Source organism: Ptychodera flava, chromosome 3 (assembly GCF_041260155.1).
Source record: "Ptychodera flava strain L36383 chromosome 3, AS_Pfla_20210202, whole genome shotgun sequence".
NCBI classification, from domain to species: domain Eukaryota; kingdom Metazoa; phylum Hemichordata; class Enteropneusta; family Ptychoderidae; genus Ptychodera; species Ptychodera flava.
Window position 1 is genome coordinate 38179107 of NC_091930.1, and position 72089 is coordinate 38251195.

General features: G+C 38.9%; 2 protein-coding genes across 2 annotated transcripts; one reads left to right on the plus strand and one right to left on the minus strand.

Moving 5' to 3' along the window:
• Positions 1-13786: 13786 nt before the first annotated feature.
• LOC139129948 (uncharacterized) lies at positions 13787-26426 on the minus strand. Its single transcript, XM_070695649.1, has 3 exons — positions 26013-26426; positions 24637-24710; positions 13787-17110 (listed from the first exon to the last, which is right to left on the minus strand). The coding sequence occupies exons 1-3, from the start codon at positions 26083-26085 to the stop codon at positions 16445-16447; spliced, it is 813 nt and encodes a 270-aa protein (XP_070551750.1). The 5' UTR covers positions 26086-26426; the 3' UTR covers positions 13787-16444.
• An 8260-nt stretch (positions 26427-34686) lies between these two features.
• Positions 34687-41441, plus strand: LOC139129950 (uncharacterized). The gene is made up of 6 exons (XM_070695650.1): positions 34687-35161; positions 36249-36467; positions 36811-36878; positions 37804-37907; positions 39769-39878; positions 40934-41441. Exons 1-6 carry the CDS (start codon positions 34841-34843, stop codon positions 41291-41293), a joined length of 1182 nt encoding a protein of 393 aa, XP_070551751.1. The 5' UTR covers positions 34687-34840; the 3' UTR covers positions 41294-41441.
• The last annotated feature ends 30648 nt before the right edge of the window (positions 41442-72089 follow it).

The window sequence follows — 72089 nt, forward strand, 5'->3', positions numbered from 1 at the left end:
CTTCGAGATTTTCCTGTCGTAACTTGCCTAAATTTCAATAATGTATCATCGCTGATGACCAGACTCTAAAATAAACAAATGTCGGAAAGGATGAAAAATACAGGACCACAATTGTATTGTGTTAAAAAACCAGCATAGTACCTGAGGTCCCATTTTTACCTCGCGTGCGCATGCGCGCAGCGAGGTTATGGTTTAGGCGTTTCTGTGTGTGTGTCTGTCTGTCTGTTAGCACGATATCTCAAAAACGGCTTGGCAGATTCCGATCACATTTCGCACACAATTGTTCTTCAAATTGCAAGAACTGATTAGTTTTTGGTGGTTGTGCTTTGCGAATTTATCAAGTTATGAGTAAAAGAAAATTTGTGGCCTGTATAAGTCTATGGGGAGGCTAAATAAGTATGTTTGAGGGCGCTATACTAAAACATTTACACAAAGTGATTTCTGAATTCAGTCACTCGGCCGCGCTGATCGCTAATCTGAGGCTAATCTTGAGGTTTGACTGTTGATGTTGTCGTGTCGACGTTTGACTTTAAGAATCGTGTGGGTTACTCTGGACATAGCGAACCAAAAGCTAGATTATCGGGTTGATCAATGCATTTTTCTCTGAGAATGAGATGTAGAGTGACACTTTTCAATCTTGTGTGTGTGTCAGCGAATTTATATTCCGGCATGGTTCCGCTGAGATCAGCATAATATTATGGCGACGTATTGACAGTCTGTGTCTTTTAAGTTGCTTTTCAAGATTGTATTAGCTACAGAACCAACAATGACAAATTTTTCATGAGATTTCCATGTTGGCATTGATGTTAAATCAGCAGCAGTAGGCTAGCTCCTGCGTACAATAGGTCTGCGTTCCGGCGGTACGGTGGTAGACGACGGCTTGTACCACACTGTCCACAGGACACCACGTGGTAGAGGCCGTGTGCACAACCTGTACGCAGAGCTTCGAATACACTAGACAGAGTTCGTGTTTCCGTAAATTAGGCATTGAACTTGACAATATAGGCAATAACCAGAATCATCGACCATCGCCTGACAAGTGCACCATAGTCAGCTGTACATGAGTTGCGTGGCGTGGTGAGCAGGTTCCCATGGGTATTTATTTTTTGAAACGCGTACTTCAAAGGTCACGAACTCATTTTGCTGCTACACGGCGCGGCACAGATCATTTGAGAAATTCGGGAACAAATTTTGTCATCTATTGACACATTTCCTTCTTCATAAAAGCCAATACCCCAAGAAGTACTTTACAAAATGTGCACGCGAGGCCATTCAGTTCGTATCTGGTCAATATGTATGGCAGGGACCCTTCATTCGATTGTCAGGGATGTCATGAAATGATAGCTTAGCAACGGGCATACATTTTGGGCTATGTATATACAGGGACAACATTATATTATCCTTAATTCGCTCGACGTTTCCCCCATGATCATCCAGTCGCATTTCAAAGTCATATTAAGTTCCAGCTGTATGTCACAGCGTACGTTGTAACTCAGCTTGCCTGATAAAGGGTGCTTAAAATTGCTATGACCATCGCAGACTTTCACCACGGGCCAAGACTCCCTAACGCCACAAAGACCTTCGGGTTCACATTTATCGTACGCTATACAAGTAGTTAGTGAACTCACGCTTGGGATGTTTGCATCAGGCCATCATATCTTAATAACGTAAAGATGTCTATAATTTTATTCTTGGTTTCTGCATAAATGTTAACGCTTATTATAACGCTACTGGGGTTTATCAAGTAGTCTCATTATTAAAACGTGCTCAAGACCAACCATCCTGAGAGTGAAGTTTAAACAGATTGCAAAATGTTACTCTGGGAAATATGTCACGGACAAATTGACGACGATCATTGCGTATATGTTGAGCTTCCTAATAACGCGCAAAGTAACATCTGTTGCACTTTGCTTTCGCTGTGTTTTAAAGGCATTCGTTGGCATCTTTGCACTGTATTACTCTGAGGGTACGCAAATGCTGTGAAAAGGAAAACATAATTTTTTTAATTTTTGATTTGAGGTTTTAAGTTCACGTTGCAAGAACAATCCCAAGCTTTTAAAATAATATTAAAACATTGTTGTGACTTTTAAGCTCCTTAAACCATAATTAATCACAAACGGGAAAATGATGTAGTAATCCATTAGGAGAGAAACTGTCTTCTATCGATTTAGTTCATTTAGTTCCGAAAACAGTCGAAATATGATTGTTGTAAAGCTATGTATTTCTCAATACTAGGCATTACTACTATTTTCATGGGTTATTTTTGGATAACAAAGTGTAAATTGGAACATTCTACCAGCCTGAGACCACAGACGATGTTGTTGGGATGGTGTTAATCACTGTACACTGTGAATGTTGTGTTTTGTAACAGATTATTGCATTAAAGATATCATGCACATATTATCTTTAGTCGTTTCCCGTGATTTCATGTTGTTCCTCATATGTTGTTTCGTATATTATGACTACGGATGGTCTTACCATATAACTGCATAATTTAGCGATTGAAATGTCTTTTCTTTTTTTCTCTAAATCACTGTCAATTCAACCACCATTTTCACAGCATTGACGCGTGGTAAAATAGCTTGAGGTGTTATCGTATGCTATTTCACCTTTGACCTCATAACACCTTTACATCAACACAGAGAAAACAAGAGAAGATTTAACCCTTGCTACAAAAAAAATAAGGCCTACTTCGAAACTTTCTGTACCTGACGCAGTGAATGGTTATCATTCCGAAACCTGTGAATTTGTTCGACGATATCTTGAAACTTTTCCATCCAAATTACAAAGTGCCAACACTCAGCGACAAGGCTATTAAAGACTCACCACGACCAGAAATCCGCTCAAAATTCACCGAAATGTTACCCTTTTTTCTAGCTTTACCCGACAACCAAGAGACCACCCATATTGCTAGAGTTAAACTAATAAGCTTGGTTGTGTGATGTGAGCGGTAACCTCTCAACTTCTGAACACCAACTAAGATTATGGCGGCATCTGCGCCAGATGAACAACCCAGAGATCCTTGGACTGAAGTTTTTCCCTAAGTAAAAGTTTGATTCCAGTTGTGTGGGAATGGCAATGTCCAGAAGAAGACCGATGGTCATCGATATCACACAATGAATCAATCAGTTTGTGTAAAGTTGAGAGGTCACCCACGTCACTGTAGTTACGCGCTTGAGTTAGGGGCAGAGTTCGAGGTCGCGTGTGTGTACTGTGACGCCTATATGGCCTCTCACACCACCGCCATGGTGCCACCCGTAGAAAAAAAAAAGCGCGAGCGCGGTAATATGCTGCGCTGAATTTAGACTTTTTGTGGTGCAATTGGACCAAAACACGTGTATAATTGTAAGGTTATTAACAAATACCGGGATTTATGGCAGAGTACATTGTGCAGCAGAGGTATACCTCCGCTGCACAATGTACTCTGACATAAATCTCGGTAAAGCGGACGTTCATTAGCCTCCTATCCATTTAAATCACGGGCACTCTGTTGTTCTGAATTGATAGTCTGAATAAACTGAGCTGCTTATATGTAAATACAACCTTTGATGATAACTGTGTAAGAAATTTATAACAGAATGCCGTTCAGATTGAAATGCCTACTTAGGGACCGAGCACAATTAACGGCAGGGGGGCGGAAGAGAAAATGGGGGGGCCACGAAAAAAATGAGTGTTCTTGGGGTGGGCCATGAAAATTCCAGGGAAGGTAAGGGGTGGGCCACCAAAATTTTTACACCATGACAGACAGAGAATATTTTTCAGCATTTTTGTTCCTTGTTGAAGCTGGAGTTCCTTGTTAAACTTCTTGTAGCATGATGAAATACCAAGTCTTAAACCTCACAATGCAGTTATGTGTAAAATGAGCAATATTATTATTGAAAATTGACTTCATTTGTCAACAATAATAATGGTTGGTAATGATACAGAGGCTAGGTTGAAACTGGTTATTTCATCATGCTATAGGAATCCCTTATAGAACAGGAATGCCTGTCAGTACCATGTGAAATTAGCATTCACATGGCTAGTTGGCATGACTTAATGCATGTGCATAGGGAATAGGCAGTCAGGCAGTCCACATTCATTTCAGAAGCACGTTGGTAACATGTGTATAGGCCGAAATATTTAAATGAGCTAGCCATTCACACACATGTGAATGAATGGTTATTCTGAATCCACTCACATGTATGGAACCAATGGTTATTTTGAATGCACATATGAATGACAGGGTCATCCTGGCAGAAAAAGAGCACCATGAAAAGTACTGATTTGACACCCGATTTCACTTATTTTGATGTTGCCGTTATGAATTTGGTAAACATTGTTACATTTGCATGTTTGCAAGGTGTAAGCAAACATCAAATAAGTGATTCCAGTAAAATCAAGTACTTTTACACAGCCACTTACGGTGAATTATAAGATACAATTGGTTGGATATGTAATTTAACCATATTTGGCCTAAAACTAAGACAGGCCAAACAGAGTTAAAAGCAACTCTGACTCACCTGAACACAGCAAACACAAGCAGACTCATCTTTCCAAATGTTCAAAATAAAAAGCACGAAACATATCTGTAAGTCTGATGACCAATTAATAAATTTTTGGCTTTAACAAATTTCATAGACACAGTGAAAAGTGATTTAGTCAAAGATTAGTTTTTAAAAGAGTTCATTTAACTCTGGCCAGTCTCGTCTTTCATGTCCTATTTTGTTTTGAAATTTGACATTGAAGACTTCTTTACGTAAGTCATGATTATTCTTGCCAAATTTCTCTTGGGCCTTGGCTGACATGCACACTGAAATGAAACAGAAAGAAGAGAATGAACTTAGCAACATTTATTAAGACAACAAATTTACAATATAGTTTCAGAACATGTGTGTGATTTGTTACATACACATAGAGGAATTTTTTACATACATCTTTGCGAGTGCAAAATTAATACATTGAAAATGTAACATATATGTCTAGAAATGTGCTTGTGTACGTTGTATTGACTTGACTAGTTGCCACAGCCACTATACCGATTAATTTATGTACATCTTTACAAAGTGAGGGCATCACAATTCATAATTTGAATCAATACAAGAAAGTATGTTAATACATGAGGCAAACAAGTTATTGAACTCATTAAAAATTACAGCTGCTGTCCCTTGAAAATTAAGACGTATCACATTTCTAAACATTTTTCTGTCTTTCAATACAAGGCTTCTTACCTGGCAATATCATATTAACAATGGATTTTAAAAGTAACGATTCACCACTGGGTTAAAAGTCACGTTTACGCACATTTCCGCACGCCGGATATGCAACTTATTTGCTACATAACAAATTTAAGCAGCACATATAAGTCACCTTAAATGTGTGTAGTCATAACCGCACAATTACGCAGCGTATCTGCTTAACGTAAACGTTACATTTGAACAAGCAGTGAACTAGTCTACAAGTGTAAAATAATAAAGTTATGTTACTATGAACACTGTCCCACTACCCACAGATTGACTGTGCTATATATTGACAACGCTCAACATAACACACTTTTGTGTTATTGCAGAATACCTTGATTTATATGGAACTATATCCCGTAGAGTGCAGTTGGTACTTACTAAACCTAAATGGTCGATATTTTGTGCATATTTTTATCAAAACCGCAAGCCGCAGTCTTGCAATAAAAATAGTTATAGTTCTGGTCTTGCATTGAAAGCTCTATTTGTTCTGACTCGAAATTTCAAGTTCTCAGTATTGATTATTACGAAATGAAATCAAAACTAGTTTCTGTTGACAACTTGCCACGGGGAAGTGGCCTGACTTCTTCTTGTCTATAAGATGTGCTACTTCATCAGCTATATAGTTACAGCTCGTCAACAATGCGTAGGTGAGAGAGTGATAGGGCAGTACAGTTGCAGCAACTAGCCTCGTTGATGCTTTGTTTGACCACGGCTTATCTACCTGTGGTACACCAATACGTAGATGTCCATTTTATTTGGCACGCATGCACACACTTCCAATACTGATCAGCCTGTTTTCAAAACAATGCCATGGCATAATTCACTGCGTTACCTCTCCTATCTCAAAAACATTTAGGTTCATGTTAGGATTCCAGTCTTTCGTTTTGTCCAACTGCTATATGAGGGCGCTGCATATCTTCGCTTCTGACGTCATAGAATTCCGTTGTCACAAAATACACTGCGTGTAACCTTTGTTCAAATGAGTTATCACAAACATGCACCCTAGAAAGCAGGAAGAACCGCGCAGATGCACAACTTCCCCTATATAGCAATTTGAAACTGGCGGATTAGTCATAGACGCGCCCCTCGAAAAAACGTACTATACATTTTCGAACATTGAGATTTTGAACATTCAGATCGTAAGATTACATGGATTAGTTTTCCCGTAACCTGCTATGGATTAATTCATAGTAAAAACCTCAAATTTAACATTATGAAAATATAGAAACAAATCCGAGAGGTGAAGTCAGTCAATCGCATTTTTAATGAATATCGAATATGGGATCACGTGGAAAACGAAATTTGCTCCTGTGTTATCTCCTCGCATTCTCGCCCGGCAGTAGACGAGAGCTAAATTCTTTGATGTGTTCAAAAAAGTTTGAAGACACAAACTGATAAAAAAACAATATAAATTAACACTTCTGTCTCTCCCATGTCGAGGCTACCGGTCTGGAAAAAAATTAAAAACCCCGCCAACATGTAGTCCTGCAGTTCGGGTTTTTGTACCTCTGAAGCAGCCATCAACTCCAGCTGATCATTACAACTTCCCCGATGCTAACTTGACACCTTAACGCCTGTTAATCAGATGCGAAAAGCGCCACCTGTATGCATTTCGCGGCGAAGTGTAAATGAAGTTAGTTTGCTCACAGTATTAGTTAATGAGGGGATTATTGACGATGAATTTTCTGGCCAGCATTATGCAATGCGGACCTTGATATGCTCACCCTCAAGTCCTCAACACGATACGGACTATGGCTGACCCTTACCTCCATGGGTTGACCCAGGGAGCTTGAAAAGGACGTATCTTGCTTGGAGGAGGGACTGTCACGCGTTGATAAATCGATACCAGTTTTGGCCGTGCAATGCAAGAGTACATTGGCACCTGATTATATGTACCTAGACGTGTATAAATCATCAGTGGTTTATACAGCGGTACAACGTATCGGTGTGAGCATGGAGCCAGATCCGTTTCTAGCTCCATGGTGTAAGACTACGACTTTATTTTTGGCTGACTGCACCAGCGATGGTCCGCATCAAACAGTACTACAGAAGAAAATTTACACCGCAAATTTCCATGGACTTTGTTTCATTTTTTTTTTTTTGAAATCACATTATACCTGCACTTATCGTGAAGGCTCACTTCTCAGCCGTAAAACATTAGTTAAAGCTCGCTTTTCATATCAGTGACGTGTGCATGTGCGCAATTTTACTGTTGCTAAAGAGTGTCGATCGACCTTTTGTGAATGCTAAAACACTTCTCCGAGCCATAGACCCTCGAGGGTCTATGTCCAAGCAAAGCATCAATAACTTGCAATGTAGTAAAGTAACATCCCCGGAAGATTTTATTTTCTGACATTTTGATCCTGCATACCCTCTGCTTGTTGACAAGCAATGTAGCTAACGAGCGTCCTACTGTTCACCATATCCTTGCCCGAAAACGACTACGAGGCAGATTATTTCAATTTTCAAATTTCCATGGGAGAGAGTGGATGTAATCAGATAATTTTCTGGAAATACCAGGCTATGATCACCTCATCCAACCATTACCCGTTTTCCGAACGATCACTGATATTAATTTAGTGTGTCATGATCAAACTTTCACTTTATTACAATGCTGAACTTCTTTCGAGAAACTTAGAAATAAAGATCGATTATTTTTACCATGTGTACACGCCAACGAGATGCTATTGATTAGCAGGAGCGGAGATTAAACCCAGTGGGTCATGGATGCCTTCTGATCTGAATAAAACGTTGGGTATCTTTAGAGCGGCAGTGTTTCACCATGAAGACGCGACTTTGCACAATTTTTAAATATCGGATATTTACTATTTAGTATCGAAGTTTGACGATTTCGGGACAAGTATCGATACTAGACGATACTAGAATTAACTGCGGTTATTCCATGGGAAGCCGCGTCTGGAAATCGACGATATTCAGGATACCCGATATTTTTTCGGCGATTTGGGAACTCTAATATCGATACTAGAAGATACTAGAATTACTAGCCCTGTGCCTCGGCACGCTGGATCTGTGAAATATACGATATTTATCCGATATTTATCGGCGATTTGGGGACTCTAATATCGATACTAGACGATACTAGAATGACTTGCCCTGTGCCTCGGCACACCGGATCTGTGAAATCTCCGATATTTACCCGATATTTCTTTGCGATTTTGGGACTCTAACATCGATACCAGACGGTACTAGAATGACTTGCCTCGTGCCTCGGCACGCCGGATCTGTGAAATCTTTTATATGTACCCGATATTTAGCGGCGATTTGGTGACTCTAATATCGATACTATAACTACTTGCCTTGTGTCTCAGCACGCCGGAGCTAGAGTCAGTCCTTAGATGTCGGGTTTGGCCAGAACTGTGAGGTGGTGAAATCTCCGATATTTACACGATATTTATCGGCGATTTCGGGACTCTAATATCGATACTAGACGATACTAGATTCAGTCAAATCGCGCGTAAATATCCGATATATATCGGAGATTTCACCACCTCACAGTTCTGGCCAAACCCGACATCTAAGGACTGACTCTAGCTTCGATACTAGACGATACTAGATTCAGTCAAATCGCAAGTAAATATCCGATATATATCGGAGATTGCACCACCTCAGAGTTCTGGTCAAACCCGACTTCCAAGGACTGGCTCTAGCTTCGATACTAGTCGATACTAGATTCAGTCAAATCGCAAGTAAATATCCGATATATATCGGAGATTTCACCACCTCACAGTTCTGGCCAAACCCGACATCTAAGGACTGACTCTAGCTTCGATACTAGACGATACTAGATTCAGTCAAATCGCAAGTAAATATCCGATATATATCGGAGATTTCACCACCTCACAGTTCTGGTCAAACCCGACTTCCATAGACTGACTCTAGCTTCGATACTGGACGTTACTAGATTCAGTGAAATCGCGCGTAAATATCCGATATATATCGGAGATTTCAGCCCTTTATAGATCTGGCTAAGCCAATCTAATTTCGATATTGTATAGTCTAGTAGCCGTATCGGATATCATATAAAAGTGAAATGTCATCAAGGGACTCTCAATTTTGTATTTTTATATTTTTTGATTTAGCTTTCCGTACACTTTGCTATTTAAAAATTGAATTCGTTCTCCACTGCTTGATGTAAATGTTCTGCTTGGAGTGTTTGAAGACTGTGAGACAATCACAATTATCGCCTGTGTTGTTTGCTGAATTAGCAACCTCAAGAATGGTACAAATTTTCATTACGATTTTCTTCTGACGGAAGTCCTTGTCTGATTCAAAACGTTTGATAAAACGATTGTGACTGGCGAGGCTACATCAGGATGCAATGCACTCGAGTCGAATACATAGACAATGTCTCTGTTTTTTCTTGTGAGGTGGGATGAGGTAAGGTATACAGCTGCCGCCATGTCGTCATAAGTACGGACCGAAAGAAAGTAGGAGTTAACTTGTAAAATATGAACTTTAGTAGCAGTCAAGTCTACAAGTAAAGCTATAGAAGTCGAGCGAAGTCTGCACGCCACGGTCATTCCACTCGCTTTTGTGGAGTGACCGTGCTTACGTCGTTCGACCATTTTCAGCTTTTGTGCTAGGTGTTGGTACAATGAAGCGTCTTTTCAGTTCTTTTGTACCGATGTCGCATCGCAATTGCCATGTGGTGTCAGAATTCGAAAATACCACGAAACCATAGTCCCTTGTAGAGGGACTGTGACGAAAATAATATTCAATCAAACTTTACAGGAGAAATAGTCGCGGTTTCCACACACTGCCTTGCATGCAAATGCTGTTCGAGTCGTTTGATTTTGGTATTATCGATGTAAACGTAATTCACACCTTCCGACCGCAGGGCTCGAAATTAGCGGTAGTCCCACGTCCACAGACTACCAACTTTTCCCTGGGGCTACCAAAACCCATGAAATGGTAGCTCACATGGACTACTAAAGCCTGGGACATGAAATTACTTAGTGAGCGACATGATGTTGATCGCTGTGAGATGACCGACGCTCATACAGTCAACCCAGTTATGAAAATTAAAAAGCGACATGCAGTCGAATTTGTTAAGACAAACTTTCAATAAAATGTCATTATGTTAACTGATATACTTTGATGGCAGGCTCGAGAAATGATGGCCAAAGAAAATTTATTTTCATAGTTATTTAATCACAATGTATAAATCACAATTAAACACAAAACTATTCAAACTGCAAAGAAAAGGCTGTCGGGTCATCCGCAAATTACGCTTTCCGAAGTGTACGAGATGGTGTACTATGGTGGAGAAATATAGCCAATTGCCACGAAAGTATTCAGAAGATGACTGTACCAAGTTGTCATCCTGAAATTCATAGCCAATCTATTTTAGCCATGTTATGTTTACATGTGTTGAGTGAAAAGTAGTTGTCATGGCGAACATCAAAATTTGCATATAAGCTCTGCGTACGAATGAATAGGTCGCACCGTTGTCTACTACACATACTGTGCAGTTCTCCTAAAGCTATGATCTGCGAGTATTGATGTCAAATGACTGGATAGAACCATCAAAATAAATCTTTCATTGCCTAGATATCCTTTACCAAAAAATTCTTCATTCATGCATGGGCTACCAGACATTGTCACTGGGCTACCAACTTCAGAAAATGGTAGCCCGATGAAAAAAGTTAATTTCGAGCCCTGCGACCGGCTTAGCATATTAACTAACCCCGAAATTTCGGGGTTGCATACATGGCTAGTTAGCATCGGCGAAGTTGTAATGATGAAAAATTACAAAAAAACTCCGGGAAGTCGGGCACGGGCACAGGCGTCGACTGTCACTCACACGGAAAAACTTTTGCTAAATGACGTCACTCGTATGCATATTAGCTCGTGACGTGGTTGCCAAATGTTATATGGTCAATTCAACTGTACTTACTGTGAACCGCATAACACAGAAAAGTAATATAGTAATCATGGAGCTCCCGCCACTACCTTCATGAAGTAATCGAGCAAAATGTCACACTCTGGTTTTCCGACATTGAATTAATTAAAGGCCAGGGAGGGTTCCAGGGAGGGTTAATTTCTTCTCTGTTTATTTCTCTTTTTGGCACCGGTTTTACGAAAGACTGTTTCAAAACAATCAACAATGCATGCAGTTGGTGTAAAGTCTGAAATTTTGTGCGAGTGATGGCATATCGGCACTCGTCCAAACAGGAAATCAATAATGCACTGAAGACGAGCACATGTCTATCCAGAAGGACCTGGTAGAAGTTAGATTTATATTCACAGTACATTTGTGTTCGGTCGTGTTGCCAGAATGGAAGTGCAAAATGAATTGTAAACGCTTATAATATATTATGCCCGCCCTGTTTGAAGTACCATGCACCTTTGGTCAAGAGCTACAACGGACACGGACCAATGCAGAATCGGACAAAACTCTACTTCGAACAACTGGACTGTGCGGCTTCGTCATTACGCATATAAGTACCGTTCATTTCACTTGATATTGATGGGAAAACTTGAGCCCGATCATTTTCATGATGCTGGATTTTACAGTCCTATAATTGCGTAAAACTGTATGGACCTTAAATAAAAAGTTGTATTTGCAAAGTTGTCCTTCACTCGAAAGCGATAATAAGTTTGATGAGTGTTAAACGTTTACTTTAATGTCCGATATTTAGCCCACCCCATACGCATGATCCAGGTACCCCTTTAAAACACAGACAAAACAAATTTGGTCATGAAGTACTTTGCCGAAACTTCCGCTTCCGGCCATCATTGACTGTATGTAACTGATATTTCAAGCGTATTTCCATTACGTTAAAAGTTGTGAAATGTTAATATTTGCCAAACCGTTGACTACTAAGCCAGGAATTGTCGTCTTGAAAATCTGAGCCTTCAGTAACGAATGACGGTGACAGTGAGGCAACGCGTTCACAGACAGCTTACAACACTCTGACTGTATAGTATTTGTTGTTTCACACCTACGACAAGCCTCTTTTTTGTCCAATTTTTGACATTGCTTGTCGAACTATTGTCTTGGTTTCTTTTAGTTGACTCCTCATCGTGCTTGTTCTACTGTTCTCGAGTTTGCACGCGTCTACTGACATCCATCTCTACGGCAATGTTGGCATTATAATAAAGAATGATAATCTGCTATGATTTATCAGTCAGTGTTAAACTGTACAGAAGCGATCTCCGCAATCAATTATTGCCACATGCATTCTGCCAATCTTGTACCAAATGATCTGCACTATCTTGCACCTTCATGGTACAGGGTGATCACGTTAAGGAGAGGAAATACTAAGATGATAGACCAATCAAAAGCCTTGGAAAATATGACATCTAAGTGTCTTGCCTAATACAGCACGACGAGCTTCATTGAACGAGGGTTTGATGAAAAGTTTTTAGCCTAACTGTGAAGGAGCGACGCCAGGTCAATGAAGCTTGGTTAACATTCAATTCAACTCTTTAGATGACTAACTGACTGGTTTATCTTCAGTTTGCTGTGTATTTGACTGCTGATACAAGACTTACGAGAGGCTATAAAAAAACGCGGGGAAAGTTGAGAAAAAAGGTGTCTTGCTCCATTAGATCAATCACTCCAAAAGTCAGTCATTGCCATGGCAACAGCGTGACTGCGGCTTCCAACTCGTTCCACACCAACCATACTCTCCTGACCTAGCACCCTCAGACTTTCATCTCTTCCAAAACATGAAGAAATAGTTAGCTGGAAAGCATTTTGACGACGACAGTGATGTCATATCCGCCGTTCAGGATTATTTTGACTACCAAGATGAAAGGTTCTACCACCATCCGGAGGGACGGTGGTTCTACAAAGAAGGGATCCAAGCGCTGCAGTACCGCTGGCAGGAGTGTGTGGACCGCAAGGGGGACTATGTCGAAACATAAATAGTATAGAAACTCATTCCAGTAGGACCTCCTAGTCATGTTCAAAACTTCATCCAACCTCTTTATACTATAGTCAGCTTTAACGCTAACCTAACCACACACGATCGTGGTTGAGTGGCACGCCCAACTTCGATACTTGGACACAGTAACCTAAGCTTAGACAGTGACGGGGTATTATCATTATCTTAGCCATGGCATACACTCGGCAACGGTTTAGTGTGTACGGTTACAGCGATTATTTTGCAGTTGTGTTATCTAAAGGGCCAAATTTTTCAGTCTAACCAGTAATATATAAATTATCTGGTTTTTTGTTACACATTAAACATTAGGACAAACACAATATTCGAGTCTGCAGTATGTTGGTATCTAGATATCATCATGATCGTGTGATGGTTCAGCACCTCACTGTGCGTTTAGGATCTGCACTGAGCACACAATACGGTAAATCATAGTCAAAACTCATTTGTGTGATATGTATGAATAATGCTGCTTCTTGGATTCTAATAATATACTATTAAGGGTGCAGAGGTGACTAAGTGATAATTAACCAATTAGGTGCCATGTATTTCTATGGCAAAGGCCCCCCAGGCCAAGGAATTTTTTACCTGTCCTGTAGCGTAGGAATTTGGTAGCACTCAAAACTACAGCTGTCATTCCAGAAATTGCCACAAACATCACACATAAACACCTTTACTTTAGTCTTAGATCATCAACTCACACATTGGAGTGATATATTTAATTCACAATTATATAAAAAATGCAAAAAAAGGTTTAAAATAGACTTGAAAATAAACAGCAACCACCAGTATATTTCAAGGACTACACAGGCAATTACATGAATTTACTGGGTATAAACAGGATTTGAATAAAACTGAACAATACATGCATATATGTCATACAAATTATTTATTGAAATCAGCCAAGTGACTACAAAGTACTACTTTCCACAAAATTCAAACACTTCATGGTTACTTGTTTGTGACATGAAAATACAAAAGCCAAAATCACATTGGCAGTTGAAGTATGCCAAATGAATGTTCACCAACTTATAGGGAAAGTGTCCTTTGGCAACAATAACCATTAGGTATACAATGGACATGCACTGTGCAGGGGTAAAAATGATCAGTTACTTTGGCTTTGGTAGCCAAAACAATGGCATCAGAAAGGAAAAAAATATCCATCCAATATTTCCATAGTGTTGAAAACAATACTTTAAATAAAATATAACTACAAGTACACCTTTCTATTCAATGGACAAACAATTAATAAGTCCATGCCATTTGTGGAGTCATCAGCTGGGGCGAATTTGCCACAAAATCTTTGAATTGGTATAAAAGTTGCTGGACCAGGATGCTCAAATTTCTTTTTGCACCATGCTGAAAGTGGGTTGATATAACCATGCTCCAAGTCAGTCGGTTTAAACCAGTCTACCACTGCAATGTTGTGTTCTAGTACTCTGTTATCTATTTCCAGACAGTGGGTCATGTAAAACTTCACTTTGCCAGGCCGAAGATATTTCACATTATTAGACATGATTGAACCATTTTGTCCAGCCCAAGAAGCCATAATAAACTGATATCTTATTGTGCGTTTGTTTGCAGCTGACCCATACAATTCTTGGCCAATGTAAACACGGCCATATTTCTTGTAAGTGCTACATAGAGAGGACATTGGCAAATCTTGGTTACAATACAATTGTTTATACATCTGATGAAGCATGACTTTATCATCAGTACACAGAGTTTGCATTGAAAAACATTGTTGTGTTTTTACAGAATCATTGCATGAACAGATATCTCTCAATACAGTTAATGGTGCTGTAGCAGCATGTATCAAAGTTAATACTGAAGAAGGTTTTGGTAAAAGACTGTCATATGTTAGAGTACAAGACCGATCTAAACAAAGTGGCAACAATTCATTAGAAAAGAGTGAGGGGAGTTTGTCTCGAAGTTCAAATGTTAATGTCTGGGTGATTACTGTTCTCATCATTTGTGTTTCAATGCTGTGATGTTGTCTTAATTTCGCCCATGAAACCATTGCATCTTTCAAAGGAAAAACACCAGAAACCATAGATTGGGCCAATATCTTTAACACAATCAATTAAGTGGCAGTGCAAGTGCATATTTGGGGTCACTGTGAGTCTACCATACAATAATTCAAACTCCTTGCAGAATTTTACAAACAAGTTATCTGCCTTAAAGAGATCATCTTGGCTTATGTAAGATCGACACAGATAACGGCAAGCAAGAACGAAACTTTGCCAACAACGTAAATGTTGCTCTTGAATAACGTCTTTCATAACAAAAAGGGAGTAGACCAATGTCCAGTTTTTCCATTCATCTGCCGTGAATTTGCCATAATTAGAAGATATTTTTGTGGGTAGCCGGCCCAAATCTGAACACACATTTATGTTTGCAATTTTCGTTGCTAACTGATCTAACAGACTCTGTGTCAACAGTCCACTGTCAATCCAAGTTGTGAACACCTTTTTTGCTGTTCCAGTAAATAGATTATGCATGGGATCTATCATACAAAATCTGACAGCATTGTAATATTCTAGTTCCAAAAGCGCAGTGTACTTCACTCCATGCCTACTCTCTAATCTTTTTTGAGCAGCTTTGCTTTTTGCTTTCCTCACTAAATCTGAATGTCTTCTATGAAGACTATTTGAACGTGGAATCCAATTTTGTCGTTCAAATCCACTGTAGTCTAGTTTATGTTTCTTTTTTCCATTTTTATTGAAACCATTCTCAACTGATGGGAATTTTTTGTAGCACTTTGTACAACCGTGTGTTGCTGAATGTCCGACAAATCCACAGAGTTTTCTGTTGGCTGGCAAGTCAGAGCTGCAGCACAGCAAAGCTGCAGAGCAAACTTCACCATCAACAGGTTGGTGTGCAGTTTTTAAGTTTATACCTCTCCAAAGTGTTTTAAGTTCTTTTACTAAAGGACCAAGAAAAGAATTTAGAGAAACTGGCTCCTTATCTAATGCTGGAATTACTCCTACAACCATTATGTTCTCCTTTTTAAAGCGGATTTCACGTGGCAAATTCATGAAAGCCAGGTACAACACTCCAACAGAAAAGTCACAACGTCTTTCATATGGTTGAAACCAATCGACATTGAGCATCAATCCAAAGTTGTTGGGTTGTTTAAGAAATCTTTCCCTTCATATTGCTGGAAGTCTTTCCATATGGCCCCATCATAAACATCTGCCATATGTCCTACAGGAACTGACCGCTGTCTCCAGCTTTCACAGCTTTCTTGAAAACCTGAACGGAGTAGATATTTTTCTAGTGAATCAATGACACTTTGGTAACAATATATCTTCAAGGGGTAAATTTTTTTGTTCCATCACTTAATACAACCTTTCTAGCTAAACTGGAACCACATACTCTGTTTCTCTGTCTACCCCTCTTGTACATAATATTATTACACAGTCTTACTTGAGTCTGCCCATTTACAATTTCAACACACTCCCCAAAGTCATACAGTTTTTGACACTTTGGGCACACTGCAAATTTCTGAAAATCATCTCGGTCAAGTTTTAAGAACTTTCTCATCAAATATAACGATGAGGGAAAGAATGCGTACAGTGACAACATAGAGGGATGCTCTTCAAATACACATTTCATCCACATACATAGAAATCTAAGCAGATGGTCAATTGCATTCCAGCTGATATAGTTGGCAGTTTGCCAGACAAGTATGAAGTAAAGTAGCCAAGTTATCAACGCTGTATGTTTGGGGGTTATGTCCTGGTGTCTGTTACTGTGAATTTCTAATGAGTCTCTATTATCTTGTGAGATGTGGCCGCTGTCGTCAATAAGGTCTTGCAGGTCTAAAGGATGTACTTTACTGTTCCATTCCTCAGGATCATCTTCCGACTCTAATTCATCATCGCTGTTGTCAGAATCAGAACTGCATGTAGTTGTTTCTTCTGTATCACTGGATTCACTGTTACTTTCAGTGCCATCAGAGTTCATTCCATTGCACTGTAAAGAAAATAATATGACAAAACAAGTCATTAAAACAGTCCCCACTTGTTAATGGGTACTTTAATTACAAGTCCTCTGAAAGGAAAGTCCTCTTCATTAATTAGGTAAGTGATTAAAAATACTTCGATACAGATGGGGCTTAATGGCCAAAAATTAGTTCCATGGTTAGGAAAACATAAAACCAATGTAAGCCGCCATACTAATTACAAAAGGTCATTAAAATGAATTACTTAATAGTAGTACTTAATCGACAGAATGCTGTCAGACATTTTTGCATCCTATCCTAACACTGACAGATTATCACCGGTGCCTATTTCATAAAGTTTGATGCAGTACTTTGGACATTCACCCTAAAAACAAAAATCCATTATGTAAATGCAAACCAGCAATGATACAACTAAGTGTCAATGATTTGTATTTACAACACTTTGAGATCAAAATCTGTACCAAGTTTCATCAAATTTAACGCAGTATTTGTGGACATATCACTCTAATTAGGAAAGTTCATTACATATGCAATTCCAAATTGATTAACTTGACACTAATAAATGTCTTTTTCACTGTTAAAGCAATGTAAGCATAACATCTGTACCTAGTTTCATGAAATTTGATGCAGTATTTCTTGACATATCAGACTATTACGAAAATTCAATAATTGACATGATACTGCTACATGCCGTTAAACAAATTGATGTGCATATGTATGACATAGGTCAATGTCCTTGTGCCAACTTTGAATGATACTGGTGGAAATATGTCTGAGTTATGGCTCTGTACATGAAAAAATCGTAACACAAATGGCCACCAGGCAGCCATTATATTGCATTGGACTGTGAAACCAATAGACATACTTATTTATGACATGATAGGTCAATGTCCTTGTACCACCTTTGAAAAATATAAGTTTTTACATATCCAAATGGTGGCTCAGCTGACATGACAAAATCTTAACAAAATGACCACAAGGCAGCCATATTGAATGATGGTGAGGTGCATTATGTATAATCCTAGGCTGGCATTAAATGAAATCTGTCACAGACAAAACCACTGACCCTCTCTACAATTGAGCATTTCTAAATTAGGCTGAACACTCCAGCAGTCCACTGACATTTTGTTCAAAATGGCAATTTCTCAAAATAAACAAAATTAGCTAACAAAAATGTCAGGGATTCTAGATTGTTACAATTTGGATTGAAGAAATGAGGGGAGAACCGTTTGATTTCTGGGAAGGGGTATTGAGGAAGTGGGTATGGGAGCAATTTTTTTTCCTGTCAGAGTGACAGCATTTTTTTTCTACTGTCAGACCTGCATTGTGTTTTCAAATGGAGTATTAGTGCAATTTTTTATTGTCATCAAGTTTGTAATGCGATATTTATAAGGGAGCCATCATTATCTACGCTTGGGGAGTCAGAGGAATTTCATTGTTAACATTGAAGTTACAAGTGAAACCCCCCCCCTCACCAACCATGATAAATTTGAGTAACCTCAAACTCTAAAATTTTGACTGACATCCCCCTACTCAGAAAATTTAAATACCAACACATGTAATTTTAAAATTAACAAAATACAGCAACAGTAAAGACCTTTGAAATCCTGATGTACTCTGCTAGACTATCATTAGTTATCTCATGATGGTTCAAAAAAGGTGAACCCATCAAAATGAAATTCAAAGTCACAACAAAATAAAGATATAAAAGCTCACGCTATAACCAGTATCTAACCATATAGTATATTGTTTAATTTGGATGGGTATTATGACATGGTTTTCACTAGAATATCCGACTAGGCAGAATTTGAAAGTACAAGGGGAGAACATGCGAGAGGCTGAGGGGGAAAGTGTTACTGGGGCTTTGCCAGATCTTGCATGGAAATTTTTAAGATATTGATGTGAGCAATGGTACAATCTGGTGTAATCTGAGAGGTGTTTTTAATTTTTTTTACTAATTTTTAGGTTTTTTTCTAAGTGAAACTGTTTGAACACCCCAAGGGGGAGAGCACTAGGGAGGGTCCCCCCTCTCGTGTTGGAAATTTTGCGAAATCTATGTGTCTAATCCTGCAATCTGAGAGGAGTTTCAGTTTATTTTGCCCAAAACATTGAGTAACCCCGCCCCCTCTTCTTCCTCGCCACATTTTGAGTAACGCCAAATTAAGTTTTCAATATTTTGAAAGAACCACCCCTCTCACATTCCTCCGGATACATGGCGAGACACCGGTGAATCGGTAGTACTTTGACCCTGGTCATACGACCTGTGTCCCCGGTAAACCGGTTTGTTGATTGCGTGATTCGTCAATATTTTGAAAGAACCACCCCTCTCACATTCCTCCGGATACATGGCGAGACACCGGTGAATCGGTAGTACTTTGACCCTGGTCATACGACCTGTGTCCCCGGTAAACCGGTTTGTTGATTGCGTGATTCGTCCTAACGGTGTTTCAGAACCATAGACCGAGTTCCTTCATCAGTCCCTCTCTGTTTTTTATCCCCTTCGCTTGGTTGTATGATCATTAAGTCATCTTCATCCTCAAAGAGGAGAACCTAGATTACTTATTGAGAGAGTAAGCCACTATTGACAGACTCTATAGTGAGCGACCCGGTGTGTGGTGTCATATTATTATGATATAATTTATTAATATGACCAAGCATCAATTTAAGTTCTCAGGGAAGATGTTATCTTTTGTGGTCAGAGAAACAAGGCCCACACATTGTATTTCATTATATTTGTTGTTCCTCAATTTCTCATTGTCAACTTGTACATCTTGCTAACATATTTATATTGAGAGGATAATATATTGTCTTTAACACTAGTTTATTGACTCCTCTCTTACAGAAGTCAAATTGTCCCCTTTAGATAGTGCCTATGCCATTGAGATATTGCAACAGAATCCTGAAATATGATTATTTGGGTCAGAAAAGGGAAGAAAAACATTGAGTGCACTGAGGTGTAAAGTAGACCTATGTAGTGCATGCTTATATCACAAGTGCTGCTTGTGGTAAAACATTTGCGCCGCCAATGGCAGCACACCGGCAAAGAATACATGAGAATTAGGTTTCCAAATTTTGCTCATTTCATGTGCATTACAATTTTTTTCACTTCTGTCTGTTATGACAACATCTTATTTTTTCTCTCAGGCCTTTACAGGATCATTTTTGCCTTCTATCTCACCTGATGACAATTTTTGTTTCAAAATCCTCCATATTCCCCCAAATAACAAATGGTTCTCCCCTAAGCTCTGTACATGATTGAATTATGGATAAAGAATGAATTCTTTGTGAGTGAGATACATGTGAAGAACAAGTGTGGTTATTCTTCAAGAAAAGTTCACAAATACATTTCTTTTGGCCTTTGGTTAAAATTTCCTTAGGTTTGACAAAACAGGTGCAAATTCTTTACCTACTTTCCACCGCACTTTTATGTTTAGCCAAGGATAAAACTGTAGGAATACTTGTAAACATTACTTTTGTTTCAATTATCATGTAGAAACTATTCCCAATTCACTCCAAATTAGAAATGAGAAGAACAGTGTTATGAAAAGAACACTTGGAAACTTCATAAAAATTAGCGCCAATGGCACTTGATCACAACTGGCACATTGTGAAACTACTCATAATTAATGAGGTACAATATGTGACGTCATGCGCAGGGTTCTGCCCAGAGTTCCAAGAGTGCTGGACGGCTCATTAATATTCATGAGCATTAATATTCATGAAAAACTGTAACATTTATATGCTTGTATTTTTACATTCCTAGGGCTTGATATACAAATAATAGCCAATTCCACTGTACCTTCAAAGTATTTTTTCAGTTTTAACTGAACAAAACAGAAAGAAAACAATCTTTAGTAGTTGTAAAGGAATCTTTTGAAGCTTCTGAAAAATAATGTACCACTTTTTTGTCATCATTTTCCTGTGCTTATATCATCCCTCACCACTATGAAGTTTGGATTACCATTGCACTGTACCAGCATCCAGTGTTTTTTCAAATGACCTAGGTGGTCTTGTTACTGCTCATGCGCAGACTCTATAGAGTTTAAACCAAGAACTTAGGGGTTGGCTAATCGGCCATAGTTTTGAAAGTGGAATTTCTCGATGTCAAATTCACTTCAATTGCTTCTTGATAGTCATTGTAGAATGGGAAAATTCACAAACAGAGAGGCTTGTTGCCACCGACAAGTAACTTTTGGCTTATTGACCTGAAAAATAAGTGAGTGTTCATTGATAATTCAAAGACTGGATTCGTTGACACCAAACTTGCTCGTGACTTTCATTGCATGCAGTCTTTCCACAATGCCACTCATTGAGTTTGAACTGAACATTGAAGAGTACGTTTTAGTTAGAAGTCCTGTTTTTTGTGCTCATTTTCGCTTCCGTACTTCATTTTTGTGGTGTTATAAACCTTGATACACAGCAACAAAAATTCAGTTTTTCTCCTTCTTTCGATCGAACAGAGATACTGTGTGACAGGAAAACCGTGTCTAGTTCATTAGGGCGATGATCTTGTGAACGTACGTTCAACAGCTGAACAGCTTTTCATATGCAAAATCAGCGTACGGTAATCAACCAGTGGTATTGTTTAAATAGCATTTTATTGAAAGGCATTCTATAGTACCATTGTTTTCATCAACTCTTCATGCATTTTTATGAACTGCTTGACCTCAAAAGTGTCACTCATAGACATTCATGTTCATTGTTCAAAGCATTGAACTGCAAGTGCCGGTCGGTCACTTGTCAATGCTGGTCGGAAACTCTGAGTGCCGGACGGGCCCGTCCAGCGCCGTCCGGCGTGGGCAGAACCCTGCATGCGGTGTCCCATCATACCATATATGAAGGGTGTAGCACTTGTGGTTACTGAGTTATGGACAAATATGTATATTTCAGGTCAAATGTCACTGAGGTCATGTGACATTTTGTCAAAAAAATGAATTGCTAAGTCATCCCTATATACCAAAAATCAGACCTAGCTCTATTGGCTCGCTCAAACTTAGATATGCACATAATTAATGAGGTACAATATGTGGCGTCATAAGGTGTCCCATCATACCATATATGAAGGGTGTAGCACTTGTGGTTACTGAGTTATGGACAAATATGTATATTTGAGGTCAAAGGTCACCGAGGTCACGGGAGATTTTGTCAAAATATTTTATATATCTGCGTGAACGGAGGGACATGACCCAATCTATAAGGCCCTGGACTTCATCCATGGAGACTAAAAACTGTGTCACTGAATCCTTTTTGCAATATGAATATGATGACAAACTAAATTTTTATTTTACTTGGCCTTATACATGGGATTCTATAGACAGCTGACTTATACATGGTAGTCTATGGTGGTGTAAACTAAAAGTCCTCTAACATGGCCAAATCGACGTGCATCTGTATGGGGTAGGGTACTATCCTTGTGCAAAGTTTGAATGAAATTGACCAGGGCATGTCTGAGATATCTGCGTGAACAGACGGATGGATGCACACACGGACGCAGGCACACACACACGGACATGACCAAACCTATAAGTCCCCCGGACGGTGTCCGTGGAGACTAATTAGACAGACCACGAAGTCAATGAGCAACATACAGCTGAAAGACTATTTTTCACATTGCGATTTTAAGCCCATTTTTATGAGAAAAGGGATATGTATATGCATATGGAGAAAACAGCAGAAGGCATATTTGTAAATTGTTTGTTAAGTGACAATCATATATGCATCTCTTGAAATTTTGTGGTTATAAGGTATAACAGTAGTGTAAGATAATGAGTGTAAGAATAATGAGGTTAGAATAAGTTAGTAAAGCTAAGTTGACAGTAATTAAGATTACAAAATTATGCACTAAGCGGAGGAAATCTGAATGAAATAAATGTTGAAAAGTAGCAAAGTCATGGTCATCTTTTGTCTAATACCTTGTGTAAGTTCATGAACTTTACATAAATCTTGCTATAGATTTGTTGCTAATGGGCAATAACTGTGTTTCAGATCATTTGAGAGCAATCCATCCATGACAGGTTTAAATTGTAATATACTTCTATTTAAAGGAGAGAAACTTCTCAAATAATTTTTTTCCCTGTAATTTCCTGTGAGAACACATGGACATGCGTAGGACTCTATGCTGGTGCTACCTTGCAACTTGTCATGGCATTGTCTAACTGTTCACCCCAATTTCCTGTAGACAGGTCCACACTCACCATTGATACAATGGGTTTGGCCATACCATGGTAGTGAAAGACTGTAACATGTGAGGTCATGGATACTTAATCTCAGGAATGTCAAAGTCTGTATATTGACTCAAGGATGTTTACATAACAAATGCTTAGGGTCATCTCAAAAGTGAGAATCTAAACTATGAAATATGGTTTTTTTATTGCTTTTGATACCCAAAAGAGCATAGAAATCTCTATACTTTGAATCAGCCATCCTGCATATTTCTAACATTCATCAAAACCTAATTTCTGTTCCACAACTCATAAAACAGTCCACAATGCAGGATTGGTGTACATTCCAAAACTACATATATGAAAGACCCCTAAAATCAATTAGTTAAAAAGGGGGGGTTAGAAATTTCCCAAAACTATATAACCTCCGCTCCGTTTGGCTCAATTTTTCGGAATTGGAACCTTGCAACCAGTCTATGTATCGGTACCAAATATCAACGCAGTCTGTTCAGCAGTTTTTGACTTTTGTCGTTTACGGAAATGGACGACATCAAACACCGGTTGAAACCACCTCTATATCACAACTTCCAGTTGTGATAAAAGTTAGTGATGCTGTCGATACGGTACTACATATACATGGGTGACATGATATGAGATTTTACAATGGAATCAATGATGGTACAAATCAGAGTCATTCATGGGATATGTTGAGGTAATATTTAAACACACATGCCCCTCCACCCACTGGAGGGAGAGTCCTTCACATTTAAAACAGAGAGCTGCTATAGTAATGCCAAACATGAACAAAGGCACTGCTGTGATAATAATTTCCTTGGACCAGGGTTTTTCTTGCTTATGCAGTGATAGGAGCCATTTGATATGATGATGAATAATATTCATGTTCACTTTCATTCCATATTTGCTTTCGTAATGATATTTGTATTTGTATTTGTATTGCAGCCAATGACAGAAAGTGTACTTTATAGTAAAGTTTTGGCCATGAAAAGTACGTTTGTAGAAATTGAAGCATTGCTACATATACAATATCACATTAACAGCTTTGTCAATACCACTGAATATTGTAACATCACACTCCAGATTATTGCAGGTAAAGCATTCAAATTATTTTTATCCGTTGGCTTCAAACTCAGTTTACATATTCTTTTATATTCATTTTCTACATTTAAAGAATTCACCGGCATTGTCAAAAGGATAAAATGCTACCGATGTTGTACCCTTCCTTGTAATGGATCCAAGCAAATTTCACACTTCATAATGTACTCATCTTTGCCTTGTATATTATGCGTCATCACTGATTGCATTCCATAATGTGACACAATTCATTCATGGTGTTGCGTATCATAAGATCCACTTACCAGAGTTTCATGGTAATGGTGCCTCAGTGTTGTATTGAATGTTGTTGTAGCTTGTTTCTTGCTGCATCCGTTACCTAAGAATAAATGGGGATATGATTACAAACTTGAATCTTTTTTTAAACATTAACAACTATCATCTCCAATATTAACCCTTTCAACCCGGCTTGGACAGAAATGTCCGATGACATCATAGAGTACCAGGGGGTCAGGTGCAAAGGGTTAAGAGTCAAACTTTATTAACTGCAAACAAGGAATGCAATACCTGGGTGCAAAACCTCTCAAAATCGTTTCAACAGCTGCAAAACAAGGCGGCCATTTCCTCTGTTCAAATGTTCAGTAGCCTGTCACTTGACTCTGTGTGTACAAGGGGTTGGGCAGAAATTAAATGGGCGGTTTTCCAAAATGACCCTGCGTGAAAGATAGTGACTCTTTACAGGTGTATGCAAGAAATAGAGTGACCCTCCCTAATTTTACTGCTCAAAAAAAGCGTGGCCCTCCCCTTTCATGTCATGGTCCCCAATAATTTTAATTGACACATAATTTCTCATTTGACCATTGAATTTTCTTAAAATAATCACTTGTTTTCCTTCCACTTCAATTAAGGTACACATTATATAAAGTATCAATCATATATAATCATATTTAAATCAACAGATATAGCTTGTTTTCTTGGGAATAATTTTTACCAAATGCATTATGTGTTATAATTTGATATTTTTCAGAGCACTCCATCGGCAACAACTTGCCTTTTCATCATTGCGATAGTTGTGCAAAAATTATGTCCCACACCAAAGGCACGGGTGGAATTCTGTGAACCTTCAAAAACACACATGATAGATAGTTCAACTTGTACATAGTTACAATTGGCAAAAGTGTTGTCTAACAGCTAAACTGAGGCCATGACACCTTTTTGGGCACCCCTAAAAAAGTAATGGTACAGTCGCCTAGGTACTTCTGTGGCAGCATACTTGACAAGGTCCAAAAAAAGTGCTTGTGCGAAAAATAGCGACCAACCACCCCATCCCCACCCCAAACATCGGCCTATCCCCTGTAATTTCTGTCCAGTCCCTGAGGAGAATTTTGAACATGAGTTGAAACTCAGTGACGTCATTGTGTATACTTGTCAATGGTACCAAACGTAATGAAGATTAACCTGTCCCCAAGAAAGAGTTACTCCATATAGTAACAGTCTTCAGTAGCAGGCGTCAACCACACATTTCTTTCTTAAAGACCAAATCGGTCGACACTACGGCGCCTGCCGTGGCTGGGCAACTAAAAAGCAAACAATAGTTATGCTAAGCCGAGACGATGGATGTGCCACTGTGGTACGTCCATGCCGAGACTAAATTAACGATAAATTCAATGTGATGACTCACCATCGATAAAAGATGAGCTAGAGGATGTTTCCATACTGTCATCATCGCTGCTTGAAGTCGAATCATCGTACATTGACTGATGTAGTTTTGGCGATGGCCCGCTGACATGACCCTTTCCTTCGCTATGCTACCATAAGCATAACGTTCGATACCAAACCGGTTTGCCTGTGCGTTCCCTGGCCGGAATGCTTTCTCGGGGGATCGACATTTCCAGGTTCCATCCAGAGCGAGAAATCGCTTCTTATGATCGAAAAAGGATCTTGACGACATATTCTTGGCGCAGCATGGACATGTCTTTCTTACAGGCTGGCGTGTTTTAGGCATGGCTAAACTTAGATATGATGCAGTATATAGGCTACACAATCTCTGCCTAACGCACAGTGTCTGGATGGACTATGCGTAGCTATAGACGCGGCAGTGTGCTGCCCTGGATCAAGCCCTCTAGGCAACTCGGAATATTTCGATCCCTGTATCTCACGTGACCTAACACGCGTAGTAGAGGCCAATCGCTCGTCTAAATTTTCTAAACCCTGAAAAGCTAGAGGGTATGGCGTTTGTTTCAATTTTTGGTGGACTCTGCTGAGGCTTAGTCGCTATTCGTTCAACACAAAGAAACACGGAACCGAAATATTACAATGTATCCACAGAAACTCGACGTGTTTTCATTTTTGTGTCACAAACAGAATGATGCACAATGCTAGTGCGTAGACATTTTAGGCGCACAATCAGATACAGCCCGCAATGTTTGTCAAAATGGCCTTATACCTTCTGATATTTTAATACCTTGCGCATTGGAGTTTTCCATCAAAGCAATACACTCTACACGTGGAAATCATATCTCCGTCTGTGGAAAGGCGTCCAGCAGCATTTCTGGTAGCTCTGCATGGCACCGGCTGTGTGTTACCGGCGTTATTACGCTGGTAACACACAGCCACAGGCGTTCTGTTTTGTGGGTAGTTTGTAAAATTGTAGTTTTAATGTTACGTTTCGACGTTCTCTTCCATAACCCACGGAAGAGAACGTCGGAACGTATCAAAAACTACACTTTTACAAACTACCCCGTAAACAGCACGCCTGTGCACACAGCCCTGCCATGCAGAGCTATTGGACTATATGATCTCCGGCAACAGTTAGTTCACAAAATAAGAAGAGATTAAGGCGACTGGTTTCGTTGATCTTCTGTGCAAAATATTTAAGCCGTAGTTAAACTTGAATTTGCAGCAACGACAGTGAAGAACATTTGGATATTTTTTGCAAGACCAGTTCATTATCGCCCCTGTAGGCCTAAGCTATTGCAGTTGTCGACAATGCTGATCACCAGCAGATGTTGATCAAACGTAACGCAAGCCAGGCTTATTTCCGGGGCTGATTTCTCCCAGTTCAAGGTAAAATACGAAGCGACATGTAAAAGCGCTCAGTCTAAGATGTAGCTCTGTTCCCGGCGTTAGGCTATACCATGGATGTAGAAAGAGAGACTCTTTCTACCTCCATGGTTATACTGCCTCCCCACAGCCTTGCCATGCAGAGATCTCCCAGGTGCAGTGTTATAACTTGTTCTGAAATCATCCGTACAGGATCGCCCGACTTTCCTAACTTCAGCTATTATGAAGGCTACTGAGAAAGCGATAGATATGACAGTAAGTATCTGTTAGGCCTTATTGTAAAAAAACCATATGTGTGGTTTGAAGAGAAATGTAAAATAAATATAACACTGCCACAAATCAAATGACCAAGGTGTGTTCAGAATACCATGTCTCCCCGACGATTGCGTGTGTTTGTGTAGATTAGGCCTAAGCGGAGGTGCCAATTTATGCTAATAGCCTTATCAAACGCAACGCCAGCCAGACTGACATCTGCAGCGTTAAAAAATACAGCGTCATGTAATTGTATGGGATCTCCAGATTTTCTTCAGCGTGTAAATTTTAAAGGTTATTTAGATAGAAAGCTATAATTATTTGCCAATATCCGATACAAAAAACTGTTTTCAATTCAGGCCCGACTTTAACTTGACTTCATACAGTTCGGAGGCTATTGAGAAAGCGACAATTAAATTATATGATATATCGTCGGGGAACATGTTTCACTTCGGACCTGACTTTCTAAATAACTTCAGCTGATTTATAAATCGGAAGACTATATTAGGAAAGCGATCATAATTAGCGTAAATATCAGATAAATCGTTGGAAAACGTTTTTTGCCCCAGGCCAAGTTATAATTCAAGTTCAAATTTGAGAAGGCTATTTAGAAAGCGACAATTATTGTAAATATCCGCTATATCGTTGGAAAACCATTTTCATCTTGACTGTAGGCCCGACTTTCTAGACTTCAGCTAATTTATTGATTTCAAAGGCGATAATTATCCCTTTTCATCTGCGTTTATCATTATTAGGTAGTTTAGCTTCCAGAGGGACTAAACGTAGTTTAGAAGTGACTTTCCGGGAATAGATGCGCTTCTTACTCCGTTGACCATAAAGGCGCGACTCTGCACATATCGGATATTAACCATCCAATATCATTCTAATGTCGATACTAGACGATACTATAACAAATTGCCTTGTGTCTCGTCACTCGGGGTCTGTGAAATCGCAGATATTCATCGATGATATCGGAAATCGATACTAGACGACACTAGACTCGAAATGCATGTCAGGTTATGTGGCGGTCGGTGAAATCGCCGATATTTACCCGATATTTATCGGTATTGTCGGGACTCTAATATCGACACTAGAATAAATTGCCTGTAGTCTAGGTCTGTGAAATTGCCGGGATTCTAGTATCGATACCAGACGAAACTAGCATGCCTGTACATAAGCCTGTGTCTCGACACGCCGGGTCTGTGAACGTGAAATCGCCGATATTTACCCGAATTTATAAGTGATTTCGGAGCTCTAATATCGATACTGGAATGAATTACTTTGTGCCATGGCAGGTCAGGGCTTTGAAATCGCCACGACTCTAATATCGAGGCAATACTAGAATTCTTATCTTGTGCCTCGAGACGCCGGGCCTGTAAAATCGCCGATATTTATTCTATTGAACGGTTCACATCAATGTTCAAGGAAATTGATTGGTTTCTTGTGATCAACTGCGACAAGGCTGATGAAACCTGAAACACTTCAAGTTCTTTTTTAGGCGTGGTCGATATAATTGCCGCTGTCAAATTGATCAGGGTGAAACAGAGATCCTTGCAACGGATTACCGGTGAGATATTGGATGGTATCAGAGAAAGAGATCATATCCTTCAGAGAGTGAAATCAGCAGGTGATACATCTCTGCTTCAACACTTTAGGGCAGTCAGAAACAAAGTTGCTAGATTCTCGGCGAAGTCAAAATCAACTAATCTGGGAAGAACAATGCAGAACTTTGGAAAACCCTGAAAAACGCAGGGGTGCCATTGAAAAGTGCTGGAAAGGTTTCAGCAAATAGTGGCTCAGTCACAGATGGAGGAGTAAGTCTTGATAGTCTGAGAGTTGTCGATAAATTCAATATTTTTTTCTGCATTATTTATTGCTCAATTCCCGGTCGAAAAATTGCCAACAGATTCAGGCAAATATGGCCCTGATCACGTCAATATGTTTTACTAACAAGGGTGTCCAAATCGACTCTTTTATTTTGTCCATTGTAAGCGAATCCGAAGTCTGGAGACTTATTCCTCTATTAAATTAAATATTCACAAAGCCACTGGCTTAGAAGGCATTTCTGCACAGTTTATTAGACGGAGTAGAACAATGAGTTACACCATTAACTCACATAAATCTCTCCATCCATCCCATCTCATCCATCCTGCATTGTTCCAGCTAACCTTCAGTGTGCTAAAGTGGTACCAATTTTTAAGAAAGGTGAAAGACCTGTTTTAGGCAACTACAGGCCAGTTTCGATGTTATCTGTAGTTCCAAATTGTCAAAATAAATTGCCTGTCTTCAACTAGAAAAATGTCTTAGTAATGAATTCAGATTCAGATCATATTTGGCTGACAGCCAACAGGTGTTACCGTGAACTGATGTATACTTCATCGATGAATCGAATTAATTGTGTTGTTCCTCGAACAAGGGTCGATATTGGGCCACCTACTTGTCAATGACAAGTGTTCGGCTGTCGATTTTCATCTTTCATTGTATGCAGCTGATGATTCTACATTACTTGTCTCTGGAAACAATCATAGACAAATTCAAGATAGATTGGGCCTAGAATTGCAAAGTTTAAACAATTGGTTGATCGACAATAGATTATATTTGCATCTTGATAAGACTCATTCGACTCTTTTGGGTGAAGCCACAATATTTAAAGAAGCTGTTCCAAACTAAACATCACCTGTAATAATACTAACATTGTTGCCAAAAACATTTATTGCTACTTGTTTGTCAAAGACTAAAGGATGAAAACTATAGTCAGACGCGTTATCCAGAAAGCGAATTTTAGGCTCAGATTCCTTTATCAACGTAATTTGCTTGATTTTGGCATAAGGAAAAACTTGTAACCACGCACGGAGGGACCGACCGTGTTGTAGCCAATGCTGTAATTGACGAAAAGTAAAGAACTATTTACAGCGTTCTTGTCGCAAGATCCGACAATGAGTTCCGTGAGCTTTTTTCCGTGTTTTGGTATTTTTTCTATTATTATTTTGTTTCTCTGTTAGTTGTTGATTATGCGTGTGTTTGTTCACTGTCATTTGAAGTCGTGTAATATTTCGGAATTCACTGGAAATAAGTCTTAGGACTTTTCTGCTTTAAAAAAATGCACAAATAGCTTTTGATCGTGAGTTTTCTGTGTTAAACTACTTTGTTTACTCTTTTGAGCAAAATAAATATATGAAAAATAACAAATAAAATATCGACGTTGTCAGGACTCTAATATCAATACCAGAATGACTTGCCATGCCACACCGGGTCGGGACTGTAATATCGATACTAAACGATATTATATATTATGACTTGCCTAAAGTGTAGGAACGTTGGGTCTGTGAAATAGTTGATATTTACCCTATATTTTTGGCGATTTCGGGACTCTCATATTGATACTAGGCGATACTACAGAATGGCTTGCCTTGTGTCACCGCACGCCGGGTCTGTGAAATAGCCGATTAAGATTTGACTTCGGACTCTAATTTCCGTACTGGACTATACTAGATTTGTCAAATCGCGGGTAAATATCCGATATACATCGGAAATGTGACCAACTTACAGATCTCGATACAAATAATACTGAATTTTTCATACCAGGGTAAACATCCGACATATATCGGAGATTTCACCAACTAACAGATATTGCCAAGCCTGACTTCCTAAAACTTTCTTTTCCTTTGAAACTATAGACGGTACAAGACTTGTGAAATCGCGGGTAAATATCCGACATATATCGGAGATTCAACCACCTTACAGATCTGGCCAGACCTACCTAACCTCGATATATTACAGACAAGGGTTTTTATCTCCCTGTCTGTGCCTGTATATCGGAGATTTCGACACTAGACGATATTAGACTAGTCAAATCGCGGGTAAATATTCTATATATATCGGAGATTTCACCACCTTACAGATCTGACCAGACCAATCTAACTTCGATATTGTATGGTCCAGTAGCCGTAAATATCCGATATCATATTTAAGGTAAATGTCACGGTGACCTCTCGTTCAGTTAATAGAAAGCTATCGAATTCGGAACCGACGAGCATTCGGCCACAAGTATTACCTTGAGCTACGCTTATATGTTAAACACACATGTATTTTTAGTAATCAGCATCAATTTTTGCACCGATTTAAATGTTCCCAATAATAATGACTTATCCACACTCACATAAAGCTCTGCGGTATTGAATTGTGAACCTCCCGGTTTGGTTGACCATGGAGGCATCAAAATCTTTTAACGTGCGGAATTGCGTTTTTTGTTTTTATCGTTTCTAGAAAGTTTAGCTAGAAGTTTAAAAAGCAAAATTAGAATTATCTAAATCTAATCTTAACCTAGAAATTTTCGCCAGAAACGATAATTATCTCTTCTAAAAAGCGTTGTACTTTTAGAAATTGGCTGAAGTTTAGAAAATCGGGCTTCAAGTGATTCAAAAAGGTTTTCCAATGATATATTGGATAAAAACGATTTAGTATCGCTGTCTAAATAGCGCTCTAAATTTAGAAATTGCTGAAGTTTCGAAAGTCGGGCCTGAATCGTCTTCTGAAAACCATTCACAATTTTCTTCATCGCAGATTTTTGGACTACTTCACTGCCACATTTCTCTACTTCGTGACATTCAATTTCTTGCTACGGTAATGTTTAAAATTCATACCATGAACTCTTCTCAAGTCGCATTTTAGTTTTTGATTTTGAAGCTTTCCTCTATAGGAGAAAATGCTATTATTTTCCTGGTTGTACCAGACATGGATGTATTTTTTACACCCATGTACCAGACTACTCCTGCAAGCACTTTGATACGTTTTGGGAAACACAGATGACAACACAAATGGTGTACAATGGGTGTGAAACTTTGATTGCTATAAATACAGTCACATGCTAGGTTCTATGATCAGTGTGGGTTGTTTACATTTTTCTCTTTGGAGACCGACATTATTTTCTCGGTTCTACCACAGCAGACAAACAGACAAAAACTTTCATTTTGATGACATTTGATACACAGGATGACGTTGACGGGTCTTTCTAACCTCAGTTACGGACGGCATGGTCGCATGTATGTCCTGGTGATTTTGTTTAGAAAATGTTTTCCCTCGCAAACCGATATAAATTTCCTGGTTCTACCACACTATTTCTACAAACCAGCAAACTACTTGAGAAAACAAACTGGCCCTGCTTTCTAAAATTCAGCTAATTTCTAAATTCAGAACGCTATTTAGAAAGCGATAGTTATCGTTTTTATTCGATATGTCATGGAAAAATTGTTTCACTGCAGGCCCGACTTTTTTTCAGTCCATTTTTACTGTGAGCACGCAGTTGGGAGGTTGTGGCATGCCCGACAACATATTTGATAAGGCCATTAGCATTAATTTGCATTAATCAGCACAAATGGACGCGAGCGTTGTGGAATTAAAATAATCTCAACACCTTGGTCATTTGAACTGTCGTAGTATGGTTACTTTTATTAAAATTAGCCTTCACGTCACACATCTGGTATATTTGTCATTTTATAGCGGTGACTATTCGACAGTCATTGTTTTTGACGCTAAAAATAAAACAATTTTTCGACTTCGTGACATTCAACTTCTTCCCCGTTACAATTATCAATTAAAAAGAAGGTATACTATCTAGGGGTCATATTTAAGCTTTGGATTTAAACTTACTTCTGGGGAAACAGATAGTATTTACTTGGTTCTACCAAAACTGCTGCTACAAGCTAGAACATTTTTATCAGCTATCCTGGAAAAATTGTTCCAAGTCAGGTTGGCACGCAGCTAGGAGATGGCGGCCTGCCCGGCAACATATTTGATAAGGCCATTAGCATTAATTTGCATTAAACAGCACAAATGGACGCGATCGTCGCGGCGCTGAGATAATCTCAACAGCTTAGTCAGAACCATGGTAATATAGTTACTTTTATCATGAAGGTACCTCCATGCTTTTATTTACGTTCGTCTTCACGACGCACATCAGGTTTATTTATCATAAACACTAGCGATGGCTATTTGACGATAGTTGTTTTTGAAGATCAAAAGAAAATCTCAATTTTTCTTCATCTCATTTCCATACTTCATGACATTCTATTCTTGTCCGTTGCACTGATCAGTTATATAGGAGGTACTATCTCGGTGGGGTCACATTTGAGCTTTGGATTCATAAAACTTACTTCAGGGGGCAACTGATAGTACTCTCCTGGTTCTACAGGACTGCTGCTACAAGGTAACAGACTTTTATCCCATTTATCCAGGAAAAATGTTTCACTTCAGGCTCGTCTTTCTCCATCTTTACCGTGAGCACGCAGCTGAGGGATGACAACCACAGAGGCAACACGTTTGATAAGGCTATTAGCATAACTTTGCATATCACTGCCTAATCAACAAATAGACGTGATCGTCGTGAAACGAAGATATTCTCAACGCACCTTGGTCATTTGAAAGCGATAATTATCTTTTTTATCCGATATATCCTGAAAATTGTTTTTCATTCACGCCCAACTTTTTAAACTACGGCTTTTTTCAAAATTTCGAACGCTAGTTAGAAAAGGGATAATTATCGTTGTTATCAGATATATCCTTGGAAAATCTTTTAACCTCAGGTCCGACTTCTTGAATTACAGCTAATTTCTAAGTTTAGATTGCTATCTAGAAACGATAATTATCGTTTTTATCCTGTATATCAGTGCTTTTAGTTTTCAGCTAGTTTAGCTTCCATAAAAAATACACGTAGTTTAGAAATGGCTTCAGGAAAAGAAATAATGCTGCACCTAACTCGGAATAAAAATACTGCAGCTGTCACTTTTTTCAACAGATGAAGTTCTGCCCATATTCTGTATTTTTATTTCTGACATCCTGTATGATAAGAGAGCATGTCAGAGTCAGAGTAAAACAATATGTTACTGTCAAGAAATCTCTGTGTACCAAACATGAAAACTCAAATCACAAACGCCATAAAACAATTAATGGAAGAACCCTAAAATGGAGTGGAGGATTAGATAAGCTAGAAGATAATTGTATTCAGTCATTGTTTATTCATTAGGGAGTCATTTTATATAATGTGACATTTGCATTGTGAAGGTCGTATTTCCATAAGCAAACTTCTGCCTTTCAAGTAACATTTGTATTTTGAAGGTCATATTTCCATATGCAAAATTTTTGCCTATATAATCAAGTCACTCAATCCGGTGATCAGTCAGTTCTCGCTGCAATTAGATGCCAACCCACTTCCAGCTGCCAGCCACGTTCAAAAGTACAGTTCTTTCCGTGAAGATCTCTAGCTCGTACAACATCATGGTTCGTCGACGGGGTCTGCGTTTTCGCGATGAAGAAGTGCATGCACAGATTACCGCTGTCAACAGTGATTCTTCCGAATTGGATGAACTGGAGTCTGTTCTCCAGAGTACACAGGACAGCGAACCTGAAGAAGCTGACGACAGCGATGTCAGTATGTCAAGTGCCGTTGAAGTTCAGGCTCGAGCTGAAACATCAACTGATCAACCTCCGCCTAGCAGCACGTCATCTCACTCCATCAACGTAAGTACTGCTGTGTCTTTTTAAAGTGCACGCAAGATCACCTTAGTGAGAAAATGACTACACTTGGCCGAAGTAGACCCGGTTCAAATCTGTGATATGTGAATATTTTAGTTGGGTGAACGCGATGCTATGATTTATTTTTATGAGAATGTCTTGAGTAAGGTTAACGCTGAACGAGGAGTTTCTCCCGGTGAATCGGGAAGAAACTAATATAACTCACTACTGCGCAGACTCAAAGGTAAGGCTTTCAATGCGACAATTGATAGGAAAACCTTGCCTGCACTGTCGAATTCCAAATAGGTTTGTATAAAATAGGAGAGGCACACAAGACACTTACAATTTTTTTTTAACAATTCACAGAATTAAACCGAGTCTAGGCCGGGGGATACAATGTCCTACGTCGCCACTTCTTGTTCCTATGACGCCGCATTTTGACGTACCTATTTGCTTTTAAGGCAAGAAAAGACCTACACTGTCTATTCTGCCGGCAATCGATGTGTTACGGAGGGAGCCTGTGTTATGTAGCTTTATTGATATTTTTCCATGGTCACCACGCTCGCCCCTTAGTGATCATGCGTAATTTCAAAGATTACAAAACGCTCACACCTTTGCAATGCTACTGCGAATACTTGGAATTCTGTCCTAGACTGCACTGGCCCCCGGTAAACAAGCTTTTCTCACAGCTGAGTGACTGGCTGGCCAATTGTTCCCCCCACGATCTATGCACCAGCCTACCGCGCAATTAATTATATGTTTTGAGACTTATAAGCCAACAGACATTGAGACAAGTATACCACTGTCCCCTATACACTTTTCTTATGAGATGTATATATGTCCCCGATAGTAGCTAGAGTGTGTAAATAAACAAATTATGTAAATTAGAATAAATCCTGTTTACAAACAGGCTCCACACTACTAAGCTTATCGTTAGAAGTTGACTGCGACAATGTCAATTACACTTGACAATGGAGTTACAGGTGTTAATTAAGCATATCATAATCAAACATGTATTTAGAGACATGCTGGCTGAACATTATCAAACAGGTGTGAGAGATTTGTTTACTGACGATTTTATTCTGTTCTACAGTCAAGTGAAAGAGGAATCCTGTCACCATCGCTACTGCTAGCAAGCACACCTGAGAGTAGAGACCCACTTGTGAATCAAATTATTCAAGAGTTTCAGAAGATGAAGGAAGACCTACTAAAAGAAGTACATGAGCTTAAGAAGGATCAAGAAAGAAGCAAAGACAATGGACAAACCAGAAAGAGAAGAAGACAAAAAGTTCCTGTTCCAATTGAATGTTCTGTGAGTAAACAGTTTTATGAAATTTCAAAGTCAAAGGGGCATCGTATGGATACTCCTGGTACATGCTATTTTCAAACAATACAAGTTCAATTTGGCATGTTCTTCCAGGAGATACAAGAGGTAACTTTTCGGTGTTTTTACTACTATAGCTTTGTTTTGTGCGCCAACCATTATTTTTAATATCAAATGACAACACTTCATTGACTTCACTGATTTTGTCAGCTATCGATTTTTATTCTAAACCAAAAGGATACTTGTTAAAGTAGAATCTCATTTGATACATGCTACATTGACAATCCAGGCCGGTGTAAATTTACCAGCATTTTCTCTCTTTTTATTTCAGAATGCCGTACATACCACATATCGTGAACTCATCAAAGAAGACTTCAATGGCTTTGATATTTCAGAAGGGTAAGTGCTGTATACTAGGTACAACATGAATAAAAATTCCAGCAGGGCTCAATGGTAGAAATGAGTCTTCTGTATGAGTCTTCTTTATGATTCACAACTACTAAATTAGAAATCCAACCAATCATGACACGTAAGAAGACTACTTAGGCCTTTCGAACAATTCTATATTTTGTCAATTCAGCATGTGGTTTGGTTGCTCAGGTTACATTACTATAACTCTCAAAAGGTTGATTTCCCACGTAACCTAATCTTCAGAGTTCAGTCCAGCATTTATACGGCCGTCCTAAACATTAACTGCTTATTGTACTTACCGCCCTGGGTGTGATAATCTTGCTTTACCCATGAACCTTCTATGTCAAGTCTAGGCGAATTACTTAAGACAAACAGCTGATTGGACATGTTGTTTTTGGTCCCATAATCCAGTTACTGAGCCTACATTGTCACAGAATTTGAATATGGTTTCTTTGAGTATACAGTGACTACAGTTGAGGAGGTAAGAATAGACAGTATGCCAGTTGCAATTTTGTCAGAGGATGTATTTGTTTCAAATCTTGATTTCTGAAGTGTGTGACAGTGTTAACCATCATTTGCACATGTATTTAAAAACTCCTGCTTGGTGTATACAAATCACCTGCATCATATCAGTCATTCCCCTTCGTGAGCCCAAGGTCCTGTATAGTATCGATTAAAAGGTTCCACACTGGTAAATTACAACCTCTTCACAGCTTTCATTATTAAATACTTAATTATGCTTGTATAATGCCTGAGTAAAATCACAAGAATGAATCATAACGTCCTTTTTTGGCTTCATAGTGTTATAAGAATAGTTTGATAATCACAAAACATAAAATTATAAGTTCTTGGAAACAATCTTGGATCCGAGACTGCCATTTGAAGTAAGAAAATTCTTTTTACATTCCTGTAGGTGCTCTGTCCAATCGCAGCACAATCAGGCAGTGATTAAAACACTTGTGAAGGAAGTCCGATGCAATAATGGAAAGGAGCGGTGGACAAAAGCTGTCATATCAGGTAATCAGATCTGTGGGTTTTTATCGGCGCCCTGCTATTGTCAGTGCAATTTTTGTCTATATTGTTCATGTGATCTTATTGCTAAAATTTGCTTCGTATATTGTCATTAAAATTGTTACAATACTATCAATAAGGTATTTTCACCTCATTAAAGCCACTGTAGCTTTAAAGCCGCACTTTTCAATCCCAGGTTCTCGAATTGGCCAGTACGAAGTTTTATTTCTGTAATATTAATTACACAAACTGATCTCAACCTTTTGTCACCTTTTGCTAATCCTGTAAACAGTTTATACAAGCGTTTGACGGTCGATTCAAATCGCCAACGGTCATTGTTTCCCCACCACAAATGCTCGAATTTCCCATAAAATTGTCTTCCAGTCGCGTTAGACCTTGAATATAACCACAGAGTTCGAACGGCAGCAACTTCGCGCCGACTGCTTGGCAGTCTGTCTGCATCTTTGCGGCCGAGGAAAACTAAAAAGTGGCATTTTCTGGAGCGTGTGCCCCCGTGTTGCCTGTTTGTGAACCCCACCATAGCTTCGCGTCCTTTTAAAGCCGCACTTTTCAATCCCAGGTTCTCGCATTATAGTAGTTCTCCTGCCATCAAACAATTGGCCAGTACGATGTTTTATTTCTGTAATATTAATTACACAAACTGATCTCAACCTTTTGTTACCTTTTGCTAATCCTGCAAACAGAGTTTATTCAAGCGTTTGATTGACGGTCGGTCCAAATCGCCATTGGTTATTGGTTCCCACCACAAACGCTAAAATTTCCTTTAAACATTGTCTTCCAGTCGCGTTAGACCTTGAATATAACCACAGAGTTCGATCGGCAGCAACTTCGCGCTGACCGCTTTAATAGCAGTTTTTCTGCGTTTTTTTGCGGACGGGGAAAACTAAACAATGGCATTTGGTGTGGTGTCCACCTACACAGTGAACGCCGCCATAGTTTTGCGTCCTTTTAAAGGGAGGTTCCTCCTCTCAAGGAAGCTCCGCCTTTAGCTCTTGTTGAAATTTGTCAACATATTTATTTTCTCTGGTTTTCTTTACACTCTATTGACTTGAAGGATATAGTCTTTTACCACTGAAAAATTGGACAAGTAAATTTAAACTCTAACCGTTATTTTGATTTCCCACCATTTTTAAAAATTGCTGATGTTGCAAAGAGAACAAAGCATATGATGTCTCAGTTGTAATCTTTAGCACTGTGCAATATATTAGACGAATATGTTGTTTCTGTGAAGATTCCCATGCATATATGCAAGCGTACTGATTTTGCTTTATTAGCATGAGGGCGCTATTTATGTTTGGGCAAATATTTATTATTCACCTTGCTCAAAATGCACATATAGTCGCAGTGGACAGTTTATGGTACCTGTATAACCACCCCTCAATGTGTACATTCCAATGAAGTTGTTTCAGTTTGGAAGTAAAATCACAAAAGCAACGCCTGTAGGCAGTCGGGCTCTCAAATATTAAATTCTACAAATATTTTCTGAGCTACAGCTACAGCTTGTGGGGGCTGATGTTAAAGCTCTTGGATACAGAAAAACATATTTCACCTGTCAGTTTTTCGAAAATCATATTGTAATTTTTCCCAATATCACCAGTGTGCTTCTTTAGTTCCAAACTTTGAACGGTGACTCCAATCCTCATTGTTGCTTTGGTGAGAGAATGTGTCAAAGTATAATTCAGGAAAGTTTGAGCAAAAGTCTTGGTCTTTCATAGACGTGGTGCAAGTCTGTGGGCAGAGAAGTATCAAAACATACATAGCCGAATGCCGTTTATGTATCTCAAAATTTTGTTCCGATTTTTTAGCAAATTATGATTCTACGTTTTCTTCTTATTTACATGAAAAGAGGGATGTGCCCGGTATTTCCGCAGTTTAAGAGATGATGGTACACGGAAGACAAATGGAAAGCTAGCTCAACATCGCTCAAGAACCAAACTACATGCAAGAAAGCAAAGGGTAAGTTAATAGGCTTCAAATATATCTTGCTTGCATTTTTCCTGCCGTATACTGATCCACAGGCATTTCAAACAAGGATGTTTTGTGGCTATTAATAGAAATACATGTAGACTGTTCTCTTAATCACAACTAGATACTTATCTATATTTAATTGCATAGAATGCGTAACTGTAACCACGATTTGATAATATTTCTGTTCAATTTCTGTTCAAAGTAAAATGCACTTTTTGTCTTTTCCTCGAGATTATGTTGAGATATCCATTTTGTAATGTTGTCATTGAAAAAATGAATCTAACTCAGGCTAAATTTGCTAAATCAAAACTGTAAGAATCATTTATCAAAAGTTATATTGGCAAAGAATTTGTTATCAAGGGTATTGACAGTATTTACATATTGTAGGTTTTTGAATGTGACTCAGTCCTTTTGATATTGAAATTTTCCCTAAAAATGATGCCAGATTGCCATGATGTGATGACATAATTTGCATTCACTTATGATGTTACCATAGGACAATATTTTAGTCAAAAATGTACGACATTTTCACGCGTGCATAACATTGTTGGTCAGAGTATTTTGGTGAGACTAGAAGTCACTTGACCATAAGACTTGTACAGTAACCAATCCATGTTATGTACATGGTGTTGACTGGCTGAATACAAGAAGCCGAATAAAAAAATCTGAATTTGATGTGTAAAACATAACACTGATTAAATATCAAAGTTATCCCTTTAAATATACAATTGGTGAAACGATAACAGCTATTTTAGAAAATAAACAAATCTTGAACATGCTGAAGACAGTTGACTTTCAATTCATGAAATATTCCATTTTGTTAGGCTACTGGATCCATATGCATTGCAGTAATCAGTATAAAAATACGCAAGCCTGTATGGCCTTAAGTCCCCGACAGAAAGAAAGGGGATAAAGTGTTAACATTCAGACTTTCGTTAACGATAAATCAGATGTCAAATACTTCTAGTATATGGAGTTAAATTCCTTCCATAGTCGTGATACATTGAAACTCTACATGCTTTTCTTCTCAAAATTGCTTTCAGAAACGAGAACGGCGCTTGAAGGCAATGGAAACAATTGATTGTTCAGACGCGACAAAGAAGAAGGCCAGAGCTGTTCTTTCGGATCTTCAATACCATAGTAGTGAAGAATCAGAGCAGGAAGGTGACCGGGGTAGGCCGAAACGCGTAACGCGGAGACTCCCTTGGGAGAGAAAAGAATTAAGAAAGTTGAAGGCTAGCCTCGACGACGAATTTAAGACGACATGCACAGCAACCCAGCGCCGTCTGCTTGTCGACGTTGAACGCGGCCAGGTTACGTCAACAAGGCCAATGCCAGTTGATGCCCCTAAATGGGCTGCGAAAGAACGCTCAGGACAGTCAATGTCGTCAAACTCACAATGAACTATTTGAAATATTATATTCTCAGTGTGGCAAGTTGGTAGTTACCTACCTATTTAGCTAGGGATTTGACATCTTGTCTCGAATTTTGATGGCGGTTTTAATGCAGACTGTAAAGTTGACTTTTTATGATTTGCTGAGTGCTTTTAGATAATAAACTTTTGTACAAAATACCATGTTCTGTAATGATGTTACTTCATGCAGCTTTTTCAAACCTAGTCATGTGTAATATATATCAAAGAAGACAAACCACGAATAGGATATTATCTCTTACGGTCGTGTTTTATTCCTTGTAATTTTCGTTCACCAATTCAGTCCCCTTTAACGAACCATGGATGTAAAAAAATAGACATCCATGAACGATGAACGAATCTACCACAAAATATGACTACATTACTATTTAAGTGCATGCCATAGTATTCGCCTATTCAGGTTTTCTAATGAACGCACCCACGCAGATGTAAAAATGTCATAGCCAGATCCTATTGGATATGTGCTATCGGCAGCGATGACATTTTAGCTGCTTCTGTCCTATGTTTTTCCTGTATACAAACCACAAAATAATGCCTTCTACAAATCAATGTACAAATCAGTGCTATGTCTTGAATAATTATCATGGTCAGAATTTATGTGGTTCAAAGTGACGTTATTATTCACTGACAACAATTTTGGAATGCAGTGACAATGAAATGAACAAAGGGAAAATAATTTAAATGCATATATAAGGCGGTGAGCGAAGTAAAGGAAGGTGAAGTGAAATAGAATATGAGCGATCAGTGTTTATACTTGTTCGATTCAACTTTGGGGAAAGTGTGACGCTATTCTGATTTTGGTAAATGTAGCATTCGTCCTGAACGGTCTAACTCTGAATGATCATAAAACAGTACATATACAAACTACGATCCATCTATGCCGCATCCAGAACGGCGTCACTGAGCCTAGGGATATCATTGTGTGAAAATAAAAACTTCCAAATCCATATATTTTTGCATCTTGCGCACTATCTCACGGCAAACCTTCAGAGAAAAGCATTGTTATTGCTTACCGTCATAGAGTCTACGACGTTTAAGTAAAAAGCCTGATAAACGTTCCGAAATACTTTAAGTTGTAAGGCAACCTATCATTGGCTGTAACGCTGAGCGACATTCGCTCTTCTTTTGATGCGCAACAATAGCCATTGAAAGTATTAGAAGCATTAACCATCGTAAAACCATGAACAAACTATTGCAGTAAGCTGTCTAAACCATGAAGCTGAGTTACAAACCGGTAAAAATTTCGAAGACTGTTTATATCATCGAAACCAGTACACTTATATTGATTATTCACAAGAATATGACATTTCCTTGAACATTTAAAGTGGACGGATCTGCAGCTTACACGTGCAGTGTAATGCACATTTCCGCTGAACGGCTGATGCAGCAAATACAGCGTTTACGCTCGTCAGGTTATGTGACGGTTATGTGTACCGGATACGTTACGTACACATAGGAATCCGCTGAATATCTGCTACGTAACCGCTGCGAATAATGCAGCTTAAACGTGAATTTTGATGTAGTGTATCAAAGAAGTAAAAAATGCAAGTAAGACCGGGTGGTACAAACAATCATAAGTTTACATAGCCATGTTCATCCTACGATCTACCGGTAGTTTGGGTTTTTTTAATATTTTCATTTCGCCTATTTTTTTATAGCAGTGTTTTTGCACTGAGTGAGACCATGGACGCAAACTAAGCTTAGGCGTTGTTCAAGCCCAGCTTTGTTTTGCGTTAATGGCCACACTGTACACCTCCCTCCGCCCTGTCCAGGTATACAGATACGTACTTTCTTTTCACCCCTAAAGCTCAGGTTAAAAATGTCGGGCCATATACAAAACCAAGCTTCCCAGGAAAACATCAATGTGCAGAGAAAGCCTCTCTATAAGGCATACTAATTTCGTAATTGCCCTTTATAAATATGCATTTCAAATACTTACCGGATGAATGGAAAATTATCGTCCACGACGACTTGCTATCTCGGCCACTGCATCCAACACTGTCGCGGGGAAATACACTTTACCTTCATGCCAACTGAAACATTACCACTTAGACCTATAACTCACTTGCTGTTTTGACTCAAAATGTGTCGTCACTGGGGGAAGAAATGACCGAGAAATCAGCCATAATTCGTGAGATTCAGCTGGTCTGAACAGCCATTACTTCAAAAAAATCTGCGCAATCTCATTTGAGAGATGCAATGTGATATCCGACAAAGATAGTGTGGGAACACAAAGCATTGGTCAAATTCGAAAGGTCAAGGGTCGTGATCGTCGCAAAATTTTGACATTTCAAGTACGCGTAAACTGTTCCTTTAGATTTTTCCAATAAGCAAAAATTGACTTTATATGAAGAGATCAGTTAAAATACGGACGTCCAACACACTAAGTGAACCCTGTTGCAATTCTGATCAGCCTCGTTAAATCCAAGCGTACTTATTTACGGGACCCTTACGTTCATACCCTGTTGCGTCCCGTCCACTCTTCCAACACAACTCTTTCCAAAGTCACGACATCATACATCGTCAGAACCGCTAGTCCATCCGGCTCGACTTTTGAACGGTTTGGGGATGAACAGTACCTGTACTGCGTTTCCATTAAGTTTTATGTAAGTTGTAATCACGAAAGTTTTACAATGGCAGATGCAGAACCGTCGCAAGTGTGTTCGTCGTTGTGTGATGATCTGACGTACATGTACATGACTGCCCATCATAGCCAGTTGCTGACGGACGGACGCGAAAACATGGACCGTATGAGAAAAATTTAATGACAGATCCAATCATATTACGTCTGCAAATGTGAGTACCTTTCAATAGAATGCAGGTTCCGATCATATGGAATATTTAGCGGTGAACATGTGTTTATTATTGCACATTTTGAAAATAAAAATAAACGATGTTTAAAATTTGATCTGTGCTGATTTAATTTAGAGGCTGCTCACAGACGTTTGCAGCCATCTGCATGACTTCCCTCTTGTCATATTCATTGGTTTATACTGAAAATCAATGGTCTCGTTTTTTGAATGGAGATGAATGAAACTAATGCTAATTATATTTAAGGGATAGGCTGTAACTTCATAATTTTGGCAGAAATTGTGTTCTTCGTACATCGACTACAGGTTTTTCTCTCTTTTCAAAATCATGTTAGCCAGTATTGCTAATGTTATTCTATTTCTAAAACACGTTCAAATATCCAGTCTTCACAACCTGTATTATGTACAGTCAGCATTGTTATTGTTGGTAAACACATTTTGGTCTGGACTAAACTTCAATTGAACACAATAACAGTAAACTTTTATAATATACATGCACACAAAGTGTATGTTGGTTGTATTGATAATATCAACGAGCTAATTCAACTTAAATTTGTAAACCAATGAAGTAAGTGCAGTTGATACATAACAAAAATATTAACAAAATCAAAAACTTACAGCTTTATACTGTCACTTTAAAATGGCAAACCGTTGCTTCTGTAGCCACTAAATATTTAAGTCTGAGAACAATTTAACTGGTAAATGTGACCCATGAGGCATTTCTATAGTGCAAACATGAGTAATTTCACCTGAAAAACTTAACCCAAGTAAAATCAACTCTACACATGAGTTGCCGCCCAATTTATTTAAATTAAATAGACAATAGGGATGTGAAAACATGAGAATTGACAACAAGTCAGTCCTTGGAGTTTATTAATGCATGTCTAAATTTTTACCGCCACATGTGTAAGCTACCATTCAATCCATTGACAATCTTCCCTTCTATCATGAATTCAATAGGACTGCTAATGAATGGTTACTTCACATGGCTGAGTCTGATTTCACATTCATAGCCAGTGATGAATGTTCAAATTTAACATGTCATATTTCCAATACTGGCATGTGGCAGGTTGGACTGCTATGGACTGCCTATTTTTCCTCAAATAACCATTCAACCTGTTCCACACAGGAATGTGGACTGGCTAATAGGCAGTTCAGAACTAGAATACGTAGTGGACACACAGGAAAAAATACTGAAAAAAGGGAGGAAAAAATGGCATTAATGGGTCTTTTATAGTTAGCCCATGAAGGACTATTCCAATGGCAGACTGTCATTACAGTGGAGTAACATGAATATCTTGGGTAGTCATAGAAAGGCAGACACTGGGTTGTGGAAAGTGCATTGAAATCACAACGGTCATGTTATACATTTTTCCCCAACATCTGAAAACATCATACAGATACTCAGTTGAAGTAAAGTTATTTTATTTGTTTATTATTTATATATTTATTTGTTTATTATTTATTTCAAGAATGCAAGAATGTTGTTTTCACTAAAGCATATATTAAAAGTTATAAGGATTATATATATGTGTACAACTTTGTACCTATGTAATCTTTCTTTTTTGGGGAGGGGGGGGCACAAAAATTTTGTTGCCGGTGATGGGGGGGCCACTAAAATTTTTGCTGGTGTTAGGGGGGGGCCTGTAAAAAATATACGCACCACATATTTTCTCTTCCGGCCCCCCTGCCGTTAATTGTGCTCGTTCCCTTAGCTACAAAACCAGATTAAGGTCGGATGTGTCTACGGGAACGTCACAAGCGACCACATCGACCGTATTCTTTCAATGCTAAACGTCGCGGCGGAACGACGCACGCATATATACGCGTACTATAGGTACGCGCGCGACCTGCACTGTGTCGTTTCACATAGTGATATATATACACAAGGGTATGCAAACCATTTCTGGACGATATTATTTACCGATGAAATGAGTCGAATTCCTTCGCGAAAACGGCGTATGAAATTTGAAATGGCATCATAGCATACATCAAGTTATGAAAATGATAGACATGTAGTAGATATTCGAAATATGACCGAGAATAAATGCATTGCTAATCCTGACTATGTGCGTTACAAATTGCCGTAATCCTGACTATGTGCGTTACAAATTGCCGTTATCCGGTAGCGACTTTGGATGTTCGAACGTCGCAAAATACGCTAATATAGCAAATGCCGTTCTGTGGTTTCGTCATGCGCAGAAGAAAGGACATATTTTTTTATTTCTCTTCATAGTAAAAACCTTCCAATATATTATTCCAAAGAAGAACATTTATTTTTTTTTCAGTTTTAGTGAAAGCCTTTCAATAGAACCCGAAAGATTATTTCAAATGTGCATTTCTTTTCACTCAGTCTGTTTTGGTCGAACGGAACGTGAACAAGCCTGGCAGGTCAAGGGTTACATTTCACATTTTTTTCTTTGTTTTCATTCTGTATTTTACTTTCTATCGTCATTGAGTTACATTTTAAAAATAAAAAAATTGTTTACCTTTTGCGGACGTTTCAGAGGGTAATAGTATCTGTCCCCCCTGTCCCCCTTTTTTGTAACGCACATCGTCAGGTTCCATGTTCATATGAGCATACCTTATGGCAAGCCAAACGTTGCAATATTATTGAAAACCTATTTTCTTTTTGCATAAAACATTTTCTTTGTGTAGAAAACCATTTTCTTTTTGTAATGGTCCATTTTCTTTGTGTAAAAATCTATTTTCCTTGCATAAAAACCTATTTTCGTTTTGAAAAATCCATTTTCTTTGTGTAAAAACTTATTTTTCTTTGTGTAAAAAAAACATTTTTTGCTAAAAAAAAACCATTTTCTTTTCGTAAAAACATTTTCTTTTTGTAAAACCTATATTTTGTTTTTGTACAAAACATTTTCTTTTTGCACAACCTTCATTCATGTTGCAAAACGTATTTTCTTGTTGCACAACCTTCATTCATGTTGCAAAACGTATTTTCTTGTTGCACAACCTTCATTCATGTTGTATTCTGTGTATTGTTCACATAACCTTCGAATAAAGATGGCGCTCAAGTGAAATGTGCTCTGGTCAAAGGTTATTTGCAGATGCCACTAGTAGATTAGCCCACCAGTCGCTTAGAATCTTTGTTTTTGACTTTTAAATGAATATTTTTCAACTTATTGAGTAATTAATTGTCCCCTATTCGTATTAACTGTTTTAATTTACGTTGCGGATATAGTTTTTACCAGGTCACATGATCGAGGGACACCGCTTTGGAGAATGACGCGTACGGTCACTCCCACCTACAGTAGACTTGCTTCACCCCACGATCTAAGCGCAAGCCTACCTAGCGCGAGGGCAGTGCGACATTGCACATCTAATGGCGATATTTGATATGTATCGTCTCGTATCGATGCTAGAAAATATCGATCTTAGAGTCTAGTATAGTTTAATATGACCGCTTAGAACTCGTTACATAATACGATTTATGATTAATATCGATACTATCCGATACTACAACTAGTATCGTCTAAGTATTCCAACTGGACGATATTTTATGACGACTTTGACCGGTCCTTATTTATCACGGATTTTTGAATTCTGGCATACTAGAATAATAAAATACTAAAGAAAAAGATGGGTCACCATGCTTGACTTTTTACAAATGTACGATGAAAAGTAATTGTTTTTCATGAATTCGCGTAAAGCAATATATAAAACCATTCATTGCAAGTTCATGCTGTGAATGAAAGTTTCACATTCTCATCGTACAATGACAAAAGTAAAACTTTGAAAAGTAAAGACTTTAAATGAAAAGATGTGTGCAGACTAAATGGAATCATTTTTACCAAATTTGCCATTATCACATCCAAAGTTTCAGAGATGAAATCGTTAATTTGATGTACTATTTTAACCTTCCAGTATTGTCGATTTCATACAACTTTTTAAGTAGCATCTCAGTCATACATGTCTGGTACTTTTGAAAAAAAAATCGGTCACTGGGTAGGTCCCTGTGCTCAGTATTTCATAATTTGGCAAAATGTAGCCAGGAATACAGTTTGCCTACTCTCTCTTGTGTGCTCTTCAGGTGTCATTGACCTGGCCAGTGTTAGAGTAACTCAGGTCAGCCTAGATTGATAAATCCAAAAGTCCACTAATGCATTCGAAAATGAATCAATTTACACTTGCCATAGGAATATGGCTCTACAAACTGCTGATATCAGGCGGTGTCGAGCATCAGCGAGCGGAACTGCGCAAATGTTTATTTTGTCTGGGCGTACATCCCTAAGGGATTGGTCAGTTTCTTCAGCCTGGGGGGGGGGCGGTTGATTCATGGGGGGTCACCCTGTTTTTGACTTTGGTGATAGGGGGGGTCACCATGTTTTTGAAATACCCAATGGGGGGTCAGTGTGTTTTTGAATTTTGACACAGGCTCATCATTGCCTAAAATGCTAGTGTCAGCCACAAATTTCATCATTCAGTTGTATTTTTCGGCGCGCCCTTCGGGCGCGTACTTTAATAATCAGTCATATTTTTCAGCACGCCCAACTTTAACATATCAAGCATACATACATCAGAGATATCTGTATGTTCAATATTTTTCAGCGTGCTCTTCAAGCTCATTACTTTAATATATCAGACATTTTTCAGCATGCCCTTCAGGTTCATGACTTAATATACAAGGCATATATATCAGAGATATCAGGATGTTTCATATTTTTCGGCTCACCCTTCGGGCGCCATACTTTAATAAATCAGAGATATCTTGATGTTTGCAAAGTGAAAGTGTACATTATGAAATCTGCATTTCATATGAACAGGATGACAAATTCCTGGTACTTTCTGTTCTTTCTATGAGAATGCAGTATGAGAAAGCAACATGCACAAATATTTCACAATATATATTTGATACAGTGCTTATTTTAGAGATAGAAAAATGACAAGATATCTTTCCTTCTCATTGATGCAATTATTTTCCTTTGTGTCACAGGTTTTCTGTAGAAAGATGCTTTTTTATGAACAAAATAAAAAAGGCAGTTTTTGTCATTATTAGCTGTGCTTTTATGGTTTCAATGTTACAAGAAAAGGTCCTCTCAGACACTGTACACATCAGATTTGGCTAAAAAAGCTCTTATGGCTCCTCAGGATGGTTGGCAAGTCTTAACACCCATCAAAGTTTTTGATTCACTGCTTTTTCCTCTTTGATATTAATGATTGACATCCATTTCTGTACAACAGTTCAGGACATCTGGTTAAGCATAGAAAGTGTGAAATACATTCACAGCTCATTCAAAATACAGCTCATTCAAAATGTACTGTATTCAAACTTTAAGATTGACACTTTGAAATTCCTATCTTACAACTGACATTTTAACAATTTCATTAAAACATAGAATGACTATTTAAAATATAAATATATATGTAAAATGTAAAATATATATATATACATATATATATATATATATATATATATATATATAATATATATATATATATATATATATATATATATATATATATGTATATAATTTATGTCCACCTTTTGTTTTACCTATGTCATGCGCCGGGGGGGGGGGGTTACCCTGTTTTCGAAATTTGGAATAGGGGGGTCACCCTGTTTTCAAAATTTGGTACGGGGGGGGGGGGGGGGTCAGCCACTTTTTGACGTCGGCAAAAAATAATCCACCGCCCTCCCCCCCCCCAGGCCGAAGAAACTGACCAGTCCCTAATAAATATACGGCTAGATGATAATTTTAGGGTGACTTGAAAATTCTGACCATATACATGCAGATGAGGGGACTTGAAATTTTTTATGAGGATATTGAGGAGACTGAAAAAGATTTCAATCGCGGTTCCATGCCCCCCCCCCCCATTATTTGTGAACGCAGCTTTACGCAATGGCACTTCTCACGTAAAATTAAATCAAGACAAATTTTGCTGGAATGTATTTTATATTATTACGCCATTATCAAGCCCACTGACTTTTGGTAAGTCTAGCGGCTCTGCTACGCGAGGTCAGAACATTAAATGACAGTGTCGTATAAGCCACGGTCCCACTCCACGGTCCATAGGAGGAGGGACCATGTTGCGCCAACCACACACCTCCTATAGGCTTTCTCAAATCGCTGACATGGTTGAAAAAACGATAAGGGAGCATTCGTTATTTACGGGGAGGGGGGGGGTTGGTGGAATTTGAGCGACAAATGAAACGTAAAAAGCGACCCCCCTCCAAATCAGATTTCTACATTTGACCCCCCTCAATTCATCAATTGTAAAATGTGACCCCCCCCCATGAAAATAAAATTTCATCAGATTTAATTCATTAACCCTTTGCACCCTGGGGCCCCGGGCTGAAAAAGTTTCCTCGCATACTAGAGAATCAACATTTTTGGTGAAATGCCAAAATCAAATTTTTTGCACACACATGAACTTGTAATCGCTCTAGTCTAATCAAGTACACTAATATCAATAATCAAGAGTTGATAAATATACAGATTTACCTAGTTTTATATTGGAAAAAAATTATTCATAGTTTCCATATAGACAAGATAGTGAATCAACATTTCGGTGACATTCCAAAATCAAATTTCTTGCACAAACATCCACTTTTTACCACCCTAGTCTAATCAAGTAAATTAATATCAATAATCAAGCGTACATAAATACACAGATTTAACTAGTTTTATATTGGAAAAAAATTATTCATAGTTTCCTCTGACAAGATAGTGAATTAACAATTCGGTGAAATTCCAAAATCAAATTTCTTGCCCACACATGCACTGGTAACTACCCTAGTATTATCAAGTACATTAATATCAATAATCAAGAGTCTATAAATACACAGATTTAGCTAGTTTTGTATTTAAAAGAAATTATTCATAGCTTCTCATAGATTATGTATGGAGGACCTGTGTATTTTCTATTTTGCCTGGGAGTTCTTGTGTGTTATCACTGTATACCTAGGGAGTCCAAGACGGGAACTTTCAGAGAGTGTTTTACGTTGCATGCTGCACTGGCACTGGAAGGTTTGAGTGTCAGCGTGTGCTTTTTAAGTCAGATATTTCTCTATTTTGAGTCTTACTCAAGTCAGCAGATATGTAAAGAAACCGGTGAGTGGCAGAGATCGAATTTTATGCGGATCGGACTGTTTATTTAAACCCTACGCCATCCTCTACTTTAGTCGATGGAACGAACATTGCTCACACAAGTGAAAGCCGTGCCGTATATTTGCAATATACGCACTGCACGCTAAGATGATAAATATCACCACAAGTTGAAAGCTGATCTTTCTGCAGCAAATTGTGTGTTAACTGTGAACTTTATTCCGTTTATGAGTTCAGTCAGATGTCTGAGATTGTCATGAGAACACTTATTTATGATCGTTCCACTGAACTTTTGTCGATGTGCGGAGTTAGCAGAGGAAGACTTCAGATTAGTTCGGCATGTCCCGACCGGAAGTGTAAACAAAGATCTAACTTCTAAGATGGCTGCTCCCGTGGTAGCTGAACTGGACGCTGCTTAGCAGTGAATTGCGTGTGTTGTCGCCGACTTTCATGTGCAGACATTACACGGGACTTACAATTGTGCTCATCATCGAACATTAGTTAAAGTCGCGTGTGAAACTATTTGTGTTCCCAGCCGCGTGGTCAAGTCTGAGGTACCTCTGCGGTTGTTTTCCATAGAAATTGTTAAGCATTTAGAAAGGGTTTGAACAGAGTTTTTGTTCTGAAAGTGTGTTCGACTCCTGCCGTCGGGAGGTCGATCAGTACGGTTACTGTTACCATGGAGTAATATTTATAGTTTTGAAGTACGGTTTTACTATTTTATATGTAGACCCCGATATTTGACACAATATAGTAATACAGAAGTTGTTTGTTACATTATGACTGTGTGTTGGTTCCTCATTTCATGCCCCATGCTGTGTAGCCCTGCGTACAGGTGTGTGCACGTGTGTTCCCAGCATTATATGGCCTCTACCAAAGCCCTGCAATGGTCTTTGAACAGACTTGAGGTCTCTGCGGCCTGGATCTGGACTGCATTGAAGACTAAACGGTCTTTTTGGCCGAAATTCTGCTCTATTGGGGCAAAAAATCCTTTCCCTGCCTACCTTTACCTCCTAACCAATCCCAGAAAAGATGCGATTGACTTCTCCTAACGTCCAAAACCACTCATTTTCTGAAACATAACATACTCGACAAGTTGTTTACCCATGGAGATCCCCATTTTGAATCTCGCTGCAGAGACCCCAGTTATCTCCACAGACCGTTGCAGGGCTGTGGTGGAGGCCGTATACGCCAGGAACACACGTACAGACCTGTACTCAGGACTACATGCTTTGTTGCTGCTCTAGAGAGGTTAACGCCAGTCTCGGACTTGTTGGCCCTGCTAGAGAAATAAATTTGGCTGAGCTTCGGTCGGTTATTATTCTGCCGTCTCGAAACATCGGTTACACAAGCAACATTTCAGTGAAATTCCAAAGTCAATTTTGTTCTCCATAACTCAATACAAACCTTTGTAAAATTTGACCCCCCCCCCCTTCAATCATTGATTGTAAAATTTGACCCCCCCTAAAAAGCGGTTTTGTAAAAGTCAACCCCCCCTGATTTCCACCAACCCCCCTCCAATAATAACGAATGCTCCCTAACCATGCTGCCGAAGCCTCGTCCGGGAGACAGCCTTTCTGACATGTCCCACTGTGAAACTATCTCTTTCAACGTAATGATAGAGTCATTTGACTTCAACACTTGTGATGAGACGAAATTCTCGCAAAAAGTTAAATAATGACGCTAAAAGAAATAATTATACCGTGCACCGAACGGTGTGCACGGACACAGTCCCTCTATCCACTGTGGCACGGAACACACGAAACCTTGACCACGCGTAACACATCGTCCGCTCGCACGGGTCCGTTACTTCGACTAGCGTCTCCCAATAACAACCTCATCGGAGAGCATCCAGCTGCCCTGACACGAGACCTTGGCAAGCGAAGATGCGCATAGAAGAGCCGACCAGTACTGCGGTAACACAGATAGCACATAACTGGTGGCGTCTGCAAATAACCTTTGACCAAAACGCCATAGTTCGAAGGTTACGTGACCCTATACGAATGACCGTTTTGGAATACAAGCATAGGTAATACTTACAGGAATGAAAGTTTACAAACTTGCGTACATTATTCTATTAATATAGAAGAAGATATTTCAAATAAAAATAACACATTTTTAAAGAGAAACGTGATTGGACAAGCACAAACAGATGTGACACGTGACCAATACGAATGGTCGCTTTGGAATACTAGGATGGGCTCTGCAACATGAATGAAGGTTGTGCAACAAAAAAATACGTTTTGCACCATGAATGAAGGCTGTGCAACAAGAAAATAGGTTTGTACAAAAAGAAAATAGGTCTGTACAAAAAGAAAAATGTTTTGAACAAAAAGAAAATAGGTTTTACAAAAAGGAAATGTTTTTCACAAAAAGAAAATTTTTGTACGAAAAGAAAATGTTTTTGTTTTAAAAAGAAAATGTTTTTTTGCATAAAGAAAATAGGTTTTCACACGAACACAACATGGGTTTTTAGACAAAGAAAAAATAGGTTTTCATACAAAGAAATGGGTTTTTACACAAAGAAAATGGATTTTACACAAAGAAAAATAGGTTTTCATGCAAAGAAAATAGATTATAACACAAAGAAAATGCATATTCACAAAACGAAAATAGGTGTTTGCACAAAGAAAAGGTTTTGTATAAAAGGAAAGTAATTTGTTCCTAGAATATTGCCAACGTTTTGCTCGCCATATACCCTTGTATATATATCGCTGATCACTGCGTCTCACGTGACTAGCTAGACGCAGCACGAAGTAAGACGCAGATACCGGCAAACCACCATTTTGAAATGAGACAGTTTTTGGTCTCCCGAAGTTGTTTGATTGCGCATGCCCGCACATAGTGCATCATTTTTTATCGCGTGCTTCTTAGTCTAGTCTGGTACCTGCCAATATTTCAAAACTTGTAAGAATGTTAATTAAATCCTCGATTAAGGGGGAGACCCACATTCGCAGACACTTTCTTTAATCTGATTTTTCACCATTAAAATGAATCTTTAACCCGACATGTAGTATATGTTTGGGTAGCTCGACAATTAAAGATTATAAATATTGTAAGAATATTTCAAAACCTGTTTGCGTGTGTGTATGTTTTGCTCAAAATGTGTGTTTTTGAGTTTTTTCACTTAAAAAAGTGTAAGTATGAGAGGGTGATGGCCATTGGTGAGCCGTTTACTGCAATCGATAGCAGGGTAAGGTGTGTAAAAAACCGTGTCTTGGATTTTTGATACTCCGCTTTGTTTTTGCACAATTAGCCTTGAAAGTGAGAAGTGGTGGATTCTGAATAAATTAACGGCTTTTGTCCACGTTTGTCACGATATCTTTTGTTTTGGAACATTATCGGAATTCTGAGACACGGTTTTGTAGAAACAGTCATTAACTACAACCTGTGCAAAGATAAGGCTAATCCGTCAACGCGGCGCCAAGTTACACTCTCCAGAAGTTGCGATACATTGCCAAAAACGGAACGGAGTAAATCGCAGAAATGTGTATGCGACCCTTGGAGTCGCACAAAGTCAGCTAAAATTCCGGTTTGCTCACATTTTCGGTGGAAATTCCCTGCCCATAATGAAGTACAGGACTTTTGACGCAATTGTCTGAATTTGTGGTATGAATGAAATGATACATGACGTGAAAATTGGAAGAAAATGAACACTGAAACGGCCAGTTCGCGGCGTAAGCGTTAGGCTTTATTTACACAACTGTCATTCCGAGCTAAATCGGGGGATAATCTTCTTGCTAAATACAAACTAGCGTATTAACTGTGCACTGTTGTGTACCAGTTAAAATTTGATTATCAAGCGAAGAAATGGCTGGCTGCGTATATACTTCGTAAAATTATGTGATTTTGCATGCCAAGTCCGATGACATCGTGTTTTCCTCTCTTTTGGTTGCGCAATCGTCACCGCGTTTTCAGCTTCCTGCCCGGAGAGAGACACGTGACAATGAATTTACAATGTGGTACATACCGACAAAGACGAAGTTCATTCAGACGCCGTGTTGCGTACGTTAGCTTTTACGTTCCGTACTGCATGTTGAAGTACGACCACAGTCCGCCTTGAACATGGCATGGAGCTAAAAACGGACAGCTACATGAACGCGATTTCCGACCTCAGAAGCACCATTGTCGAGCTAACTTTGTGTTGTGCCAGGTTAGAACCCATCGTTAGGCTAAACTAAATACAACACTTGACAATATCTGGTATCTAAAACGATTTCCTAATAGGAAGATAAAAAGTTGGCGAAAAACTGAAATAAATCGATTTTGACAAGAAACTTGAACAATTCTAAAAGCGACTTGTTTTGGCTTCGCGAATACCAATTACCATGGAGGCGAGTACCTAAAACAGATGTGAATCTGTGACCACGCTGACTGAAGACGTCATTCTAAAATCGCGACGGTCGAATTTTGTACAAGTAATGAAATGCGTGAACTTCAGTCAAACAGTTGAATATCGCGTTCTCTGATATGTGGAAACGAGCATTCGTCGTTCTCCGGTGGTGACTGTACTGTCCGTTGAACTACTATAATAACGACGATAGACAGGCCAGCAGCACGCTGTTTTTCAGCGTGATTGAGTTTATCAACAGAAAAAGTAGTTGCTGATTCGAAAAAAGCACGTTCATGGTTGTTTAATTTTTTTCAATTTCATGGAAACTATTCTATCATTTTCAATTTTGGTTTCTTAAATTTATTGCATAAGTTTATAATTACCTAATAACAATTAATCGCAATGATTTTAAAGGTATACTGACATGAATTTGTGCTGTGAAATATCGCATACTTTTCAATCGAGATTGATTTCGACCCTGTGGACTTCGACTCACTTCATGAGCAGTCCGCCAATAAAAGTTCAGTTGATCGAGACAAATTATATATGCTCTATGATTAGCTCCGGTACAGATTGAAAAACAAATGCTAGGTCAACATTGTGTTTGCATTGTAAATCACGGCATCATTCTAATGTAATATAGCAAAACTGTACGTGCATTACCCGCATGTGTCCCTCTGTGTCCATATAGAATTTACAAAACAATAAGCTCACGTTTCCTAACCGGGCAGAGCAGACACCGGCGCGATTTTCTCGTTATAACATTTTGAACTATTGGCATATTTCTAATTTCTACTGAGAGGAATGTTGCTCGCCCAACTGTCGAAACAAAACGACGTCGCAACCATTTTCACAAAAAAGATAGAAAACTTGTAGTGACGTACAGGAACGTAATCTTCATTGCATGCTTTAGGTGTAAACCGTAACGTAAGCAGTAACAGTTTTGGTTGCCGGACTTCACTGGGCATTTGCAGACGTAAAAAAATCATCTGACATTTTTATCATCAGTCGCAATTAGTTCGGAGCGGGATCAATTTTGAATGTCGGACTTCATAGGTGCAGACAAACATGTAAACTGTTATCAGAAAAAGACGTAATTTTTGGATTTTCGGAGTTGCCTAGTTTGATTGGGCGGGGTCAGTTTTGAATGTCAGACTATACTTTGCATTGAGTCCACGTCATTTGTTAGCGGACACAAATGTACGTTTTGGTTTTCGGCGGCGATTAATTTTGAATGCTGGACTTTACTTATCAAATATGTAAAGACAAAGACCTACTATTTGGATTTTCGGCTGTTATTTGTTTTGTACGGGAACAGTTTTATTAAATACGTGTTATAGGAAAACGAGGTAAAAATAACGTAAACTACAATGAGCAGCCTCTCTGTTGTGCGCAAGATGTATCACCAGTTTTTATTCGAAGCTCAGTTTAGTGTTGAATGAGTAAGCGTTCTGCGTTACATTCCTCGCTTGCGACCATTTCCAGTTCACACCTTTTCAACGCATCGGAAACTGGAGTTTTAAGCCTGACTGTAACTCTGACAATTTCAACTGTTCTCTCATTCCCGGCCATATGCTTGATATTTCGCTTATGTGGACCATGCTTTTGCAATCGACGGCTACCTGCAGTATGTTCAGTAGCCACGACATACTTCCTGCCGCCAGCTGGGAAGAAGACTGACGCATGCGCACTCCTCCGGACGGAATTAACGTAATCTACTTACGCTCTTGAGATAGCCTTGACTAATCTGGAAACCGTTAAGACATAAGAAAAACACGGCACGCGAACTGGCCTACAATGCTCATTTTTGTTAAAATCTTACTCATTTCCGAGTATGTTATGGTTTCAAACTTATCGTCCACTCAAAGGCCATATTAGACAGATTCAAAATTACCATAAAACGAAAAATGACCAAAATCACTAAGGAAGGTGGGTCGACCCCTTTAATTCTAGCCACGTCGCTGTGATATTTTAGCTTTACTTCAAAGTAAAATTGAACAGCACATGACAGCGCCCCATGGTTCAACCAATCAGATTTCGTAATTCGATACATGGCGGTTTGCCGTTACCTGCCTCTTTGTGCTTGTCACTGAGGCGGGGACCAGCCAAGTATATATACATCTCTGAGGCCGGGACAGCAGACGACAGCGCTCGCGTGCATAGCTGTCGTCGCGTGCACGTTCCATTCCAGCCACCGCGCTCATGTACGCGGCAACTTACCATCGTCATTCTACGCGCTTCATGATTGCGGTAAATACGCGCTGGTAAGAACTCTGCCGTGCATGCCGCGGTGCAGAGAGACCGGGGCGTGAGAAAGAATAATCAGTTAGGTGAACAAGCAGAATGCGACTGTTTCTTTTGTATTAATAATACCTCGATTTTTTTAGGCTTTTATTTTTTTTTAAATCACGATGTAAGTTCTCCAGCGGCAAATGGAAACTAAAATACGAAATCATGTTTACACGCTTATACACCATCATTTAAGAACAACAGAATGCCCGTGTTTAAAGTGAATAAAATAAATATGTTAATATGCTTACACAGTGCCTGCCTACCAAAAGCCAATAATAAACACTTTCCGTAATCATACGTTGTCCGCAACAATCTATCAACAAAGTTCGGTTAAGTAGGAAGCTTGTATAAAATACGAGGTACTATTTGCATATATTTTGGAGAGTTATGATCTATCCATATAACATGTCAAATAATAGATTATTCCACTGAATATTGGATAGTAGAATTCAGGGTTTTTTTTAATATCGGAACATTAGATCATCGTATTTGTTGAAACAATTTATCAAAATAAATGCTCGTAATTCAATGACGATATAATATGTGCTGGTAAGCAGTAACCCTGATTTGTGTCATCAGTATGCTAGTCCGTTGCTGGTGTTTCAGTGTTTTCGGTTTTTAGATTCTGAAGACAAATTTCGAGTGCAGGTGTACATGAAGAGTCATTTACATCAACCTATTGCTATGGCATTTCATTTCTGCTGTGATTAATTTAGGTAGTATTGACTGGCATGTGCTTGCCTATGGCTATGCAGACGTAAGTCAACTTGATGAACCAGTGACCCTCCCTAGGGAGGGCCAATGGTTGTTAGTAAAAATTTTACAGACATGTCCTGTAGGAGCTTTATTGTCGATGAGATGCAATGACCCATAATCAAACATGATAAGATCAATTACTTTACATAGACCCAGGAGCAGACACTGTACCGTGAAAGTTGATTCTCGGTGCAGGGTATGGCAGTCACTGCACAACGGTCTCTTCATTGACCACGACAAATCTCGCAATGTTTTAAAGGATGCCCGATGTATTTAATAGATGGTTGACGGGACTGTGCCTTCTGTAACATTCAATGTTTGCTAGTTGCCAAATTCCGACCAGCTGCGATGGACAATGAATTCACAACTGCAAGGAAAATCTCACGATTCAAATAATTACTTTTCTTGATGTAACTCTCGACTGCGTTACGTCATGGTTATAACTATTGAATGTTTGGAAAAAAGAGAGTCGGGTGTTAATTAAAACTAATTGCTTTCATCTTCACAATCCAAAAATTGCGTCGACACACTCTCTGAAAACCAACAAACAACGACCAACAAGTGTAGATAGAATGGTTTAGTAGCTCAGTCTATTAGTCACACCCGAGTCAACAGACATTTACAACACCAATGACTTTAAAGCCGCCACAGAAAATCAAACGACTATTTCTGTTCACTCCTACGTGTTTCTATTCACTCATAAATGTTTTGAAAGGTCAATCTTTCACTGACACCGTATGTACATTACAAATTTAAATCGCATAATGTTGCCATGGACGTAACGCAACATATTATACAGAATCAGAAGTCATCATGCAAAAGTTGGCAATAAAAAAATAAATAACCAGAGATATACAGACACACGTTTTGATTTACTCACAAAAATAATTCTGATAATGTTTTATCATTCTATGAGCTTCGAAATCAGCATACATAAGCTGTGGATCAGGAGAGCATTGAGAGTCCGAATATTTGCTCCAATGGCGCATTCTACCTGTAGTCACAATCGACACAGCATAACCATTAAACTCGGTGTGAGAGCACTTGATTGATTCTACTTCAGTGGGCCTTGTCACACAAGCGATATTTACGGTGTGGTAAATTCCACAGTAACTGTCGAATATATATTGAAGCTTTTTAAAAGTGCATCAAAATAATGATTTTTCATGTGACAGTACTTGCTACTTTTTAACCAAGGAAAGCACGATAGAAAGCAACACTTTCTAAATTCTTCAGTCTCTGTTATTGCTGTGACTTAAAGTGCTCATTATACGAGTACGCCTACTTCTAGCCTAGTTCCTGATTGTTGTTTTCAGACGCGCGACCGAGTGCGTGGGCGACATTGGATGCGATCACAAAAACAGTCCCCGCTTTTCGGGGGTCAATTTATGCAAATACATTCGTAATAAGACTCAGTAACGGCGCCCACTGCTTGTCAACTTCATGACCCTTATTAAATAAAGTCAATACGTTCGACACTATTCATTAGGAAGGCTCAACATTTAGCTGATGAATTCATGGTAAGATGAATTGTCGTCGTGACTGTGTTTCTGAGGTGTGGTGGTAACGTCATCGAACCTCATAGAATTCATACCCTTTCAGACTTGTTATGGTATTTCGTGCACAGCCCAGTATCTCTCGCGTCGAGGTAAAAATATAACTGGACCACTCCAGCATTCTCCCTGTAGCAAGCGCGTGGTTATGGCCTCGGTCATAGCCTCAATGTGATGAAAACTCCAATATAACAGTTCCTTTTCTGTACACTTTTCGATATTCTGATGAATATTTCTTTGAATGATTAGTTTAGCTCAAAAGAGACGACATGTAACTTGAAATGTAATAGGCCTATATATATACCTAATTTTCAAATGAGGGCGTTTTGTGGTATTTTTCTTCGGGATGTGTGTACAAGTAACATTTGTGTTGGCCTTAAAAAGTCTCTCAAATCAACTTAACTCCAGAAAGACAGAAAGACTCCCGTGACTGCAAAACGACCGTTTCATATAGTTATATATCGGACGACCTAATCCGTCGTAGTTTTGACCAACTCTTAAAAAATAGTTTGCTATGCATGTTAAAAGACTCATGGGGTGTACGGAAACAAAGAACTCAGATCCAGTTACTGGAGAATTAGGGTTTCGAGACCACGGGTCCGAAACCCTCTAGTAATCGTTCCGTTTTTTATTATTATTATTATTAGGGTTTCGACACCATGGGTGCGAAACCCTATTGTAATCGTTCTGTTTTTTATTATTTTTCTTCTTCTGTCGCACGTTTGGAACTCTGGAGCTAAAACCGCTTGACCTAGAGTCTTCATTTTTGGCACATAGGTAGAAGTGTGCAAAAGTAAATTTTTGATCACATGACCATAATCAGGGGTCACGTGACCTTTTTGCTATTTTGAAAATAAACTTTAAAATTGACTTCATTTGCATAAAAATTAACCAATCAAAATTCTGTCCTATATTTTTGTAGACCATAGGATTGGGCTCCTTCATGCCAAATTTCAAGGTCATAGGCCCTGCCGATTTTGAGAAGAAGATTTTTAAAGTATTATTTTTCTGATTTTTCTATGACCTTTGACCTCCCCTATACCTATGCAGCTAAGCTATGGCAATGGCTTATTCTGGCCTATGTTAAAGTCCAAGACAGCCAGCGTCTATTGGACCATGGCCAGCAGGGGACCAAATTGCACTCCACAATTTTGGGGATTCAACTTGACCTTTGACCTTCGCATCTTCCTGCAACTCATTTATTATGCGCATTTCTAATTCTGAGCTAGCCAATAGAGCTAGAGGTCTGATTTTTGGTATATAGGGATAACTTAGCAATACAAATTTTTTGACAAAATGTCATGTGACCTCGATGACCTTTGACCTTAAATATGAGTATATGTCCATAACTCGGTAACCATAAGTGCTACACCCTTCATATTTGGTATGATGGGAGACCTTATGACATCACATCCTGTACCTCATTAATTATGCGCATATCTAATTCTGAGCCAGCCAACAGAGCTAGAGGTCTGATTTTTGGTATATAGGGATAACTTAGCAATACAATTTTTTGGACAAAATGTCATGTGACCTGGATGACCTTTGACCTTAAATATACATATATGGCCATAACTGAGTAACCACAAGTGCTACACACTTCATATTTGGTATGATGGGAGACCTTATGACACCACATCCTGTACCTCATTAATTATGCGCATATCTAATTCTGTGCCAGCCAATAGAGCTAGAGGTCTGATTTTTGGTATATAGGGATAACTTAGCAATACAATTTTTTTGACACAAAGTCATGTGACCTCGATGACCTTTGACCTTAAATATACCTACATGTCCACAACTTGGTAACCACAAGTGCTACAGACTTCATATCTGGTATGATGGGAGACCTTATGACACTGCATCCTGTACCTCATTAATTATGCGCACAATCTAATTTTTTTTTGCTCTTATGCTGCCACTTGTGTCGAAACCCGGTCATCGCTGCTTGCAGCTATATTTAGGGTTTCGAGACCACGGGTCCGAAACCCTCTTGAAATCGTTCCGTTTTTTATTATTAGGGTTTCGACACCATGGGTGCGAAACCCTATTGTAATCGTTCTGTTTTTTATTATTATTATTCTTCTTCTTCCGCCTTTCTTTTGCAACTACCATGCGAACACCGTTGCACCTAGAGACTTCATATTTGGTACACAGGTACAACTCAGCAAAAGTAATTTTTTGGTCACATGACCATAACAAAAGGTCACGTGACCTTTCGGCCATTTTGAAAATAAACTTTAAAATTGACTTCATTTGCATAAGAATTAACTAATCAAAATTCTGTCCTAAATTTTTGTAGACCATAGTGTTAGGCTCCTTCATGCCAAATATCAAGGTCACAGGTCATGCTAATTTTGATAGGGAAGATTTTTAAAGTATTATTTTTCATATTTTTCAGTGACCTTTGACCTCCCCTATAGATTTACAAATGCCCATTATAGGCTAGCCAATAGAGCTAGGAGTCTGGTTCTTTTTTGACATAGACGATCATTGGCTGTTAATGTTCACCGAAATATTTTGGGTCAGGTCACGTGACCTTGACCTCATTAATTATGCGCATATCTAATTCTAGGCTAACCATAGGGCTAGAGATCCGAATTTTGGTACACAGGGACTACTATGGGATAGAAATCTATTGCAAATATGTCACGTGACCAGACCTCATTAATTATGCGCATATCTAATTCTAGGCTAATCCAATAGGCTAGAGATCCAAATTTTGGTACACAGGGACTACTATGGGATAGAAATCTATTGCAAATATGTCACGTGACCAGACCTCATTAATTATGCGCACATCTAATTCTAGGCTAACCAATAGGGCTAGAGATCCGAATTTTGGTACACAGGGACTACTATGGGATAGAAATCTATTGCAAATATGTCACGTGACCAGACCTCATTAATTATGCGCATATCTAATTCTAGGCTAACCAATAGGGCTAGAGATCCGAATTTTGGTACATAGGGACTACTATGGGATAGAAATCTATTGCAAATATGTCACGTGACCAGACCTCATTAATTATGCGCATATCTAATTCTAGGCTAACCAATAGGGCTAGAGATCCGAATTTTGGTACATAGGGACTACTATGGGATGTAAATATATTGCAAATATGTCTTGTGATCAGACCTCATTAATTATGCGCATATCTAATTCTAGGCTAACCAATAGGGCTAGAGATCCAAATTTTGGTACACAGGGACTACTATGGGATACAAATCTATCGCAAATATGTCACGTGACCAGACCTCATTAATTATGCGCATATCTTATTCTGAGCCAGCCAATAGAGCTAGAGGTCTGATTTTTGGTATATAGGGATAACTTAGCATTACAATTTTTTTGACAAAATGTCATGTGACCTCGATGACCTTTGACCTTGAATATATGTATATGTCCATAACTCAGTAACCACAAGTGGTACACCCTTCATATTTGGTATGATGGGAGACCTTATGACACCACATCATGTACCTAATTAATTATGCGCATGTCTAATTCTGAGCCAGCCAATAGAGCTAGAGGTCTGATTTTTTGTATATAGGGATAGCTTAGCAATAAAAAATTTTGACAAAATGTCATGTGACCTCGATGACCTTTGACCTTAAATATACCTATATGTCCACAACTTGATAACCACAAGTGCTACAGACTTCATATGTGGTATGATGGGAGACCTAATGACACTGCATCCTGTACTTCATTAATTATGCGCCCAATCTAATTTTTCTTTTGCTCTTAATGCTGCTACTTGTGTCGAAACCCGGTCATCGCTGCTTGCAGCTATATTTAGGGTTTCGACACCATGGGTGCGAAACCCTATTGTAATCGTTCTGTTTTTTATTATTATTAGGGTTTCGACACCATGGGTGCGAAACCCTTGTAATCGTTTGTAATCGTTCTGTTTTTTATTAGGGTTTCGACACCATGGGTGCGAAACCCTCTTGTAATCGTTCTGTTTTTTATTAGGGTTTCGACACCATGGGTGCGAAACCCTATTGTAATCGTTCTGTTTTTTATTATTATTCTTCTTCTTCTTCTTCTGTCGCACGTTTGGAACTCTGGAGCAAACACCGCTGGACCTAGAGTCTTCAAATTTGGCATATAGGTAGAAGTCTGCGAAAGTAAATTTTTGATCACATGACCATAATCAGGGGTCACGTGACCTTTCGGCCATTTTGAAAATAAACTTTAAAATTGACTTCATTTGCATAAAAAATGATAAATCAAAATTCTGCTCAAGTCACTTTTTAGACCTTATAGCCTTGCTCCTTCATGCCAAATATCAAAGTCACAGGTCTTGCCAATTTTGAGAAGAAGATTTTTAAAGTATTATTTTTCTGATTTTTCTATGACCTTTGACCTTCCTATACCTATGCAGCTAAGCTATAGGAATGGCTTAGTCTGGCCTATGTTAAAGTCCAAGACAGCCAGCCTCTTTTGGACAATGGCCAGTAGGGGACCAATTTGCAGTCCACAATTTTGGGGGATTCAACCTGACCTTTGACCTTCGCATCTTCCTGCAACTCATTTATTATGCGCATTTCTAATTCTGAGCTAGCCAATAGAGCTAGAGGTCTGATTTTTGGTATATAGGGATAACTTAGCAATACAATTTTTTTGACAAAATGTCATGTGACCTCGATGACCTTTGACCTTAAATATACGTATATGGCCATAACTAAGTAACCAGAAGGGCTACACCTTTCATATTTGGTATGATGGGAGACCTTATGACACCACATCCTGTACCTCATTAATTATGCGCATATCTAATTCTGAGCCAGCCAATAGAGCTAGAGGTCTGATTTTTGGTATATAGGGATAGCTTAGCAATACAATTTTTTTGACACAATGTCATGTGACCTCGATGACCTTTGACCTTAAATATACCTATATGTCCACAACTTGGTAACCACAAGTGCTACAGACTTCATATGTGGTATGATGGGAGACCTTATGACACTGCATCCTGTCCTTCATTAATTATGCGCACAATCTAATTTTTCTTTTGCTCTAATGCTGCCACTTGTGTCGAAACCCGGTCATCGCTGCTTGCAGCTATATTTATTATTATTATTATTATTATTTTTCTTCCGCCTCCTAAATGCGCTTGCCATTCGAACACTGTTGCACCTAGAGTCTCCAAATTTGGCATATAGATAAAACACCTGGCAAGTAATTTTTTGATCTCATTACCATAACAATGGGTCACGTGACATTTCGGCCATTTTGAAAATAAACTTTAAAATTGAGCTCATTTGCATAAAAAGTGATAAATCAAAATTCTGCTCCAGTCACTTTTTAGACCTTATAGCCTTGCTCCTTCATGCCAAACATCAAGGTGACAGGATTTGCCAATTTTGAGAAGAAGATTTTTAAAGTATTATTTTTCTGATTTTTCTATGACCTTTGACCTTTCTCTACCTGTGCAGCAAAGCTATGGCAAAGGCTTTTTCTGACCTATGTAAGGGTCCCAATGGGCTAGCCTGTCTTGAACAATGACCTTCTTGGGACCACATATTGAACACCAAAATTTTGGGAATGCCCCTTGACCTTTGACCTTGGCATCATTTAGCACATTGTTAAATGTGCAAGTATGCAATTCTGGAGTACCAGATACTGCAACTGGTCTGATTTTTGCTATGAGGAAGCAAACAAAGTTTTTGAGGTCAAAGGTCATCCTGGTCACGTGACATTTTGCCAACAAACTTTACTGCTATACTTCTGCCTGTGTACCAAAAATCAGATCCCTAGCTCTATCGGCTAGCCCGGAATTAGATATGCGCATAATTAATGAGCTACGTGATGTGGTACCATATTGTCTTCCATCCCACCAAATATCAAGGCAGTAGCACTTGTGGTTACTGATTTACAAGCCTATTCGTGAAATCGAGGTCAAAGGTCATCCTGGTCACGTGACTTTTTGCCCAAAATCTTGTCTTCCACACGTCTCCCCATGTACCAAAAATCAGACCCCTAGCTCTATTGGCTTGCCCAGCATTGGCATTAGCAGCCCCTGTGCACTAATGCTGGCTGAGCATATTCCCTATTCATAAGCTATAGGCTGGCCTCGTACGTAACTCAATGAGATGAACCCTCGCTGGCTTCACATCCTGAAAAAACTGATCTGATTTTGCCGTGAATCTCATGTTGGCTCTAAAATCAACTTACAACCCATGCTCTATCTTTGTAAGCCACAAACTGAGTGCTGATCAGCTGCTATTCAAGCATAGAGACAGGCACTACTTTTTGAACCGGACTATCTTCGTGGGTAACGGATGACCTTTGACCTAGTAGCTCTACCTTTGACCTAAGCATCTCAACAGCATATCCCTGTGTATGTGTACCCTGGCCCATATGCCTACAGCTTTCTCCTATTGCTTTCATTAGGGTTTCGACACCATGGGTGCAAAACCCTATAGTAATCGTTCTGTTTTTTATTATTATTATTATTATTATTATTATTATTATTTTTCTTCCGCCTCCTAAATGCGCTTGCCATTCGAACACTGTTGCACCTAGAGTCTCCAAATTTGGCATATAGATAAAACACCTGGCAAGTAATTTTTTGATCTCATTACCATAACAATGGGTCACGTGACATTTCGGCCATTTTGAAAATAAACTTTAAAATTGAGCTCATTTGCATAAAAAGTGATAAATCAAAATTCTGCTCCATATTTTTGTAGACCATAGGATTGGGCTCCTTCATGCCAAATTTCAAGGTCATAGGCCCTGCCGATTTTGAGAAGAAGATTTTTAAAGTATTATTTTTCTGATTTTTCTATGACCTTTGACCTTCCTATACCTGTGCAGCTAAGCTATGGCAAAGGCTTTTTCTGGCCTATTAAGGGTCCCAATAGGCCAGCGTGTCTTGAACAACGACCTTTTTGGGACCACATATTGAAAACCAAAATTTTGGGAATGCCCCTTGACCTTTGACCTTGGCATCACGTAGCACATTATTAAATGTGCACATATGCAATTCTGGAGTACCAGATACTGCAACTGGTCTGATTTTTGCTATGAGGAAGCAAACAAAGTTTTTGAGGTCAAAGGTCATCCTGCTCACGTGACATTTTGCCAACAAACTTTACTGCTATACTTCTGCCTGTGTACCAAAAATCAGATCCCTAGCTCTATCGGCTAGCCCAGAATTAGATATGCGCATAATTAATGAGCTACATGATGTGGTACCATATGTCTTCCATCCCACCAAATATCAAGGCAGTAGCACTTGTGGTTACTGATTTACAGGCCTATTCGTGAAATCGAGGTCAAAGGTCATCCTGGTCACGTGACTTTTTGCCAAAAATCTTGGCTTCCACAGGCCCCCCATGTACCAAAAATCAGACCCCTAGCTCTATTGGCTTGCCCAGCATTGGCATTAGCAGCCCCTGTGCACTAATGCTGGCTGAGCATATTCCCTATTCATAAGCTATAGGCTGGCCTCGTACGTAACTCAATGAGATGAACCCTCGCTGGCTTCACATCCTGAAAAAACTGATCTGATTTTGCAATGAATCTCATGTTGGCTCTAAAATCAACTTACAACCCATGCTCTATCTTTGTAAGCCACAAACTGAGTGCTGATCAGCTGCTATTCAAGCATAGAGACAGGCACTATTTTTTGAACCGGACTATCTTCGTGGGTAACGGATGACCTTTGACCTAGTAGCTCTACCTTTAACCTAAGCATCTCAACAGCATATCCCTGTCTATGTGTACCCTGGCCCATATGCCTACAGCTTTCTCCTATTGCTTTCATTAGGGTTTCGACACCATGGGTGCGAAACCCTATAGTAATCGTTCTGTTTTTTATTATTATTATTAGGGTTTCGACACCATGGGTGCGAAACCCTATAGTAATCGTTCTGTTTTTTATTATTATTATTATTATTATTAGGTTTCGACACCATGGGTGCGAAACCCTCTTGTAATCGTTCTGTTTTTTATTAGGGTTTCGACACCATGGGTGCGAAACCCTCTTGTAATCGTTCTGTTTTTTATTAGGGGCCCAAGCCGACCGGCTGGGCCCCTATTGGTTTTATAGGAGTTCAACTTTCTTCTACTTCTTCTTAGGGGCCCAAGCCGACCGGCTGGGACCCTATTGTTATTGCTCAAGTTCTACTGACTTCCTCTTCTTCTTCTTCTGCCATTTCTTTGCTCACCTAGATCTCTCGAACGGCTGAACGAAAACTTCTCAAACTTGCAGGGGTAACAGGTGATGGGTAGTACTCGTGCACCTGACCCTTGAATTTTTAATTAGTCATGTGACCTGGCTACAATTTTGAAATGAAATGTTTTTTACTGTCCCATTTCCATAAAATTGACCGATCCAAAATCTTTTCGCAAACTTTATAGGCAATACTACCTAGATGCTATATATGAAATTTCAAGGAAATTGACCTGGCGGTTTTTGAGAAGAAGATTTTTAAAGTATTATTTTTCTGATTTTTCAATGACCTTTGACCTCCCCTATACTTCTGCAGCTAAGCTATATCAATGGCTTATTCTGGCCTATGTAAGAGTCATATCTAATTCTGGGCAATCCAATAGAGCCAGAGGTCTGATTTTTGGTATATAGGGATAACCAAGGAAAACAATTTTTTTAATAAAATGTCACATGACCTCCATGACCTTTGACCTTGAATATACGTATATGTCCATAACTCAGTAACCACAAGTGCTACACCCTTCATATTTGGTATGATGGGAGACCTTATGACACCACATCCTGTACCTCATTAATTATGCGCATATCTAATTCTGAGCCAGCCAATAGAGCTAGAGGTCTGATTTTTGGTATATAGGGATAACTTAGCAATACAATTTTTTTGACAACATATCACGTGACCTCGATGACCTTTGACCTTGAATATACGTATATGTCCATAACTCAGTAACCACAAGTGCTACACCCTTCATATTTGGGATGATGGGACACCTTATGACGCCACATATTGTACCTCATTAATTATGCGCATATCTAATTTTGAGCCAGCCAATAGAGCTAGAGGTCTGATTTTTGGTATATAGGCATAACTTAGCAATACAATTTTTTTGACAAAATATCACGTGACCTCGATGACCTTTGACCTTGAATATACGTATATGTCCATAACTCAGTAACCACAAGTGCTACACCCTTCATATTGGGTATGATGGGAGACCTTATGACACCACATCCTGTACCTCATTAATTATGCGCATATCTAATTCTGAGCCAGCCAATAGAGCTAGAGGTCTGATTTTTGGTATATAGGGATAACTTAGCAATACAATTTTTTTGACAAAATGTCATGTGACCTCGATGACCTTTGACCTTATATATGAGTATATGTCCATAACTCAGTAACCACAAGTGCTACACCCTTCATATTTGGTATGATGGGAGACCTTATGACACCACATCCTGTACCTCATTAATTATGCGCATATCTAATCCTCAGCCAGTCAATAGAGCTAAAGGTCTGATTTTGGTATATAGGGATAACTTAGCAATACAATTGTTTTGACAAAATGTCAGTGACCTTCATGACCTTTGACCTTGAATATACGTATATGTCCATAACTCAGTAACCACAAGTGCTACACCCTTCATATTTGGTATGATGGAGACCTTATGACACCACATCCTGTACCTCATTAATTATGCGCATATCTAATTCTGAGCCAGCCAATAGAGCTAGAGGTCTGATTTTTGGTATATAGGGATAACTTAGCATTACAATTTTTTTGACAAAATATCACGTGACCTCGATGACCTTTGCCCTTAAATATGAGTATATGTCAATATTCACAAACCACAAGTGCTACACCCTTATATTTGGCCGCCATACTGGATTTACATAAAACATGCAATTCCCACTGACACGTACAGTAACTATGAGATGATGTTCAAAATCATACTTTTCCAAGATCGAATTTTGCACATAATATCATTAGTACAAGATCTTTCAACCATGTTATCCGCTTGGGCCCCGCCAACGCTGCTTGCAGCTTTAATTAGGGGCCCAAGCCGACCGGCTGGGCCCCTATTGGTTTTATAGGAGTTCAACTTCTTCTTCTTCTTCTACTTCTTCTTCTTCTTCCGCTCTTTTTTTGTCGACCTAGAACTCAAACACCGCTTACCGCAAACTTCTGAAACTTGCAGGGCTAATAGGTACCTATGAGATCTCGTGCACCTGGGTATAGAAATTTCGAATAGTCGCGCGACCTGGCGGCCATATTGGATTTTCCAAAAATCTAAAAATGGCTTCTCCAGAATACCTAGGGGTCTAGTCGATTTGAAATTTTTTGTATAGCAAGCATGGCCTAAGGTCTTTAAAATTTGCCAATAAAATCGCATGCGGTCACGTGACCTTGGCCGCCATATTGGATTTTTGAAAAATACCAATTTAATCTTTAAAAATCTTCTTCTCCAGAACCAAAACACCGATTCGACTAAAATTTCACATGTAACATCTTAAGTGTGATCTCTTTCAAGTTTGCGAAAGGCGTTTTGATCGGTCACGTGGTTTGGCCGCCATATTGGATTTTGCGAAAATCGTGATTTAATCTTTAAAAATCATCTTCTCCAGAACCAACACACTGATTCTACTGAAATTTGATAAATTGCATCTTAAGTGTGATCTCTTTCAAGTTTGCGGAAGGCGTTTTGATCGGTCACGTGGTCTGGCCGCCATATTGGATTTTGCGAAAATCGTGATTTAATCTTCAAAAATCTTCTTCTCCAGAACCAACACACCGATTCGACTAAAATTTCACATGTAACATCTTAAGTGTGATCTCTTTCAAGTTTGCGAAAGGCGTTTTGATCGGTCATGTGGTTTGGCCGCCATATTGGATTTTGCGAAAATCGTGATTTAATCTTTAAAAATCTTCTTCTCCAGAACCAACACACCGATTCTACTGAAATTTGATATGTAACATCTTAAGTGTGATCTCTTTCCAGTTTGCAAAAGGCGTTTTGATCGGTCATGTGGTCTGGCTGCCATATTGGATTTTGCGAAAATCGTGATTTAATCTTCAAAAATCTTCTTCTCCAGAACCAACACACCGATTCTAGTGAAATTTGATATGTAACATCTTAAGTGTGATCTCTTGCCAGTTTGCGAAAGGCGTTTTGATCGGTCATGTGGTTTGGCCGCCATATTGGATTTTGCGAAAATCATGATTTAATCTTTAAAAATCTTCTTCTCCAGAACCAACCCACCGATTTGACTTAAATTTGACATGTAACATCTTAAGTGTTGTCTCTTTCAAGTTTGCGAAAGGCGTTTTGATCGGTCACGTGGTTTGGCCGCCATATTGGATTTTCCGTAATATATTAAATTCCAAGTGAAACGTACAGTAATTATTAGATGATTTTCAAAATCCTACTTTTGCAAGCTCGAATTTTGCACATAATATCATTAGTGCAAGATTTTTCAACCATGTTAACCGCTTGGGCCCCGCCAACGCTGCTTGCAGCTTTAATTAGGGGCCCAAGCCAACCGGCTGGGCCCCTATTGGTTTTATAGGAGTTCAACTTTCTTCTTCTACTTCTTCTTCTTCTTCTTCTTCTTCCGCTCTTTTTTTGTCGACCTAGAACTCAACCACCGCTTACCGCAAACATCTGAAACTTGCAGGGCTAATAGGTACTTATGAGATCTCGTGCACCTGGGTATACAAATTTCGATTAGTCACGTGACATGGCGGCCATATTGGATTTTCCAAAAACCTAAAAATGGCTTCTCCAGAAGACCCAGGGGTCTAGTCGATTTGAAATTTTTTGTATAGCAAGCATGGCCTAAGGTCTTAAGAATTTGCCAATAAAATCGCATGCGGTCACGTGACCTTGGCCGCCATATTGGATTTTGCAAAAATCGTGATTTAATCTTTAAAAATCTTCTTCTCCAGAACCAAAACACTGATTTGACTGAAATTTCACATGTAACATCT

Excerpts from the sequence above, each read along its gene's own strand:
- LOC139129948 (XM_070695649.1), bottom strand. The coding sequence starts at position 26,085 with ATGTACGATGATTCGACTTCAAGCAGCGATGATGACAGTATGGAAACA. Across the intron at positions 24,711-26,012 it reads TAGCTCATCTTTTATCGATG|GTAACGGATGCAGCAAGAAA; the intron begins GTGAGTCATCAC and ends ATTTATTCTTAG. Across the intron at positions 17,111-24,636 it reads ACCATTACCATGAAACTCTG|TGCAATGGAATGAACTCTGA; the intron begins GTAAGTGGATCT and ends TTTTCTTTACAG.
- LOC139129950 (XM_070695650.1), top strand. The coding sequence starts at position 34,841 with ATGCCAACCCACTTCCAGCTGCCAGCCACGTTCAAAAGTACAGTTCTT. Across the intron at positions 36,879-37,803 it reads GGCTTTGATATTTCAGAAGG|GTGCTCTGTCCAATCGCAGC; the intron begins GTAAGTGCTGTA and ends ACATTCCTGTAG. Across the intron at positions 39,879-40,933 it reads TACATGCAAGAAAGCAAAGG|AAACGAGAACGGCGCTTGAA; the intron begins GTAAGTTAATAG and ends AATTGCTTTCAG.